Source organism: Lathamus discolor, chromosome Z, assembly GCF_037157495.1.
Source record: "Lathamus discolor isolate bLatDis1 chromosome Z, bLatDis1.hap1, whole genome shotgun sequence".
Classification (NCBI taxonomy): Eukaryota; Metazoa; Chordata; class Aves; order Psittaciformes; family Psittacidae; genus Lathamus; species Lathamus discolor.
Window position 1 is genome coordinate 57,841,696 of NC_088909.1, and position 72,089 is coordinate 57,913,784.

General features: G+C 40.3%; 1 protein-coding gene across 4 annotated transcripts; it reads right to left on the minus strand.

Annotated features, from left to right (window-relative positions):
• Window positions 1–7,538: 7,538 nt before the first annotated feature.
• PCGF3 (polycomb group ring finger 3) lies at window positions 7,539–60,191 on the minus strand. 4 transcript variants are annotated; one of them, XM_065662862.1, is made up of 13 exons: window positions 59,962–60,191; window positions 55,197–55,255; window positions 54,671–54,726; window positions 28,194–28,236; window positions 23,870–23,987; window positions 22,318–22,414; window positions 20,017–20,072; window positions 18,946–19,056; window positions 18,383–18,471; window positions 16,437–16,574; window positions 14,400–14,480; window positions 12,941–12,984; window positions 7,539–11,190 (listed from the first exon to the last, which is right to left on the minus strand). In XM_065662862.1, exons 5-13 carry the CDS (start codon window positions 23,976–23,978, stop codon window positions 11,064–11,066), a joined length of 852 nt encoding a protein of 283 aa, XP_065518934.1. In that variant the 5' UTR covers window positions 23,979–23,987; window positions 28,194–28,236; window positions 54,671–54,726; window positions 55,197–55,255; window positions 59,962–60,191; the 3' UTR covers window positions 7,539–11,063. The 4 variants fall into 4 exon arrangements, with proteins under 4 accessions (XP_065518934.1, XP_065518933.1, XP_065518935.1 ...); XM_065662861.1 differs by having other exon boundaries at window positions 28,145–28,236; XM_065662863.1 differs by lacking the exon at window positions 28,194–28,236.
• Between the last annotated feature and the right edge of the window lie 11,898 nt (window positions 60,192–72,089).

The following is a 72,089-nucleotide window of genomic DNA, read 5'->3' on the forward strand; positions in this document are numbered from 1 at the left end:
ACTAAGCAGGTTCCTGAAGAGACCGAAGTCTGCTCTCTTGAAGTCCAGCGCAGTGAGCTTGCTGCATGCTCTTCTCACTGTCCTGAGGATCTCGAACTCGACCATTTCATGATCGCTGCAACCAAGGCTTCCCTGAAGCAACACTTCCAACCAGCCCTTCACTGTTGGTGAGCACAAGGTCAAGCAGGGCTCCTCTCCTTGTCAGCTCCTCTATTACTTACAGAAGAAAGTTGTCTTCCACACAATCGAGGAACCTCCTGGATTGCTTGTGCCAGACCATATCACCCCTCCAAAAGATATCAGGGTGGTTGAAGTCACCATGAGAACAAGGGCCTGCAAGCATGAGGCGTTTCCTATCTGTCTATAGAGTGCTTCACCCGCACAGTCCTCTTGATCAGGCAGTCTGCAACAGACCCCCACAATAATGTTCCCCATAGCTGTTTTCCCTTTAACCCTGACCCACAAACTCTCTGTTAACTGATCACCTGTCCCAAGAAAGAGTTCTATATTTTCCAGCCTATCCCTAACATAAACAGCAATAACCCATCCCCACCTGCCGGGCCAGTCTTTTCTAAAGAGCCTGTAACCTTCCATTTCAACACTCCAAGTCATAGGAGCCATCCCATCATGCTTCTGTGATACCTATTACTTCATACCACCGTAGACGTGCACACAACTCTAATTCTTCTTGTTTGCTCCCCATGCTACAGGCATTTGTATAGAGGCATCTGAGTCAAGCTATAGATGAAGCCAGCTCATTGGCTGGAGCGGTTGAAATATCTCTACATTGCTCAGAGCATTTATTATAGGTGCTGGCAACTGCCTGGGTGTGTTGGGATGGAATGATGCCCCCCTCCCCCAACACATCTAGTTTAAAGCTTTCTTGACCAGCCTGGCAAGCCTCCTACCCAAATATCTCTTACCTTCCATTGTAAGATCAGCTCCACCAGCCCCCAGTAGTCCTGGCCTACTAACTTGAGTCCAGTGTTCAAGACACCCAAACCCCTGACTATGGCACCGCCCTTCTAACCATTTATTAACCTGCCAAATCTGCCTAGCCTTTTTGAGGTCCTCCCTTGTATCCTGGAGAATTGACAAAAAGACAATCTGAGCTCCAGAGCCCCTAACCACCTCTCCCAGGCCTCTGTAGTCCTTCCTAATGTTTTCCGGGCTACTGCTATCTATGCCAATAGCAATGACATGGACCACTACAAACGGGTAGTAGTCAGTGGGACTTACTAGAGCAGGCAGCCTCTCTGCAACATCCCAGATCCATGCCCCTGCTAGGCAACACACCTCCCTTGAGACTGGGTCAGGTCGACAGACAGGTGCCTCTGTGCCTTTCCAAGTAGAGTCCCCTACTGCTATGACCCTCCGCTATGACCCTCCGCTTTCTCCTGGCAACACCAGTAGAGATCTTTAGCAGTGTACCAGCTGGTTTTTCATGTTGTGAGGTGTGTGCTTCCTCGTTAGCCTCCTGCAGAGTTGTGAAGTGGTTCTGGGTGGTGACATCAGACTTAGGAGGAAGCCCTTCTTTTAATTGTCCTCTGCCCCTTTTTTTTTTTTTTTTTGGTCACTATTTCCCAGCTTCCTGCCTTAATGGCCTCCTCCTTCCTTCCTCCATGAACTACATGGGACGCTCGAGGCGCCAGCACAGTCTGGGCCTGGAGCAAGCAGTCCTGCTTCCTCTCAGCTTCCCTGACATCTTTCAGCCCATTGACAGTGCCCCGCAGCTCAGCCCCTGCTGCAGGAAGACCTCCACCAGGGAGCACCGAGTGCAGCCCTGCCCGTTGTGTACCCTCCCCTCAGGAGGCCAGTGCAGGCGCTCTCTGCGCCCGGAGCTCTGAGCTGCAGCCTCCCCTCTCATCGGCTCTGTCTGGGTGCCTACGCTGGCCAGCGCCAGCGCCAGCGCCAGCGCAGCCAGAGTTGAGCTCCCAAACCGGGCCCAGCTCACCCGGCAAGTGCTTGCCTGCCCGCGGCCCTCATTCCTTGCGCTCCCTGGGGCAGGTTTTTACCCAGTCAGGGCTGGTGCCGCCCCTCCTGGCTCCGCCCCCTGGGTGTCCCTGCTCGCGTCAGCGGAGCTGCCGGCTCCTGGGCAGGTCCTGTCGCGGGCTCGAGGCTCCCTCGGTGGCTCTCGCAGGTTTGAATTGAGGCTCCTGGAGGCTGAGCTTCCCCCCGCTCCGGTGTTGAAGGTGTCCTCTCTCGAGCTACTCACCTCAGCAACTGGAGGTTTAGCAGATCAAAATCTCCGCTGCATCTCTTTTTAAGCTTCCGCTGTATCGGCAGAAAGTAGAATGTTTTGTGTTCATGTTGAGGACAAAAATTAATACAACGGGTGCAGGTTATTGTAGAAATACATAGACCACTAACAAAAAAAAAAAAAAACAAACAAACAAACAAAAAAAAAAAAAAAAAACGCTGCAAGGATTTTTAGGCACAGTAGGATACTGCAGACCCTGGATAAAGGGACTAGGGGAGTTAACTAAGCCTTTAACAAAAGCTACCAAAGAGAAGGAAGTGGAGCCTATACGCTGAGGTCCAGAGAGAGAAAAGGCTTTCCAGTCTATAAAGGGAGATTTAATTTCTGCTCCGGCACTGGGATTGCCGGATTCCTCTTAGCCTTTGGAACTACCTGTGCGTAAGAACAAAGAACTAACCAGCAGAGTCCTCACTCAAAATCTAAGTCAACACCGCCACCCCGCGGTTTAGGACGTAACTCAACTAGGTCCTGCAGCTGCACGGAAAAATGCATGTGTTGGAGCAAGAGCCGCCAGAGAGGATGTCATAAAAAGAAGCAGACCATTAGCTCTGGGGCATCCAACTACTGTGTATGTGCCACACGAAGTAGAATTCATTCTTCAACAACATGCTACAGAAGCATTGTGCCTACAAAGGGCACATAGTTATGAATTAACGATTTTAAATGGAGACAGTATCAGTTGAAAGAGATCTAATGTTTTTAAGCCAGCAACTTTACTGCCTGTTTGCCCTCATATTGGGCCACATCATGATTGTGCTAAGGCAGCGTTTCACTGCAGCTGCCTATGAGAAGTTCTGCAAAGTCAGCTTCTGGAGAACTCGTGTTGTTTTGACTGGGATAGAGTGAATTTTCTTTGTAGTAGCTAATATGGGGTTAGGTTTTGGATTTGGCCTGGAAACAAAATACAGCACTGCACCAGCTACTAAGAAGGAGAAAAATTATTGCTACTGCTGCACTCAGGACAAAACTGTAGTGATAATACAAGGATGTTGATAATACGGCTGAGCAGTGCTTACAGACTCAAGGCCTTTTCTGCGCCTCACACCAGCTCACCAGGGAGTAGGCTGGGAGCGTACAAGAGGTTAGGAGGCAACAGCTGACCCCAACTGACCAAAGGGATATTCTATACCACATGATACCATGCTTAGCATATAAAGCCAGGGGAAGAAGGAGGAAGAGGGAAATGTTTGGAGTGGTGGCGTTTCTTCCCATTCTTCCATTACATGCAATGAAGCCCCACTTCCTCGAGATGGCTGAATGCCTTCCTGCCCATGGATTGTAGTGAATGTATTCCTATTTTTGCTTTGCTTGTGTGTGCAGCTTTTGCTTTACCTATTAAATTTTATCTCAACCCACAAGTTTTCTCACTTTTGCTCCTCTGATTCTCTGCCTCATCCTAGGATGGGGGTGTGAGCAAGCAGCTCTGTGGGACTTAATTGATAGCTGGGGTTAAACAACAACAACTCTGATCCAACCCTTTTCACCGATGGATTTCCATATCATATGAACAAAAAAATACACACGAGCTATGCAGTGGTGAAAAACTTAATGGTATTTGAAGCAGAAGCTCTACAACCCTCCCTGAGTGTCCAAGGAGCTGAAGTAACTGCATTAACAAAAGCAGCCTGGTTGGAATGTATTGCATAAAAGTATTACAGACCATTAATAACTGTTAGGGAACTCATACAAAGTGGTTTAGAGGCAACTTTAACAGCACTGATTTTTAATAGAAACATCTTATTTGGGTGATTCTATAATTGTGAACTCCCGGGAAAACACGGTGAGCTCCACTCATCTCCACTGCACCCAGGGGCGGTGATGCTGTAGCAATTTGCCACCTGCTGCAACTATTTTGCATCTGTGGCATTTGCTGAGTTTTGTCTTAAAGGTGGAAAGTTTCACTTTGTAATCTCATGCATACCTTACTGAGTTATTATACACCTGTTGGTTCATATTCTATCTGTTACTAGATTACAGCAGTGACACCTTTGTGAAATATTTGTCAAAAACTGGTCTCACAGGAACCAACACAGAATCTGCCTTTGTAGAGACACCTGATCATACACGACACCCCTTCTAGCAAGGTGATTTGTAACACACTTCTGTTAAAATAAGACAAGTAAATCACCATGTGAAATCACAGCGATCCACAGCTAAATTATTACTTTTGCACAACAAATTTATTTTACTCATTTTTTCTGTGAACAGCCTTATACATATCACCACCTAAAGAAATACAAAACACAGTTTAGGCAGTGTAAATAAACTAGTAGGAAAAGAAATAAACCCCAGGCCATAAGAATTTAACTCCTGTTCATTCTTGCTATGATATTCTTCACAGTATGAACAACAGCCTGGGGACATAGCACATGCAGAAGAACAGTCTACGTAAACCAGCTTGCGTTGTCAGTGATTTTATTGATGCTGAAGCATTTCTCTTTCTTGTTTCTAAGAGCTGATTAGTTGATTTTTCAGAGACAAATGAGATGCTAAGTGTTATAGATGAGAGTATTTATGGGCTTGTCTGTCTTTCCTAATGCTTTCTGGTTTGCAAAGAAAAAGTGAGGAGGGACATAAGTTTTATACCACTCTTTGTTGATCAGCAAAACTATAAAGTTATGCCTAACGAAAAATTTAGCAGCCAGCAACTGTGTGAGGGGAAATTTATTCCCCTCGGTGAAGAGCTGCGGCAGCCCTGCTAGTGCTGCTGGAGGCACGGCCTTTTGCAGGGCCGGGGAGAGTCCTGGGGGATGGAGGCCTTCCTCTCTCAGGTGCGCCTGGGCCTCCTGGGCTAGCGGTCTCTGCCCCGGCTCACAGCGGAGGAGCTGCAGCCCTGGGCAGAGGGACCTGCTGCCAGCGCAGCCCTGGTTCCTTCTGGAGCTGCTCCTGCTCCTCAGAGATGGGCACAGGAGGGGTGCAGCCGGGAGCCCTGTGGAGGGTGGTTTTGAATGTGCCCAGCTCTTGCTCCCAGTCTGCGTCCTCCACTGAGGTGATGTGGCTAGAGCTCCTGGAGGAGGCTGGGGTGGTGGCACGGCTGGAGCTGCTGGAGGAGCCCGGGGAGCTGGCACAGCTGGAGCAGGTGGAGCTGGCCGCAGACCGGTCGTCCTCTTCATGGGTAGTGCAGGAGAGCAGCAGCCTCCGGGCCTCCGCACTGCACTAGCCCTCAATGATTGCGATAACGCCATTGACCAGCGGTTCTGTATATTCCTAGAAGAAGGGCTGCAAAACTGGGACCATGAGCTGCCTATTCGGGCCATAGAGGCAGAAGACGTGCAACATTGTGGCCTCAGCATTCTCTGCCACCCACTAATGGGCCCCATATATTGCCCCCAGCTGCTGGAGCAGCCAGGGCAGCATGGGATCAAGCAGACACTGGTCCCATTAAGGAGGTTCTGCTCATTCTTCAGGCAAGAGGCTGGCCACAGCCTGTGGCCCTGCAGCCTCCTGTGGAGAAGATGAAGGGGCCGTTACCTGGCTACGGTGGCCATTTTCCTCTGGGCAGCCAGGGCCTCCTCCTGCCTCACTACTGCTGGCATCTGGCAGCTCTTCCTCAGGTGCTATGAAGCACTCTATAAAGTTAAAGGATCATGCCGAAGGGAGTAGAAAAAAAAACTGGGTCTTGTGAGTACAGTTACTGTGGTTCATTTGGTACCAGTCAACCAGTATCCAGTCAGCTAGTCCAGCATCCAGTCCAACCCTTCTGCCAAGGAAGGGCCACAAAGAGCAGGTTACACAGGAACATGTCCAGATGGGTTTTGAATGTCTCCAGCGAGGGAGACTCCACAACCCCCTGGGCAGCCTGTTCTGCTGCTCTGCCACCCTCAATGTAAAGTTCTTCCTCATGTTGAGGTGAAACTTCTTGTGTTTTATTTCATGGCCATTGATTCTCATCCTGTTGCTGGGCACCACTGAAGAAGTCTGGCATCATCCTCTTTGCAGCAGTATTATCTCAACTAGGCATTTCAATTAATTTTATCTAAAAATTCCCCCATACCTTTGCTCTGTTCAGGTATTAAAATAAGCGTAATGGTTTAAGCCAGCTGGTAACTCAGAAGCTGCTCAGAAGCCACTCATTCACTCGTCCTCGCACTTCCTTCCCCTCCTCCCCCAGCAAAAATCAAGGGTGGAAAATCTCCAGGGTGGAAAATCAAAAGAATGTAAACCCCATGGGTTGAGATAAGAACACTCCAGTAACTAAGCTATAATATGAAACTGCTACTAATGGTAAGAGAAGTAACAGGGAGAGAATATAAAACTAAAAATGGAAGGGGAAAAAAAAACCAATAAACAAAAGTGATGCACAATTCAATTGCTCACCACCCACCAACCAATGCGCAGACAGACCACAGCAGTGATCCAGGCCTTCTGGATGATGCCCCTCAGTTTATACGCTGGGCATGACGTGCTGTGGTATGGAATATCCCTTTGGCCAGTTTGGGTCAGGTGTCCCATCTCTGCTCCCTCCCCGCTTCCGGTGCCCCTTCTCACTAGCAGAACATGAGACTGAAAAGTCCTTGATTGGAGTAAATATTACTTAGCAACAACTAAAACACTGGTGTGTTATCAGCACTGTTTCCAGATTAGAGCCAAAACACAGACCTGCACCACCTACTGGGAAGGAGAAAAATAGCTATTACAGCTGAACCTAGGACAGTAAGTCTCAAGGATTTTGAAGGAGAAGAAGTCTTGAAGTTATGAAGAGGGCAAGCACCAATGTTTGCAATACCACAACAGACGGATTTTTAAAAAGGCAAAATATATGCAGTTCTTTAATCAAAGCCTTCTCTAAGTAAGAGACCTTTTTCCGCCAGCAGCACATCAAACTAAAATTAAGTAAAACTGGAATGTGTGCGGATATGCTTTTCTATTTGTCACATATCTAAGTGAATGTGTTCTCTTATGCTGCAGTCAGCCCCTGTGCATCAACACTGCCAGGTAAGCATAATATTGAAAGTACCACGTATAGGTTGGGTAAGCACCTTTCCATCTATACATGCATAAAGACATCAGGGCAGCTGTGTTCTCGTTTATGTAGCTGGTCATTTCATCTCCTCACCAGCAGCTACTTGCCACACACTTGTCACAGGCATATGGCCATTCCATGAAGTGGAGTAATGCTTGGGGCATGCTTCTGTCTTGCGTAAAAGGCCGATGATAACAATGCAATGGCTCACCACCATTGTTTCAGTCATGCTTTGTTCAACACTATGATATTATGATGGCTAGGTTCCTTATGTTCTTGGGGCAAAATGGGACAATAACTTCCAGCCTGACAGTATTTCAGTTAGTTTCTCTGCTTTTATTAACAAGCATATAATATTAATTGGCAAAACACTGGATACAAGCTTCACTATCATAAAATCAAAACATTAAGCAATAATCCCCAACGGCTATTCAGACAAAACTAGCCACCAATAGTACAAAAATTACACAGCAACACAAAGCATAAAAAATTGTAAACTTTCAAATGAAGCTAAGCCAAAAATATGGTTTTACACTGTGACAGTTCCAGAATCTTTATTATGCCACATAGGAGGATAAAGGCTTAGTGGTTGCACTGGCTTATTGTCCCTTAACCATAAAATCTTGTTGCAGGAGGAAAGAACAAACTCTCCTTTTGTCCAGGTAAATCACTTGAATGTAAGATTCCACTAAACCAATGCTTTAGTTTCAAATTAAAAAAAAAAAAAAAAAAAAAAAAAGTGGAACATCAGTACTCAAAAATCCTTCCTTCAGCCTAACCATTCACACGAATGACCCCACTGCTTTCTGTGGAACTGTTGAAGCTATTCATAAAGTTGCCAATATAAGTTTCCACAGAACTGGATGTTTAGTTCCTATCCTATCACTACGGTCTTCTCAGATCACTGTGGCTTCAAAAGATTTACAAGAAGCCCTAAGGATGATCAAGCATGAATCAAATAGCAGGACCAGAGCTTTAATCTGATGAAACTGTAACTCCATAGTAAAACATTGCTGCTGACTTGCAACAAGATACAAGTTCCTAGAAAGCATCTGTACCACTGGCAAGTTTTGATTAAAGCAGAGATTGAAGCTCTGTTCCATGTTTCTTCATGTTTTTTCCCACTGCAACTTGTTACTTCAACAACAGATCTCAAAAACCTAGTTACAGTTAATTATAGCTTATGTAGGGATTCTAGTGTATGGGACAATCTTTTGCCCTGCTACTAACTTTAGGTAGACTAACTGAAGTGTAGGTGGCATCACCATTTCCATTAAAACATCCAAACTGATTACCTGAGGAAATACAGAAACTTGATTTCTCTGTACAGTCAAGGCTTCTGTACAAAATATATTTTAAGTACTTAGTAAGACTTATCTTGCTGATGTACAGATTGGTTGGCTTTTTCCTATTATCTTTAGCTCAATGGTAAGATGCTGAATGCTGTAAAACAGTCTAGTTGTACAGCTTTATTAATCATCCAGTAGAAAAAAAAAAACTCTATCAATCTCCTACGACTATGTTATAAAGACAATAAGAGCCAGATAAGCTTTTAAAGGCTCATAGCCTATTGGGAAAAAATAGCACCATTATAGCTGCGGTCTGATATTTCTTACGGTCCAATATCCCCAGAGGTGAGTGTTGTGTATACTATTGCACAACCAATAAAAACAAATATTCCTAGGTTTGATGGTACACAAATATACCAGACATAACAATGGCACAAAGCATCTTCAGATAGGCTGCAAGTCTTGCTGATTGCTTCCACAATTCACATTAAGGTTTCTTGCAAGATCATTTATTTTAAAATATTGCTGACAGACAGTTCTTGTACTTACACAAATTTAAACCCCACACTTCACTCTGAAAATTAAAAAAAACAAACAACCAAACAAAAAAAAAAAGCAAACAACAAACCCAAAACTATAAATCAAGAAACAACCCCCCAAATCATAGCTCCAAATAAAAGACCCTATTTGAACAACTCAGAAAAGCCATCTACATTCCTTTTAAATTTAACGGTAAGTAGATGCTACATTTACAATTTAAACATATGTCTAATAAATGCATGTTTCAAACCTATTGCACAAAAGCATAAGTAATGCTTTTTATCCATACAGAACAAAAACAAACAAAAGCTACTCAAACTCAATGTAAAAGGAAGAAGCTTGTAAAACATCTTACAATTTTATTTTATATGCCCGTAAATAAAGCTGGACCACTGAAAGAAAAATACTTGGATGGTAAAATAAGACAGAAGGCTTAAAATAGAATAAATAATTTTATAAAGTTAAAATTTAAAACCCCCAATCTTATTTAAATTCAATATTATATATTCTGTCTGAATTATCTATTTTTAATGAAACTATATTTAATGAGACTCTGAGCCTGGGTGATTTATCAGTCTCATTGCTGCTGAGGATAATGCAACAAGATACTTCTTTACTGCAGTTATTTACCAGCAGAAGCAATTGTGATAACTACTTCACCGTAATGGCATCTTCACAAAAGCCAAAATAAACTAACTTGATCTCACGAGGACAAAGAGATATCTATGCTGAGTCTTAACTCTGAAAAGTATCAGACTTGTTTTACCCAGTATAATCTTGATATAAACTAATTGTCTCTTAGGCTTCACAGAAGTGAAAAAAAGGCTCTGACCCTAAGACACCTCCTTCTGACCTCCATTTAATTGCACTGTAGTCTTTTAGTAAGGCTAAAGGAAATAAACACATAGTCCAGACACAGTCACAGTTTCTGTAGCAAATACATTGTGACATGTGATTTAGAAAAATAACTGGGTGGCTTTTTATTTGTTTGTCATTTTTATTTTTCTTCTTTTTAGTGGTGAGGTTTTATCAGATTAAGCACATTGCAAAAGCAGTAACACACAATTATGAGTAAAAAAAACCCAAACAGGTGCAGGCAGGGGGGTTGGAACTGGATGATCTTTAAGGTCCCTTCCAACCCAAATCATTCTATGATTCTGTGTATACTGGCTTGAATGTATGTATCCATACAGGTATAAGGAGAGTTTTCAATATATTGATAGCACCATAAAAATTCAAGTGATTCTGAAGGTGGTTATAAACTTATATGTTTTATATATGTTCTATACTGTAGATTGTTACAGCAAGAGATAGATTTGAAAGACTTGTGAATTTATATGTTTGTAACTGATTTCTCAGCTGCAAAAGTGAAGTACAGAAAGTACTAAAATCCCAATGTGCTTCAAAAGCACCGCGTCAATATCACTGTAAAAAGTTTCTGCAATACACACACTCTGAGATAGGCAGATCTCACACAAATAAATATATTTGCTTTTATGTATATATGTATTCTGATTAAGTCAGTTAAACAGAATGCTCTAATTCTATGTCTACATCAGGTACATGTGTATACACTTGGGGTGCACAGAGGGAGGACACTCACAGCCCTGTTTATATTCTCAGTGCTTCAGTGGCTAAAGAAAGTCCTTATTTACAGTAGGACAGTTAACAACCAGGGAAACACCTCTAGAAGGCCTAGTATGTCAGTTTGTGTACACATCCATACCACCTGCACTCATTGTTTCATGAAAAGATTACAAAAAATGGTAGACTCATTATCTCTCATTTGTTCTTTTCTGCCAGTTCCAGTAATATTAAAGACAGGGAAAAAAGAAAAAAAAAATCCAAGACACATACATTTGAGTTCACAAACAGCAAGACAAAACCAGAGCGAAGTTGGATCCCTTTGCTCAGATGGATGGACACCACTCCCCACCTGCCTTCCCAACCCAGCCAAACCCAGCTGTAGAATTCTGCATAACCCAAATTCAAACACAGCTATCCCATGTCCTCATCTGCAAGGATAGCAGCACTTTTTGGCCTTTGCGTAGTTCTCTCTTCGATCTCCACAGTTCAGTAAGATCCCTTTCATTCTCTGCTCACACACTTTTTGATTTCCTTCCTGTTGACATCTGTGACTGTAACTAAAAATGAGGAACCCTGTTTTCAAACATAAACACAAGTTGGAACATCCCTTCTGCACGAGCAGAGGACTGAAGACTTCAAAGACAGACAGAGTCTTTGGGACACATGCTGAGGAATGTGGTGCTTTGAAAACTCACAAAGAGGATTTAAAATGCTTGGATAAACATTCTGCAGTATCAAATTCCTGTTATCAAGTAGCAAGTAACACTTTCTAGCAGAAGAGGGGAAGGAGCACAGCTAGAGAAAGCAGGACAGTTACAGACAAACTTGTTTTCTTATCCAAAGACAATTTATATTAAAAAAAAAAAAAAATACAGGCTTTAATAATAGGAATAGCAACAAGCATTTTCAGCTCACTGGAAAACTCTTCCAAAAATTAGAAAGTTAATGATTTCCAGCTGTCAATAACATGGCATAGCCTGTTTTCAGTGACTTGACACTTATGCCAGACAAACACTCTATCCTACTATATATGCTGTATCATAATGTATGCAGCTTGCAGAAATCACTTTCAGCCACTTTTTCTGAAAAGCCAACTATCTCAAAAAGCCTTGCAAAAAGTGCTGTGAACCCCGCTAAATGCTATTGAGGGTGCATTCTATAACATATATAGTTAAATGTGTGTACAGATGTATGCATACATGCATGCACGTGTATTACCTTGCATCCATTAGTGCTGATGCAAACAAAATTACCAGTTAAGGCCAGAAGGTGCTAACATAATCTTGTCTGACCACCCCCCAACAGTTAGGAATTGTGCTAAAGAAAATACTACAGTTTCATAAGAAAACAGGTAAAGGAAACATAAACCTGCTCATAATGATCTGAGGAATTCTTAATAAATGAAATGAAAACTGCGATATCACCCAAAGTAGCCCAAGAGCCAGTGCTTCAATAGCTAGTGAGAGCAAATTCTCTCTGAATTAAAAACTGATTTCTGCAAGCCACAACTCATAAGAAATGTTTTGGGTTGGTTTTTTAAAGTTCACAAATCTAGCACTTTTGAGTATTCGTCATTATGTGGTGCAATTTATGCCAAAGCAAAATATCAGGGCACATTAAAATCAACTGCAATAATTTCTATTAATCTTACCAAATCAACATGCATCAGGGAGTATCAAAACTTTACTAAAACACAAAGCAAGGGAGAGCAGTAACTGGGAAAAATGACAAACTTATTGGTTTCCCAGATTTTTAAAGTTTTCAATGCAGCATAATAAATTATCACCATATCATTAGGTATTTTCAATGGTCTACAGAATAACTTGAATAAAGCCAATGCAATCAGGCATACTATATAAGACAATAACACTTTGCAAAAATATAGTTTTTAAAGATTCAGAATGTGAAAAGTAACTAAATGCAACTTGGTGTCAAAAGCAACATTTTTAAATCACTCCACAACATTCTAACTTATTTCTGTGTAACTGTAAGAGATAAATCAGGCTGAGCTACATAGAACTGTGAAGTGCTTTCAGTATCTGTAAACTTAGTGCTGGTAGTGTCTTGTTGAGTTGCGACTTAATTCTTTTGTACAAAAAAAGTATAAATATTTTCTGTTCAGAATTCTTGGTAGTACATCCCTAGAAGAAATATTCAGAAGGACAGTCCGCTATGAAAGCCCTACAGTCTTCTAAATTTATTCAGCTGGTTTGTGTCATGTGATTAGTGATGCACTAAGAAGGTGCCAGATGATAGTCTCTGCAAAAAACTCTGTCCAGAAGGACAATAAAGTTCTCTTACAGCAAGTCCATTTTGGGTCTGTAGTGTAGCAGTAATGGTGCTTTCTGCAAGACAGAAATATCAGATAAGTTCAGAAACAAAATCGGAAATAACCTGTTCAGTAGGCAAAACTTATGTTTCATAAAGTAAAGCTTAAGTGAATGATCAGAGTAGCTATCTGCCCTGTCAAAATTCAAAGACAAGATGCAATCTCATCGGTGAAGCTCAAACAAGAGATGAAGAATCCTTTTGCTTTTTTGTCTCAGGAACTGATCTGTTTAACTCACAAAACCCATTCCCATTAAGAAAGAAATGCAGATGTCTAGAAAGCAGTATAAGACCACGTGGTACTTCACATCACACAGCTCTCACATGATTCCTCTTCTGTAAGCATATTCACTGCTTTTTTATGAATAGGTAAAGCTTCTACTATCCACAACATCCTGCCTGAAGAAGCTCTGTGTCTCATGTCAAGAACTGCTTCCTCTTGTCTGTTCTAGACCTCCCACCCTCCAGTTACATTTTACATCCCCCACCTCTTTCACTTCAGAAGGCAACTGACACACAGTTGTGTAGATTTCCATGATCAAGGCAAATAGCAGACTTTCAGAGATGCACAATTTGATTCTTCTATGCCAAGAGAAAAAAACAATTCCCTGCTCTCACCTGCACCTCTTCTAGATAGGCATCAAAAGCCATCAAGTGGTTCTACCTCAGTGTACACTGTAAACTTTGACTGCGTCACTTGTCCTTTATGAATACTACCTCTTAGTTCAAACATCCCCAAATACACATATACTGACTCTATAGGTGTGACTTGCCTCCTAAGTGTTCGATTTTGCAATTCATTCTTACACTCATTTTACTTGAGCTGTAATTATTAATGTGATAGCTTATACTCAGAATGAATGCTTCACTGTTTACTATTCAGCCTGAAGGAAGTTGTTTAAAGAAACCACATTAAGAAAGTCAAAGACGTACATTTTTAACCAGCCTTGTTTATGCCTACTAAATGCTACTAGAAGTTTCCTTAACTAAGGCAGACAAGCACTGCAGTTACTGGCTCTGCTTTAGAAGAAAAAGAGATTTCTTGAGGTACAGAAGAGACCTGTGCTGAAATTTGCTGCCTTTTCTGCATCACAACTGATTTCCCCACCTATGTGGATTAAAACCAGTTTTACCTAAAATAGATAAAAATAATACTTTCTTGTGGCTTCCACTTCCTTTGACAGTCTTGATAACAATTCTGACAGTTGAGGCACTGTTCCCTTTTCCCTTGCAATTAATACTTAATTCCTCTTTCCTTCATTTTCTTGGAAACAAAAATCAGTACTTGGTGTTCAGGGATGCTGTACTAGGTACTTATTGAAGAATCTTTTGATCGAGCCTGTAGTTACTCCAAAATAGTTCCAGGTGATACTTGTTTTAGAAACATTTTATTTGGCCACTTCATGATTTACTAGGAACCACTGTGTCATACCTTAAATCTCCATCTAGTAACAACTACAAACTTGAGCGTGTGGTCCTTGCCAAGAATCTCTTCATTGCATAATATGTCCAGCTGACAAAACAAAGGCAACAGTTAATTCACAGGGACATGTACATGGAACAATATATTTCAGATAATACTACAAATGTTTGTCAAGATTTATTTTTCTTCGAAGACACTGGAAGTGGTCATCTTGCAGCTGCTCTGTAGACAAAAAGAGTACCAGGAGAGAAAAAGCATGTCTTTTCTTATCATAGAGTGCCAAAAGACCATGTCTGTGCCTATGCAGGAAATACTGCATGGACTGGACTTGACTGACTTAACTGGTTTAGCTTCCCAAGCAATACTAATGCCCTTTCCTGAAAGCTTCACATGCTTTTAAAAAGGCCCCATAAATGATCAAAGAAACAGAATTCACAGATCTCAAAGACAGCTCTGTTATGTAACATACGATGAAAATTCTTTACCTGACATCAGCCAGGTGGCTTTCTGCTACAAGGATGCATTTAAAAACACCCAAACCTATCTGCCATCTCCCTCATACACTATATTTATAGGTCCTTTGCAGATACTCAATATCCATTTTTTCACTTTTCTATCTCAGTGCTGAAAGCTCTTGATATTAGGAGCAGTGAGGATATAAACACAAAAACATGAGGATCATATGAATCCTGATCAGTTGGACATGCACTAAAACAGGGAACATGCATGAAAACACTAAGCTCCACCAAGGTGACTTACATCAATACCGCTTTACCACAAAACACAAAAAGGCCTTACTGGGCATGCAGTTTCACATACATAGCTTGTCTAACTGGCAATAGCTCAAAACTGCAACAGTCCATACGCCCACAAGCTTACATCCCTCTACTATGTACCTGTTACTTGGTAACTGTACACAGATTACACCACAATTTATGTACTCTTTAAGAAGGTAGGGAGGGATAGCAAAGGAATAAACGGTAGTTCTGAAACTTTTTCCTTTAATAAAAGCCAGGCAAGTTGTAATATCACAGACTGACACCATGGAATGGAGAGCTTAAACACACACACAAATACTCCCTTTTGAACAGTGATGGCGGCTATGTTGATGCTGTGCTACAGCCAGCAGTCAACCACTTCCAAGCCAGCTGAGAACAACACAGGAAATATGGTTTTGTTCAAGAAGGCTAGCAGAGCTTGGGGACATACTCTGACCATAAGACAGTGTGTTGGTTTGAAGGGCACAGAAGCTAGAAGGAAGAGTGAAACAGATGCAAACTGACTGCTGAAGAAGCTCAAGCAGAAAGCTGATAACAATGGACTTGAAAGCAGACGATTTGACTGAAAAGTCTTACTGAAATTCAGTAGATCAGTGACATAATGTGGGGGTGGGAGATGTCAAGCTCAGAGTCACTTGAGATGTCTAAAGACTGTGACCAAGACCCAGCAAAGTGGTGAACAGAGGCTGCATTCATATGTTTCACCTTTGGCAATTTTGAATCTGAACTAAAAGTGCAAAGAATTGCCTTTCTTTCTGTACCTTTCACCATAAATTCTTCCAATGATTCCAAGTATTCCCTGCAGAGGAAGGTAAAAGTAGGTACCTGATAACACTCTAGTCATGATAAGCAGAAACTTCAGGCTGAGCTTCACTGAAAGCATGAAAAGCACCTGTGGTGCTTTCTCTTAATCTGAGCTCCAGCAGTGCACGTGCTTGCTACTGCCTGTCCTGCACTGTGTGTGGAATCTCTGAAGGGCTAGGGTACACCCAACCACATTCTGTGAAACAAAGCACCTTGCCAGAGTCCATTTCAACACACATGGAAACACAGAGCCAAGCCTTTTAGCTCAACTATTTATATATAGACATGCAAAGATGCACAGCAAGCTAAGAGGCAAGGATAAGAAAACAGATATGTAACATATAATTAAAGAAACAGTGTATACTTCTGTTTTCTAAAAACAGAATCAGACTAAAATAACAACCCCGCACTTTTCACGAAGCTTTTATATCTGGAAATAACTTTAAAAAAATTAAAATATTACCTCATTGAAAGAAGAAAGGTTTAGTTTTTTGGCAATGAACTTCTTTAGATGCAAGACAGTTGCTTGTGCTGAGCAACGAATCCATTTCCGTTTCAGTCCACGCAATTTGCTGCTATTGCATTCCAAGCAGATGCTTACCTTCAGGAAAAAGCAAACAGGGTTGGCTGGAACAATTATCTGCAGTCCCCTCTATGTATTCCATATGCAGTTTTCATTAAGACAACAAAGTGAAAAAGTACGGTACTAGTATTTCTTAAACTGAAATGCCCATTAAAAAAAACCCACAACATCTCCTAACATCTGGTCAGTTTAGTGATAAAACCAAACTGCAAACAAAACAGATCTAGACAAAAGAGTTCCAGAAAGAATTTTTGATGTTGGAACAAGACTGCTCCAGTACAAATTCACTGGCTGCCAATAGCTCAAGAGGACCCTATATCAAAAGCTAGAGTAAGATAAGCAGTAAGAATACCACTGCCTATTTTTAGTGATTGCTTCTAACATGACTTCTTGCTTTTAATGCAATTGCTAAATTCAGTTTAAAACAGAATTTTAACAGATGGTGTCCTGGGTTCAGCAGTAGCAGTCATTTTTCTCCTTCTTAGTAGCTAGTGCAGTGCTATATTTTAATTTTTTTTGGCCTGGGAAGAGAGCTGATAACGCCGATGTTTTTCGTTGCTGCTCAAATGTTTGGTCTGGCCAAGGACTTTCTGAGCCTCATGCTCTGCCAGGGAGGAGGGGAGGCCGGGAGGAAGCAGAGACAGGACACCTGACCTAAACTGACCAAAGAAGTATTCCATACCACAGCACATCATGCCCAGGAGGTAACGGAGAGTTACCCAGAAGGGCTAGTGGACTGCAGGGTTGGACAAGGTATTGGTCAGTGCTTGGCTGGGGGGAGTGGGGCGAGTTATTGGTCGGCTGGTATTGAGGTGTTGTATTCTTTCCTCGTTATTTCCTTTAGCACTATTATTATTGGTGGTAGCAGCAGTGATTTGTGTTATACCTTAGTTACTAAACTGTTCTTATCTCAACCCGTGGGAGTTGCATTCTTTTTGATTCTCCTCTCCATCCCTCCAGAAGCAGGGGGAGGGCAAGAAGGGGGGGAGTGAGTGAACAAGGTTTGTGGTTGGGTTTAAACCATGACAGATGGTTAAAAGAGAAAGTTTAAAAAGAATGGATACAAACGACGTGAGAAATTTTCAAAATTCTAAATATTATCCCTCCAAAAGGTGTCTCTGATTTCTATGCTTCAGTTCTCACATCTTTTCTCATTCAGCTATTCACTACTTAGTTTAAACTCTTTGTGATGATTTACTTTATCCACTGAGAGGATTTAGTACTAGGGACAATCTCTTTCAAAGTTCTCTTACATTACAATTTAAAAGAAAATATCCAAGTTTAATTTGCATTGGGCACACGTTAACAGGAAAAATTAAAACAGAATGCTTGTTTATTCAAAAAGGAGATTTAACTTTCAAACAAGCTTTGTATTTACAACACAGTGGTGAACTTACCAGCTTTCATACTACTTTTATGATACAGGTATAACACTGTCCTTGGATCAGAGGTTTAAAACAAAATAAACTAAGTCAGTGAAACTGCAAAAGGTTTTATTCATAACTATTAATACGCATTCAGCTGAATGCATCACAATGGGCCAAATAACCTGAATTTGTTTTGAAAGTAAATAAATACTTTGGAAACTCATGAATAAGCAGTCAGAACTATCAAATGCTAACGCAAATGTCTTTAATGTGTTCTCCATTCCTGACAAAACACAGAGATGGAACTCATGCTTGCACAAAAGCATTGGGCAACACTGTATCTTTGCATCAGCTGACAGAAAGAGTAGCCTGAAACAGTTATTTTTCTTCTCTGTTTGCCTACCAAAGCACTAAAGCTAAACTACAAGATAAAAATAAAACATGCCCTTATGAGCTCACCTGTTCGTCACTTCGGTGGTAGTCATTATCTTCTTCCTGTTTTTCCTCTGAAGTTTCTTTGTTTGAATTTTCATCTGGTTTTGTTTCACCTTATATAAGAAACCATATATATGCAATAACACTCAGCAGCAGCTTGTAATGCTGATATGATTAAAACAGCACAGTTCAGGACTGCAATATAGAGTAAGCTTTGCTCTTCCTAAATCGTGCTTGTCTGCTTAGGTAACACTAGCTGCCAACAGCGTGAAGGAAATACATGCATACAGTACACAGCCTTCAGTTCAACCATTAGTAGCCAGGAAGCTCGATAGTTTCACAGAGTCTCCATGTCAGCACTACTATGGAAATCTCCTAACTCCACTCATATGCTATGACTAGGTGAAAAGAAAGACTCTGTACACAAATAAGGGACAAAGCAACAATCCTACACTCACTGTACTCTTCTGTGTTACAGACCAACTGTAATTGTAATAAACCAACTAGGCGCATTACCTCCAACAGCTCTGCTCATCAACTTAGTAGCTGTCACCCGTGCAAGACAGAATAAATTAAGGACCATTTACCATTTCGATGGGCATCTAGGTGCTGTTTTGTAGAACATGTCTCTCCTTTGATGTCCCCTGGAACTTCCATGCCCAGTTTGTGATAAAACTCCCTTTGCTTTTTCATTTCCGCTGTTTAAAATTGTAAATATTAATTCCTGTAATAAAGTTCTAATGCAATATTTATGAAGTGATCCCAAATCCCTCCCTCTTAAGTGAAACAGGCTTCCCAACAAGTAGTGGTGTTGTCAGGATTTACTGTTCTTCTACCTCTGCTATTTCTTATGTCACACCTCATCTTACTTTCTGGAGTTAGAATACTACAAAATTATCTGTATAGCTACTATTATAGCATTCTTATTAGAATTTAGAATTATAGTTCCTATTAGAATTAGAATTATAGTATTTAAAATACTATACCTTATTTTGAAGGCCTCCCACAGTCAAACCTTTCTTTCTCAATTTTTATTTATAGTTAAAATTTTCAGTAAGTGAGAAAATTTTTTCAATGTTCTATTCAGTCTTAATGATCTTTGAGAACGTTTTGGGTTTGCAGCTCAAGTGACTTAAAATACTGCATTTAAATTAAGGTGGTAACATACACTAAGACAAAAAATACTGAGCAGATACTAAAAGGACTTATTTAGTTGCACAGATCCAGTCTCAAAAAGGATTTTGAAAACAAACTGAAAATTACCTGCTAAAAAAGGATTCACACGGTAGCAGAAACTGAAACTAAAAGCTGCTCTGCATTACATTCTATCTCTGAGAATCCTAGAAAATTGGCACAACAGGTTTAAGTACACAGTTTAACAAGAACAAATGACAGCTACTGTGTGCCAACATTCAAAAGATAAACTATTATTATTCTGCTTTATCTAATGCTACTTTTAGAAGAAATACCCTGTCTTTCATCCCACCACCCCCAACTGCTGCTAGCACAGGTATGAAAATAATCACCAGAAATTACGCAAATAAGGAACAGACTGTGCATCAGTGCTCCCCCCATCATTTTCATCACCTTAAACTTTTTTTAAGTGTTAAAGAAGTATGTGCAAAATGACCTCTAAAGAAGGTCAGACCACAACTCACCTTCTTGGAGGCCTGGCACAAGTTTGTAAACAATATCTTGCATTGTTCTGTCATGACTAGCAAGAAAAAAAACAAAACCAAAAGTTTAAGCAAACCATCTTGATTCAAAATATTTCTCTTAAAAAAAAGTTCCAGTACTAAATTGATGTAAAAATCTCTAAATTCACCTACAAGAATTAATATTCTCAAGTCAGTATTTATGTCAAACAAGAGAGAACAGTAACATGAAACAAATTATGAAAAAGTACAGGCTAAGACAGAAACACAACTGAAGTTTGAGGAAGAATAGTCTTGGACATGTGGAGGATGATGAAAATGACATACTTGCCTATATAAAGTAAGTATGACACTAACACCCTCAAAATTCTTTGACAAATTTGCAGTAAACTCATTTTTATCACAAAAGAATCCAGAACAGTCTGTTTCTTACCATACAGACTCATCTCTCACATTTCTAGATTACTTAGTTATATTTACAAAGCTTCTCCAAAACCACAAGAAAACAGTTCACAGAAAAAGACCACAACATTAAAAATCTTACTTTGCTCTAAAACCTAACATTTTAATTGTGAGCAACATTACATAGCTCAGAAGCCTGTCATGTGGCTCAAATAAAAGAAAGGTAATAATCCTACTGAAACTAGAGCAGCAGGCCTACTTTTAATTCCCAGCTCACCTAGACAAAATTCCGCTTTAGTCTAAAATAGGTCACTTTCCAGACTGAAGCCAAAACACAGTGCTGCATCAACTACTAGGAAGAAAATTACCTATATACCAGCCAAAACCAGGACACTCAGCTATCACTATTAGGTCAGAGGTGAGAATTTAACAGCATTCAAAACCGTGAAATAGAAGACACATTTTGTTTACCTATTTTCCAGAGAGAGGGAGATGAACAGGAGTGTAAATCTACATTCTAAGACACAAATCACCTGTCAATTCTTTATTAATATGTGCGTGTGTATACAGAATAGGCTTGGCAGCATTTTATAACTAGTTCAGACAAAATATTTCCTTTGGAGTGTATTCAAGGACCAAAACCAAGTAGCAAATTCCTTTCTAGTTCTCTATTTGGTGCTGTTTCCTGGCCCCTTTTGGCACAGAAAATGGCTTCTGAATCAAGGCACTGGTGTATTCCTGTAGCTTGACATAGAATCATAGAATAGTTAGGACAAACATGCTATCTTAAGTGTAATTTATTAGTTCTACCCTATTAGCATCTACTTGTCCCTTCAAAACATACAGTCATATAGGCATTATCAGTGTATCATACAACATATTATCAGTGTACACTGTTATTGTTCAAATGCAAAAATGGCATAACTAGTATCAGGCTCCCGATTCAAGATGAGCTTGAGCAGTGTAAGCGTGTACAGAACATCGACAGTTTTCTGTAAAAGTGAACAGAAATCAAACTCATTTTCTATAAGCATTGCTTCAGAAGTTATTATGGAACTAAGAAGGGCACACTGAAACAGCCACAAATGAAAACAAACTCTATACAAAAAGTTAAGACAAAACACTACTTAATAGCAGCAACAACTATTGCAATCACACTGTCACAATGGATTTTCATCAGAAGTTACTATAGTTCAGTAAATTCAAAGGAAAACACTAGAGGAAAAGGAAGGTCTTTTCTGAAAGCAAAAGGGAAAAAAAAAACAAACAACAAAAAAAATTACTTGCTTACAAAGAAATTAAAAAGGAAACAGACTAACAATATCACATTTATATTAGGTCAGAAAGTGAGAGCAGTCTGTCTAGGAATCAAAATAGAACAAAGGACAAGATTGTTCCATTCTGTCTAAGCCACTGGTCCAATATTTTGTTGCTGCCATGTTCTTACCTTTTCCTACGTACTAAATAGACCTTTGAAAGATCAGCTGAACAATAGAGCTGACAATTTTTTCTCTCATTACTGTCAGACACTGAAAAGCAGTGCTCAACAGAGACTATTTTGAGGATTTTGTAAAGGTATGATTTCTACAAATGTTTTGTTTATGTACCTTTTATGACACAGACAAATACAAAATGAGAGATTACTAAATCCAATTATAACTCACACAGAAATTAAACAGTAAAGTGCATACTCTGCTTGCTTTTAAGTCTGACAAGGGCTAACAGATCTCAAGGACTTGCAAATTCATAGCAAAGCTTGATTCCGTATTTCCTCAATCACCTTCAAACTTCCTTTTAAACATTTAACATGCTGATAAGAAAATTTAGGAAAAAGCCGTGCTGTATTAAAGAGGTTGAAACAGTCTAGAGTGAAGATAGTTGCACTTCTGCTTTCATACTTACCCAATATACTGTAACGGGTGGCTCTGATGTATAACAATTCTACAGGTCGGACAGGTGTTGTTTTCCTCCAAATATTTCACTAGGCAGCTTCTACAGACTAATAACAAGGTCATTCATAATTAAAAAAAAATATAACAGAAAAAAAATATAAACAGAAAAAAAGTAAGCTTTTATACAGTCAGAGAAACACACCTTACCGTAACGTACATGAAGTTCATTTTTTGCATCATGCAAGCATGATGTCAAATCATACAGAATAGTTTCCAGTATCTTTAATTAATGTTCTTGATGCAGGGAAACGATGCACTAGAAATAAGGCGCCTGTACCTAGCCAGAGTCTTCCTAATAATGCATACGACACACAATCCCACTCTGGAACTGACTAAAAGAAAAGGTTCTAGCAGGTTACCAGACTCTTAGCAGGTTACCATTATACTGATTGCACTATTCAGCTTCCACAGATGCTATCATAAGGGCCTGCACGCCATTAAGATACTAAGCCTATTTGCTTTAGGCATGGCCACATAGAGAAGTGTACAGTGGCAATGAACCCAACACAGAGATATTCCAAAACTGGATACTTTTTAAAAGAAAAGAAAACTTTTAAGAAGTGGATATCCAGCTGCCATTTTAATTCTCACTTTCACAGGGCACACGACAGTTAAATTTCCACCAGAAAAAAAATTACATTGGCACAGACCTTTAGTATTTTTAAAATTTCTTCACAGAAGTTGCTAAAGCAATCACTCATTATAGGAAGATTATAGAACAGAGCCTCCCAGAAACTATGCTAAAGTACATGGAGGACAGGGAGGTGATTCAAGACAGCCAATGGTTTCACCAAGGGCAAGTGTTGCCTGATCAGCTTAGTAGCCTTCTAAGGTGGAGTGATTACATCAGTGGACAAGGGAAGAGTCAAAGATGTCATCCCTCTGGACTTCTGTAAGGCCTTTGACATGGTCTCCAATAACATCCTCTCTAAATTGGAGAGAAATGGACTGATAGACTATTCAGTTGATAAGCCATCAGCTGGATAGTCACATCCAAACAGTAGTGCTCAATGGCTCAATGTCCAGATGGAGATCAGTGACCCTCTCAGGGGCCCATACTGTTAGCAGTACTGTTTAGTATCTTCATCAACAACATAAGCAGTGGGACTGTCGTCAGCAAGTGGTGAGACACTGGAATCAGTTGCCCAGGGAGGTTGTGAGTGCTCCATCCCTGGCGGTGTTCAAGGCCAGGTTGGATGAAGCCTTGTGTGGGATGGTTTAGTGTGAGGTGTCCCTGCCCATGGCAGGGGGGTTGGAACTAGATGATCTTGAGGTCTTTTCCAACCCTAACTATTCTATGATTCTATTCTAAGCTTGTATATGGCTTCAAGTTTGTGCAGTACAGCTTTAATGTTCTCTTCATTTGCTTTGTTAAAAAGCAGCGTCTAGTAAAGCACACATTATTTTGGCTGATGCACAGTAGACTTCTTTTATTTGAACTAAAAACCATTAAAACAAGTTGCACATCAAGTTAAAAAAAAAATAATTATAATTCTACTTACAGGTATGTAAGCATTCTGTTACTGTAGTAGCATCAATCAGGTACCCATTGCACAGACGACAGGTTATATGGGCATTAATGTCCCAAAGCTTAATCTTTCTTGTTAGCATCTTTGGTGTCTGCAGAAAAGACATACAATGAAGTAACACCTCTGTAGTGACCAGGTCAAAGTCATTTGGGAATAAACGATCTATCAGAATTAACCCGGCTGATGTTTATACAGCTTTATGCTTCCACATATTGTATATGTGTGTGCATGCACAATGATAGCACTAACTTTAAAAGACCTTCACAGAAGTGAAACAATGTAAAAACCACACTATTTTGCATGTTAAACATTTAAACAGCATAGAAAACAGTCTTTATAGAATGGTGTTAATGAGTTCCTTTTACCAACCAAGGGACTTGGATTTAAGGTGAAACACTACTATTTTAGCAATCTAAGTGTCATCACATTCAGCCTAGCATTGGGGAAACATTCAGAAAAAATCTGGAGACAGAAAAACCCCAAAGCTATGAGAACTGAAAGCATTTTGATAATTGAAAGGTAAAAATTACTAGGTCTGATTTGGCATAGTAGGTTTAACCATGCTTTTACATAAGTGTTTGCCCTGTGCCAGTGTATTTAAAGCATAATTTTGAAGCTGTGTCTTAGTAAGAGAGCTGAGAAGTAAACCTTCTGAAATACCATTTTGTTTAAGCTCAAGTTAATTAAAGAACACATTATAAGCTACAATAGTCTCACTGGCAGAACTGCAGTTTGTTGTACTAAGAAATCTGAATTAGATCAAAGGATGACATAACCACCGTTAAAAGGCAGTTAAATCCAAAATTAAACATTAAACACCTCATTTAACGTTTTTTTTAGCAACCAATTGCTTTTAGAGAAAACACCACACAATACCCATGCCTTAACAAACAGTTGCCTTTTAAACATACCTATATTTTATTTTTCAAAATATACTGAAAAGAAAATTGTGCCCTTACCACAATTGGACAGCATCTGAGTTAATGAACAGAGCAGGCCAAACTAGCTTACAACATACTACATTTGGTTCCCACGCTGCAAAAGTCAACAAATTACACTATTTTCCATTAAACTGACTTCACTATTCCTGGCTCACAAATACGAGTTTTCATGTAGCTTAATTTGGACTACAATTCAAAATATGAATGGCAACCAAGACATGTTCCCCAAATTTCACACAGTTATATCGTAACAGGGTTGTCTGCTCTTTAAATGTTTCTTCCCCCCTATACTCCCATGTTTAAAGAAGTAGTATTAAGCAAAAATAATTACTAAAAAGCAAAATTCCACACTAATCTGAACTACACCAGCACTGGCAAAGTATTTTATATTCCATGCAAACTGCATCCAACACCCACCCACTAAAATTTGTATTGTCCTATGCAAAAGTGACTAGAAAGACTTACAGTTCTCTCTCTTAAGAAGTAAATGACACAAACCCAAATTTATTTTATGGTATTTGAGGTTTCTTAATTAAGCAAGTAACTAGCCATTACAGAAGAATAAAAGCACTACTTGGTTTTGAAGTACACAAGATAAGTCAGAATCTATGCTAGGAAACTGAATTACTTTTCTAAACCGTATTTTATAGGTCTATTTCTAACCAACTGAAAGCCAGTCACACATTAAACCCTTGGATACATGAGGTCTCCACCTAAGGAAGCTACTGCATGAAATAAGTACATGTCAATAGAACAGGGGAAGAGCTACTGAATATCACTCTAAGAAAAGTTCCAGAGATTTCTTAAAACCACCAGTTAAATGGAAATCACAACGGAAAATGTAATTCATGAGAGGAAAGAGAGAAATTAATCTACAAGAATGCTTTAAAAGGCAGTATCGATACAACTCTAGCTACTTGCCTAGGCAAGAATTCAGAGAAAGGTATTCAGGATCACCACAGACTGAATCCAAGCACTAATAAGGCAGAAGAACCAAAGATACTATAGTAAAAACTGAAACACAGAAATTATTTGTTTTCCACAAAATGCATGACACATGACACTTCAGCAAATAGACAGACACTACAGAAACAATCGGTGCCATCTGGGGGGGGGGGGGGGAATTAAAACAAAAAAACAAACCACAAAAGCAACAAAAAAAACAAACCACAAAAAAAACATCCCATACACAAGAAAACCCCCTGCAACAAATAAAAAAAAAACAGTTCAGATGGGCATACATAATATTATAAGAACAATGAATGAACCATGCAATGAAGTTATCCTATATAAAAGAAGGTGACTTCAGAGGACAGACCATAACCTAAACATTTACAACATCATTTTATGACTCTAACAGCCCCTTTTTCCAAGTTGCACACTGCAAACCTTAGGCTCCCACTAAGCCTCTACAGCAGTTAACAGATCACAAAAATGCCATACCTTAATTTAGTTTCTAGAATGCCAAAGCCAATCAAGGCAAATATGTAGGACACAGAAGATCATTAGTTCTTCTTCACATTTACCTGCTTGAATAGTACCTACTACAGAAAACAATCTAAAATAAACTGTAAGAACTGTAGCCAGTTCTGTTCCTGAGACTCTCAATCCACTGACTGAACCATGACATTTGACAAACAATTGAAGTTTCTCACTCTTAACCTAGCCAATAAGTGAACACCAGCACCAAAGCACAATCCTTCTCCCCAGAACCACATTGGTGGAATAGGAGGAAGTTACTTTAATTTCTTAGTTCTGTAATCACAAAACACTTCTCAACTACAGATGCTTCTTCAAAAACAACACCCAATCCAAACCAACAACAAAAAAACAACCAAACAAACCCCCCCCCACACACAACACCAGCCTGAGTCTCACCTGTTTTTACAGGAAATGTAAAATGCAAAAAAGTGCCCCCTCAGCAGGTATAGCAGGTTACATAGATTCTTAGCATAATGTAAATTAGAAGTAATCTCCAAACAGCTCTAATCCAACCTTGCACGCAAAGTAGGCCCACATAATTTGAGTTGCTGTAAGCCTATTCCTGCTGCATTCTGAAAACCTTGAAGAATGCATATTCCACAACCCAAGTAACCTGTCCCAGGGTCTGACCACCCTTATTGGCAAGAAGTGTTCCTGCTGTCTCGTAGGAATGTCCTGTGTTGCAATTTGTGTGCAATCCCTCTCATCCTACAATTGTGCGCATACAAGAACAGTGCAGCACTATCTTCTTGATTTCTGTCCACAGGTGTCTTGCAAATAGGAATAGTATCTTCCCTTCTTCTTAACCTTGTTTTCTTTAGGACTTTGGTAAGCACAGCTTAAGAACCAGCAGCACCAGAATCTCAGACAATAACTGCAGAGCCATTTTTAACCCAAGTTGTTACTACTTCACACTGGGTATTATTTTGGGGTCGGAACACAAATCAACACTGAACTGTGTTAGATAAATAGGAAAGCTTCTTAAAGTGCTTAAAAGAGAATGAAGAGGTCCTGTTCAAAAAAAAAAAAAAAAAACAAAAAACAAGAGCCCTGAAAGACTGAGTTAGAGCAGTCTTTCTCTTTGAAATACAAAGCCTACTTTCCTAAAATCTGCCACTTATGATTTCTGAATTGGATGGGAGACATAATAGAAGAGCTATCCAATTCAATTTTGAAGAGACTGCTTTCCTAACAGCTGCAAAACAATGAAATATTCAGAAACAAGATACCAACAATAGAAAAAGAAGAGGCAGTCTTCTCAAGTGCTGGAACATGAAATCTCAAACACACAAAACGTTCCAACCATCCAGCTAATATGCAAAAATTATAACTTGCACAAAGATTAGTGCTTCTTCACCTTGGTTCAAACTGACATTATTTTATTCGACACTGTTGGCATGGTGTCGGCCTCTCACTGTATGGCAAGTCTTATAATCACACCAGGAGGAAGTGAGTGAAGACAATTACAAAGGCATCTGGACTAAATTCCCAAGTAAAAAACAGGTAAACAAACAAAACCAACACACACAGTCAGAAGAGGTTCACAGGAGATATGGACACATCAGATAGCCAAGTGGTTTTGTTCATGCTGTGATGAAGTGGTTGCCACTACATCCACTAAGGAAGTGTTCTGGTTAGGTGAACAAGCAAAAAGGTAAGCAGTATATTACAGATCTCGCTACTAAAACTGTGTTACCAATAAGACAAGCTCAAGTACCTCTGTACAAGCTTTCACCTTTCAGAGAGATTTTAGCACTGAAAACTATTATTCACAGAAGTTAAGAGAAAGCATCAGCAGAGGGACTCTTCAGAAGTATGGCCTTACCATTTATATATAAATTAGTCCAGAATATTTTGGCTTACATGTGGCATACCTCTTAAAACAGCATTTCTTTTCAGAGTCTGCCATCCAGAGACCTGAAATAAACAGGAAAACAGTCTGAAAGTTAACATCCAAAATTCCTCAAAATCCAGCTGTCTCAAAGAAAACCTCAGTGCAGTAAATTTACCTAAAAGTATCTAAGTATATATAATAATTAAAGGTAATAGTGGGATGGGGGCACTTCTGAGTAAGAATAAGAAAGGGTGGAAAGACTGCCAGAATTAGATCCATGGGGATGATTAAAAAAACAAAAAACAAACAAAAAAAAAAAAAAAAAAACAAAAAACCCCACCAAGACCAAAACCAAAAAAATCCCCACAGAATAGTACAGTCTACTATGAAAGGACACACACAAACAGTGAAAATTACTCAAAAATCCAAGAGGTCCTATCACCATATGATGCCAAATGAAAAGAAAATCATTATCTTCACAAATGACAGGGGAAATGACCAAATAAGCAGAAACCTTGAAACACAACTTAAGGACAGACTGATCGCTAGTAAAAAGAGATTTCGGATTGAAGATACATAGCCAGATGAGAAGTATTCTCAGTTTTCAACCTATGCTTGCAAGTGATCTGCTCGTTGTGATGCAAGTTTCTAAAAACACTTTCAAGGAAATAATACATATTTCCAGAGTCTCTACATACTTTCCAAAGTAAAATTATATTTAAAAAAAAAAAACCATCAGCAACAAAACACGACAACAAGAACAACAGAATAAAATTAACAACAACAACACAACAAACACCACAATAAACTACCCTTTTCATCACCTTTAGCCCGGGGATAATCTCGTATTAATATATTAGATTGACAGAAGGCAGCAGTTTCTCTTATTTATGTTTTTCACACTGCGAATCACATTACAGAGACAAGTAAGATGTACTACTGCTTCTGTCTTCCTGCTCCAGAAAATCAAAGGCATAGCTTGCAATTGATTTTACTGTGATATTGCTAAAGGAATTACAAATACAGTGAATGAATCAAGATCTTAATGATAGCACTTGGCAAGAATTTCAGTTCAATGTAAATGAAAGCATCTTAGCAATTAAATTACACTGTGAACTTCTTTGCATTCAGAGAAGAAATTACTATTAACTGAAAGCAATGCAAAGTTGCATGAGATATCCTTTTACTGGAATCCACAAAAAAAAGTCCCTATCGAGGATGAAAAGCCCCTCATATGGACAGGAGACCAAACTCCAGAATGTATTTGCCACAGAAAAAAAAGATCTTTTTCTGCAGCACAATGTGGAGAATGGAGCAATCAATGACACTGCTTCTAAAGAAACTGAGTCAGAGGCTTATCATCATTCCAAGAGCAGATTACAACATGAACTTCTGAATAACAGTCTTTCAAAAGGAATTGTCTTGCATCTTCCCTCACTGCTGTTGTAAGAGGACAAGATAACAGTTTGGTTCAGCTGTAAAAAGAAAGTGCACTCAGCTTGAGAGAAAAAAGCCAATGACCAGGCCAGTCCTAAATCCCCACCATATTGTTATTATTATGGTTACAGGAAGATAGTGATGTGCTATAAAAGCTAAAAAAAAAAAGAAGGAAATTCAGTTCATTTTTACATCTAGACATTTGTTGGAGACCTGACAAGGGAATGACTCTATTGTTCCTGCACACTAACAAGTCAGAACTGAGAACTAATATTCCCAAATGGATTTTCTTTAAAGGACTCTATAACTGCTACGACAGCTATTGATTATTTGACTGATAATCAAACTGTATTTCTTGTTTGAACCACCTAGCTTTGTAAAGCAGAACAGGATTCTTACCAGGAACAAATCCAGAACTGAAGTGAATGCCTGAAGGAAGTTACAAACCGTTACAACCTTGCTCGATTTTAAAAGGATACACACATATATTTTTCTTTTGCTGAAATATAGCATAATAATGTCCCCTGGTTTTGACTAGGTTAAGTTTGTTCTTAGTAGCTGGTACAATGCTCTGTTTTGGATTTAGTATAAGCATTATGTTGATAACATACCGATGTTGTTAGGTGCTGCTAAGCAGTGCTTACACAGAGTCAAGACCCTCTCTGCTCTCAAACTGCTTCACCACCAAGAAGGCTGGGGATGTAGAAAGAGTTGGGAGGTGACACAGCAAGGACAACTGACATGAACTCACCAAAGGGATATTCCATACCACATGGCCTCATGATCAGCATATAAAGCTGTGAAAAAGTGTAAGAGGGGAACCTTCAGAGTGATGGTGTTTGTCTTCCCACATAATAACCCTTATGTGTAATGGAGCCCTGATTTCCTGGACATGGCTGAGCAGCTGCCTGTTGATGGGAACTAGCGAATTCCCTGTTCACTTCACTTGTGCACATGGCTTTTGCTTTACTTATTAAGCTACCTTATCTCAACCCATAAGTTTTCTCACTCTTACCTTTCCAGTTTTCTCCCCTGTCCCACACGGGTGGGGAGTAAGCGAGCAGCTGCGTGCCGCTTCATTGCTTGCTGGGGCTGAACCATGACAGTCCTGTTTAGTGCCCAAAATGGGGCACAAGATGAGATAATAACAGATCTGACCAGATGTTAAGCCAAATTCATTATAAGCATTCATTGTATTAGTTTAAGGTTAAGGTCACAATGCAATTTTTTTTACTTTCAGAGTTCCTGCACATTTCTCACAGGTACTTTATGTAATACCATACTTGCTGTATGTATTCTCTGTGGAGATGTTCATTATCTCTGGGGCATGGGCTAAGATTATAATTTTGTTGCTCTTTGTAGAACTGGCTTATATGCCATCACCACTGGTCGTTAATAATCTAGTATGTGAACTCAGCATTGCTGTGACCTCTGTACTTTGGGAGTCATCTAGTGGGAACTATTAATAACTACACTTTTCCCTTTTCTCCTTGAAAAGCCAACCTATGCATGAGACTTTTTTCTACGTCTTCCCTTCTCTCTTCCCTCCTTCCTTCCAACATCCACCCTCCTTCTCCTCCACGCTAATTACCATAGCACTTGTGAATTTAAAAAATTTTGAATATACTTTGAATAACCTTAAAACCAGCCTGGTCCTATTGCTAGGAACCAGTATATTGCCTTAACATCATTCAGATCTCGTTTAGGGTTAAGCAACTAGCTGCAGCTACTCCAGCCTGAGACAAGCACTGCGGCCACTCAAACTGTCTGGACAAGCACTGCTGCTACTTCAGTCCCTGCAACAAGTGCTGTGATTACTGAAACTTGGATGACAAGCACAATGGCTACTCAAACTGTCATCACTTCACTCTCTATGACAAGCTACTCCCCAGGCAACAGGCACTGCAGTTACTCTGACCCTGGTCATGGGCAATGCAGCTGACCTAGAGAGAGGGAGGGGGATTGAGAATCTCCTAGCTGCCAGCTAGGATTAAACTGTAACAATGTGCCATCAAGCCATGAATGGGCAGAACCCATTTGTATTTCTGGAGTGACAAGGGAATCCCACCAGCTGACTGTACTAGAGGCTGAAACCAGCCTGACTGGGAAGCAGTGGCAAAAGGACCCCATTGTGACTGGCAAACTCAACATAAGGGTGAATTATTTTTAGCCTGGTGTGCCCATGGCACTTCAGGCCATGCAGACAGAGATGCAACATACCGACGGGCTTGTTGTCAAGGGGTGGACTTGACCATGGACATTATTGCCCAGGTTATTCATGAATGTGAAACATGTACTGCAATTAAGCAAGCCAAGCTGTTAAAGCCTCTCTGGTATGGAGGGCGATGGCTGAAGTACAAATATGGGGAGGCCTGGCAGATTGACTATATCACACTCCCACCAACCCACCAAGGCAAGCACCATGTGGTACGTAACCACCAGATGGCTGGAAACATACGCTGTGCCCCACACCACTGCCAGAACACTATCTTGGGCCTTGATAAATAAGTCTTACGGTGATACGGCACCCCAGAAAGAACTGAATCAGACAACGGGACTCATTTCCAGAACAACCTTATAGACACTTGGGCCAAAGAGCATGGCATTGAGTGGGTATACCACATCCCCTACCATGCACCAGCCTCCGGGAAAATCGAATGGGCTGTTAAAAACTACACTGAGAGCAACGGGTGGTGTGACTTTCAAACATTCGGATACACATTTAGTAAAAGGCTCTAAAAACATCCAACACCAGAGGATATGCCAACAGGGCTGTCCCAGCCCAGCTGAAACTTTTACATACTGTGGAAGGGGTTAGGTTCCCATAGAACACATGAAAAATATCCTAGGGAGAACAGTTTGGGTTATTCCTGTCTCCGGCAAAGGCAAACCCAATTGGGGTTAGTTTTGCTTAATGACCTGGGTACAGTTGGTGGGCAACGCAGGAGAATGAAGAAGTCCAGTGTGTACCTCTAAGGTGATTGGATTTGGGGTGAGAATAACCCATAAATTAATTTGCATTACGTTAATTGCTATATAAACTATGTATTATCACTTCTAGGGCAGCTATATGCCCATCACTGCACTGGGCATCTCATGGCACAAGTCCTCACCAGTCAGGATTTGGGGATCTAAACTCAACTTCCTTTCGACTGCCGTATTAATGAATTTTGATAAAACTGGAGTGGACAAGTGCAGCAGTGCTGAAATCAGAAATGCCTTCACCATGCAACTTCATTAAAGAGCAAATATATGGTGCTCACACTGGAGAGCACCTGAAGAAAAAAAGCTCTATGTGGCCAATGCTAGTAATCTTGCTGAATAATCACTGAAAAGTACAAAGGTCATACAGCATTGAAAGCTGAATTACAACAGTAATAGAAACAGCAGGTATAGCTCAGTTTGCAAAGACTTGTGTCATTAAAGTGAAAGTCACAGCTGTAAGAACAAAACACTACAACAATGGAACTTGGCTCAGACCCAAAACTTAGTGTGGGAAGCAAAATTTTCAAATCTGATGCTTATGATGGCAGGCACAAACCCTACACACTTTTGTTAGTAGCTGCAGGTAGATAAAATCCAGTAGACAAACCGACAGGTCTACAGAGCTGAATAAAACTAGGAAAAAAGAGCCCTTGCTATGGCAGCCAGTTTAATTATACTCAGAGATATCCAGTAACCATTGATAAATTATCTATTTAAATATTAAATATTAACCTTAAAGTCTTAAAAACTGTGAAGTATTTTCAATTTTAACAGCTGTTTCCATCTAATTCCACAATCTACATTAGCTGAACAGGCCTGCAAACACCTCGTGCCATCAAGATAGGATCAAAAAAAGTTTCCTGACATTGTGAATAGAACTACGTAACTAGAAAGCCAGTGCCTGGTTAAAAGGAAAGTCTAACTCAGGCTTTCAGCGCAATGCAACTGAAGGCAGTATTGCATGGTCCCGAGGTAAGAGATTACAGAGGAATACAAGCACAGAATGTAATCACAGAATAACCAGGTTGGAATGTCTGCCTCTTCAACTGGCTGGATTAAAACATAAAAATAGCCTGTTATTGTAATCAAGTGCAATATAACAATATAAGTTGTTAATGGCTGAAGAGATAGACTTCTATTCCATAAGGAAATTTATTTAGCAGTAATTTATTAGAATAATGTCACATTGACCTGCAACAGATCAAGAATTATGAATAAATGAAACAAACTGAAAACCCCCACCAGCTTTATAAAAAGTACCTTGCACTTCTCAAATCTTTCCATCAGGGCAAGATATTTACAAGTCAGAAATTTGTTTCAAAAGAACTGGAGAACTAGTAGTCATAGTCCTACTTTCACTGCTACCAAGGCAAACCTCCTGTATGAAGATAGGCTGAGAAAGTTGGGGCTGCTCAGCCTGAAGAAGAGAAGGCTGCATGGAGACCTCATAGCTGCCTTCCAGTATCTGAAGGGTGCCTACAAGGATGCCGCAGAGGGACTCTTCACTAGGGACGGTAGTGACAGGACAAGGGGTAACGGGTTAAAACTTACGAACAGGAGAAGTTTAGATTGGATATAAGGACAAAGTTCTTTACTGTAAGGGTGGTGAGGCACTGGAATGGGTTGCCCAGGGAAGCTGTGAATGCTCCATCCCTGGTGGTGTTCCAGGCCAGGTTGGACAGAACCTTGAATGGCATGGTTTAGTGTGAGATGTCCCTGCCCATGGCACGGGGGTTGGAACTAGATGATCATAAGGTCCTTTCCAACCCTAACTATTCTATGGTTCTGTGAAATACAGCCTATACAGTAGTCTACAGAATGATGAGGATATTACCTCAGGTAAACAACTTAAGATGCACGACACCTTTTTAAGGGATATAAGCATAAAGACAAGGGTACTTGGTTGCTTTAGCTTCAGGCATTAAAGTTATTTATTTCAACTGCTGTCAGGTTTATACTGTGAACTTTTACTTTCAAACTTAATATAGGAGTCACTTAAAGGAGAACAGTAACTTCAAACATACTAGCAGTGAGAAGGTTTTACTGCATTTTTCTATACCCAGCAACAGAAGAAAACCTTTCTTCCGAATTGAGTTTTAAAATATTAACTTCTATTAATATTAAAATATAAACTTCAACAAAACTCTTTGTGTTGTGTTTGCAAAGCACTATTTAACAAAAGAAACTACAAGAAACAAAGCAGAAATACAGTTGAAGATTTAAATTTACTGTAGCAAGCAAAGTTATGATTGATAGCCGATGTACAGCCTTTTATGACCTACTTCAACTACATAATTGTATGTTAAGGCAGCAAATGTATCTGTGTACTCTAATATCATACCAGCAATTTCTCACATTTCAGTGAACTCTTCAAGTCCCCATATGCTTACCCATTTCTGGAAGCGTATTAACACCACCAGATGGCACCAGTGCCCTAACTTCAATAAAGGAGTTAATAGAGAGAAAGGAGGACACACCCCCAAACATAAAAAGAAATTAAAAACAACCTTTACACTTTCGTTGTCCCCGTTTTCTTAAAGCAAAGATCTACTGAGTACAAACATAAAGTTAATTTGGATCAATATACAGTATTTTGACACTACTATGAAAGCAGCACTACCCTCAGAAGAAAGAGCAGCATGCTTCCTGATACATTTATTCAGTGGGGTTTGTTGTTATTTTAAGTTTACTGTCTATGGACTGGAATACTGCATTTCAGTTCTCTGCCCATTTCATTGGTGCACTCAGCAATCTGCAGAGATCACATCACATACAAAGTAACTGACAGGTCAGGCTTCTCCAGTTCCAGTTGAAATTAAGGAATTATTTTTTTTATCATCTCAGGAAAAATAGAGGTGCCCTGCAATAATAGCACACTACTTTTTTTATTTCACTTTTCCTGAGAATTTGCCTCACTGTTACATGGCTAAAAGATTAAACTGATATGTAACTGGTCCCAAAGAAGGATTTTAAATCATTTAGTATTACTTACAGAACTGAGTGCCATATTCTATTACAATACACTTGCAGGCAAAGCCACTTGTCTTCCAGCCTACTTGTGGTACTTTTCTTTTCCTCTGCAAAGTTTCAGCAGTGATGATCAGTCTCTCCACCAGTGAACACTGTGGTGAATGGCAAGCACTGAAGGAAAAATCTGGCTGCACTTGGCAGCCGAGAAGAAGCAATACTGCAGCAGCTGCAAGCCCACAGATACAACTAGTAGTGAGGCTGAGCACACATGCCCAGTAGGTCAAGACAACATGCATACACACCATAGCTAGTGACAACAGATCAACCAAGACAGAGACACAGTACACACATGAATACAAACAGCACCAACAGCCTCACCCTGCTCCCATCTCTGCCCTACAAAAGGAAAATACTTAAAAACAGAGGGCACAGAACACAGGATGGATCCACACCAAGAACAATTCTTCCAAGAAGGTATTCCTCAGCGGGCCAACAAGCAAGCATTATTATTATTATATATTATTTTCTCTGTAGCAGACCTATCAAAGTAGGACACATTCCACTGCGTGCTCAGAAATAGTTCTCTTTTAGTCTCTCACAGCAATGACTGCAAGCCATATTAATGCCAAACCAGAGTAAACTGCTTACAGATACATACTTCAGTTGCAGTTCAGAAAATAAGAGAAACACCTATGCATGACAAAGTAGTGCAACTTTACTTTCATGAGCTCAGGTCTAAGATAGTGCAGATAATCCCTTAAGGAAATCCACCAGAAAATCTGCTAAATGAACATTCTTGTGAAAATCCCTTAAGATTTACAGTTTATCCCAACTGGGGAAAAAAAAATAAAATTAACACCAAAAACCCAACACAACAACAAAAACAAAAACAAACAAAAAAACCCCACCAAAAACACCACAGTCATCAGGCCTGTATATCATCTGTGTTTTTTTTTTTTTTTTTTAAATCCAGTAGACCAAAGACTATTTCCTTTCTCATCCAAATCCAAAATAGTCGACCAAATCTACCTGAGCATAGTGTGAATATCCAAGGACTTCAGCTCAGCCATGGTATCTTTTACTCTGGGTATTGGATACTGGAAACACGTAGAAAGAATACAGCCTCTCAAAGTTTGTGTTATCTTAACAATTATACCTAGAATAAACAGCCTTAATTTACAATCAAATCTAAAATAATAGCTGCCTTTACTGCTAGGAAGATTAGTTTAATCCCCTAACGATTCCAAATACAAAGCACAGAGTGCACATAACTGTTCAGGTTGGCTACCACTACCACAGTGTTTCCTTTAGGGAAATGCTTGCCTTCCACAACTAAGTGTGGGTTAACAGCTCAATTCATATAATCAACATTCTCCGCTGTTTTAGTTTCTACCCAATTACAATCCGACCTAAGTTCCCTCATGATCACTATTTCAAAACAGAAGTTTAAATTAATTTCACTTAAGATCACAGAATCATTTAGGTTGGACAGGACATACCAGATCACAGAGTCCAACTGCAAACCTAACACTGCCAAGTCCACCACTAAACCATGTCACTAAGCACCTCCAGGAATGATGACTCAACCACTTCCCTGGGCAGCCTGTTCCAGTGTTTGACAACCCTTCTGGTGAAGAACTGTTCTTCTAATATCCAGTTTAAACCTCCCCTGGCACATCTTGAGGCTATTTCTTCTTGTCTTATTGCTTGACAAGAGAAGGGACCAACACTCACCTCTCTACAACTGCTTTCAAGTTGTAGAGAGTAATAAGGTCCCCCTCAGCCTTGTTCTCCAAACTAAACCCTAAAGGCATTCCTGTAACCATGCCTCAGAAGGCTTATTCTTCAGACCCTTCATAAGCTTCGTTGCTCTTCTCTGGAATGACTCCGGCAGCTCAATGTCTTTCCTGTAGTGAGGGGCCCAGAACTGAACACAGGATTCAAGGTGCAGTCTCACCAGTGCAGAGTACAGAGGTATTATCACTGCCTTGGTCCTGCTGGTCACAGTATTGCTGATTCAGGCCAGGATGCTGTTGGCCTTCCTGGCTGCAGGCACAAGCTGGCTCATCTTTAGCAGCCGTCAATCAGCACCCTCAGGTTCTATTTGCCAGTGCAGCTTTCCAGCAAGTGCACTCTTCCGCAAGCCTGTAGCGCCGCATGGGGTGGTTGTGACCGAACTGCAGGACTCAGCGCTGAGCCTTGTTTAACCTCATCCAATTGGTCTCAGCCTACTGATCCAGCCTGTCGAGATGTCTCTGTAGAATCTTTCCACTCTCAAGCAGATCAACATTCCTGCCTAACTTGGTGTTATCTGCAAGCTGACTGAAGGTGCATTCAATTCCCTCATCCAGATCATTGATAAAGATACTAAGCAGAACTGGACCCAGTACTGAGCCCTGGGGAAACACAACGTATGACTGGTTATCACCAGCGGGATTTAACTCCATTCATCACCACTCTCTGGGCTCAGCCATCCAGCCTTTTTTTTTTTTTCCCCAGTGTAGAGTCCACCTGGCCAAGTCATGAGCAGCCAGAAGAATGCTGTGGCAACAGGTGTCAAAAGCTTTATTAAAGTCCAGGTCCCTCATCCACTAAGTGGGTCATCTTGTCATAGGAAGACATCAAGGGAGTCAAGATAAAAACTAGGGATATTACAAGGCCCTCCCAGAGCAAGTAAGCATCAACAGCTAGTTTTTTTTTACATGTTCTGATGCTTTGGCAGTTTTAGGATGAGCGGTTGAAGTACTGAGGCATGAAAAATAGGCTTGAACTAAACTGATCTCTAGATAAACCCCACAACCCAACAATGTATATATCTAATATGCATAGCATTAATCACATATGCAATGTATTACCTATTTTAGTACAAATTTGCCAATCTATGAAAGCTGTGCTGTAATGCTTACTGTGTAATAGTAACCAGCAGAATGATCCTTCTTTATTTAGACATATTGCAAGGCCAAGAAATCAGGCATCTGGTCTTGTTCAGAAAATAGACTCAGATACTCCCTTGTTGGGAAATATGTGATCAAATCTAAAATAAGAGATACTCCCTTGATGAGAAATATGTGATCAAAGCTAAAATAGATGGAGATACTCCCTTGGGCTCCTCCTTTAAACCCTGGCCAGGGTTTGGGCGGAATACAACAGGGAGGGTGACACCAGATGTTTCCGCACCTGAAGTTTTGCCAATGTTCATTTAACTATATAAAATCTGGACCCTCTTGCAGCGACTTCAGAGGCCTCACCTATGGGTGGACACACTGCATAGGACCTCCCAGTTGCTGGGACATGTTCTCCAAATCCTTGCAGCAACCAGGGCTCCCCAGCGACTGCAGATCGGGATGATGGTAAAGCATAAAGGCAATTGGTGATGCATCTTTCTTAATCACTGTAGTTAAACTTGTGTAGTAATGATTAGCAGCTATCACATTTTTCTCTCTGAAATATTCCCCAAGTCTTAGTCTATTTGCTTTAAGCATGGTTTTGAAGAACTAGGAAAAAAGAACAATAAAAAAAAAACCCACCTTATTTCATGGACAGCAAGTAAAACCCTTCAAGAAAGGCATCTAAAAATTTTTAATTAATACAAGAGTATTGCTATCCCTACAAAAATATTAGAAAACATGGTAATAATAAAAACCCACACAAAACCATTGACCCCAGTTTTAAACTATGTGATGGTAACTAGAAGGTAGAAGGGTTGTTTTCGGTTTTTTGTGGAGGTTTTTCTTTGGTTGGTTTTAAATCTCTCATCTGGGTTCCATAACTAGACGAGTGAGATTTTTCTCTCCCTCCCTGCAACCACCTGGCAACTAAAACAAGGACTCCTTGAATCCTTCTGTAGTGAAAATGCCTGTACATAGTAAGTAAAACTCTATCTTCAATATTACTCCCCAAGTGACTGCTCCAGGGATGGGTTTTACACTAGTCAGATTTTCAAGTCATCAGTTCCTACTATTCTCTAGTCATTGCACATTACTCAAGTTTTCATTATTCATGTTCAAAAGTCAAAAAGTAATACCTGACTAGACAAGTCAAACAACGTGTGAATAATGTGATATTTAGTGAACTTACTTGAAATAAAAGTCTGTCATGTTATTTTGGAGAATTCAGATCATGATTAATGGTAACATCAGCCATCACGTAATAAAAAACAAGAAGAAATTCTAGTATCACATAACTTCCATGAAAACATCCTCTAAAAATGGCCATGTACTACTCATTTCTTTGATCTATTATGTTCAGGAGTACTTTGGTCTTTTTTGAGGATACTTGACTAACAGGTTAAATAGAAACTACTTGGGGTGTAGTCACACCATAACTAACAGTTGCACTACGGTGGCTTAAGAAATGTCCACCCCAAAGCAAAACATATTCACTTTTACATGGGTCTAATTCATTTCAATGAAAACTAAAAGACACCATTGTTAATAAATTACAAGTAAAAATGACACAAATGTTTGAGGTAAAGTAGAAGTAATAATCAGGATATAGTCGTATTAAATCTACCCATTTACTCCTTATTCACCCCCACATACTTACCTTTTATGGTACAATGAGAGACTGATCAGTATCATAGTTTTACATAAACACCTGTTTCTGTCTATATAAAACCAACTACACCCTGCCGTAAGCTGTCAAAACGGCAAAGATGACAGTTCAAAATTTGACCTGCATATTATTAATAAAAGACATACGAGGAAGGAGAAATAGCAACGCAGTTGAAGACAACTGAGTGACTCAAAACTGGGACCTATGCCCCTTTACACAGATTTGGGTATCATTTTCCATCATTTCACTGTGAAAAGAGGAATGAGGAACATCAAACACCACCTCTTCCCAGCTTTTACAGGAATTAACTTTCTTAGAAATTTCACAAAATGTAAGTATTATCAAAACGTTAAATATATTTAAAAAACAAACAAACCAGAGGCATTCTATCTCAGTTTGGCATTTAATCTTAAATTGCTCAGTTACTAGACACATGCTTAATACCAGGTACCAGGCCTGGATATTAAGACATTTTAATGTAAGGTTTTATTTAATTTTTTTTCTCTTATATATTGTTTAGATTTGGAGTCTGTATTAAAATAAACTCTATTAGACTCCTGAACAGTCAAACAACTACTATCTACTTGCTAAATTTTAGCTAAAAATGGTCACACAACTCATCTCCCAGAGTATCTGCAGCCAAAGAGATATACAAACACCCAAATTATGGTAGTTCTTTTCACCAGGAACAGGTGCTTATGACACTTTGGAAATCTAGTAAATAATTAATTGTTATTCCTGTGACAAAAACAACTAAATACAATAAATACCAGCTTGTCACTAAAAAGGAGAAAAACTAAAGTTGTAATATCCAGTATTTTACTTTAGTTTAAAAACTCATCTACATCTTTGTCTAACTGTTAGCGTAACAGAACGCTGCAAAGAAGGTGGACGTCATCCCTGCATTGAGTCTATTTCATTTTCAGTAAACGTTGAGTTTTATTAGATTGATAATAAAACTGAATTCACAGTCACCATGACTTAGTAATATAAAATCCCCCATTTGCAATGCCTTCCATCCAAACATGTGAAAGCACATGTTACAAACATCAGCAGCATTTACTGCAGCCATTACCAGATATATATTAACCCAGAATCTGTCATGGGTCAATTTCAATAGCCACAGTCTGCTGTGAGTACAATTTTGTAAGCTGCTGGTAAAATACCTTCTGAAATAATGTCCAATTCCAGTTGAATACATTAAGGAAAAATGTATTCACTAAGGCATGAAACTGGACGAAGTACCAGGAAAGGTTCCCACAATTAAGAGAACATGGAGCATGAATGAAAAAACCTTCTGAGTTTCCTATATTCACCTATCACATCCTGGTCCAATAAGGCAGCATGAGTGTTACTTGTAAAACAAGGAGAAAGCTGAAAGTTAAAAATGTACAATGGAAAGAAAACATATGCTTAAACTATCTAAGAGTTAAGTTTAGGGGTACTTCAGAAAAATGTTCCCAAATATCTGCAATAGCCTTACACTTCAGTTAACAGAGGTAATCAGGAACCTTGTTTACTTACCTAGAAGTAATTAGAAGAATATAGTGGAGATATAAGCAAACTAAATGATCCAAACTACTTTTCAGGCTTTTATTGCTTCTCCAAGATGAAGCCCCTGATACATCAAGGTGTTCTGCTAGGGTACGCCACAAAATGACCAGACGCTAGCTGTATAATATGCACAGCTTATTAAACAAGGACACTAAAGTGAAGAAGCACGCTAAAGCAAACAAGCATACTAGCGTGAATAAGGAATACATATCTCTATATATAGTAAATAAGTACAATAAAGCAAATCATATATATATGCATGTAAAATACAGAGGAAAACTAGAAATGCATCAAATCATTACTGCATAGAGAGAACTGAGATTAAGAAGAAATACATCACCAGTCACCAGTGGATCATTACCCAGGCCCGCACTTCAAGCTGGGAAGCCCCGCTGCAGCCAATGCCCGGAGTCTCACACAACTGGGAGAGCCCCTATGCTGTGTGTCCACCCATAGGTGAGGCTTCAGATTAAACTACAAGAGGGTCCTGCTTTTATACTCTCAAAAAAAAAAGAAAAAAAACCAAAAAAAACCACAATCGGCTTTATGCCAGATCTTCTTCAATTGTTAACTCATGGGGCCATGCAGTTTCTCATGATCTCTCTGTTGTTCATGTGGAGAGCATTGGCCAGGTGCCCTTCTGCAGGCAAGTATTAAGGTCATAGAACAGCTGCACACCTATGTTTTCCTGCCTCCTTCTGATAAACAGTAATGATGAACATAAACATATATACTCTACTGAATTACTCTGACAAAAACCATACTTTGTTATGTCTCTCAGTCATGAGAGGGAATCTAGTCTCAGCTGGGTTCCCATCCATTTACATTAGGTCACAGCAAACTCAGGTAGGAGAGAATAAATACATGGTTTTCCTTCTTAGTATGTTAACTGCAGATCAATAAACACATACCATGTCATACCTTCAACTCTATGATTTGCTGTGTATCCGTTATTAATCCCCTCTTGTAAAGACTACATGTAACCTATTCAAATCTTTCTTACAGAAGCCCACTATGGAGTTCTGTTGCAGAAATATATATAAGGAATGAAAATGAAAGGGCATTTAAAATGTATAAATGGGAATTCAAAAGAGCACAGAAATTAAACTCCTTGCTTTTATCAAACTGAAGACAGACTTTGGCATCAGCTGCCTTCAGCTCTGAAGGTGAAAGCAAACACAGCACAAAGAAATACAAGACCAAAATTCTCCTGACTTCAAGCAATGATCATTGAAAATTGCCTTATATGAACAAGCATAAAGCACCAATACTGAATCAGAGCTGACATTTCAGAAGGATCTGTTAAGGAAAAGGATGAATAAGAGTAAAAAGAGAATGGCAGATCTTTAAAGTAAGGAAAATGTATAGACACACTAAATGCAACCTGGCCTACTTACTTCACTGCTTTCCACCTACCATCCTAACTGTCAGCCCCAGTGTGTTATTCCCCATATCCTTCCTCCTCCACTCTTTCCACTGCCTCAACTCTTCTTGCAGAGTCAGTCAAGGAATAAATATGTATTACATCCACCCAAGACACACTAGCAAGTGTAATTATGGAAGAGATCACATTCTCATAGTTCAGCAAAGGAAGCTTTTCAAGTGGCAACAGATGGCAGGCATCTCTTATCAGAAATAAAACATGAGCAGGAACATAAAAGAATACATGATATGAGAATTTTTTAATAGAGACTTTGTTTTCTTTCAATCAGAGTGTTACCTTAAAAAGCTACCCTAAATGCGGTTATAGTGATCTACTTTAAACTTATAGATTTCCATACAGATTTCATTGTATTACGATGTGTTACTTTCAAATCGATATTCAGAAGTCATTCGAACTAAACCAAAAGACTGCTACTATCTTACAAAAGAGTGGGGGAAAGTAAAATACAAAAAGAGCTAAGGAGTTGACCACTGGCAAAGCCTTAAACCTACACAAAGAAACATTAATTTAAAAAATCATGCATTCATGTAATTAGCCAAAAGTGTAAAAAACACAGTATTAATCTTCCATTTTCCATCTTCTTTCTGACGAAGAATCACTAATTTAACAACATTCAAATTTCTCTTTACATCCTGCTATTTCCTTTTGTCAGTGCTGAGGGTGCAAGATAATTTCTGATCAACACATATGAAACACACACAAAACTGGGAAGAGATATTAAAGTGTCAGCTTTCTGAAAGTCTTTAAAAAGATTATAAAAACATACCATTATCTCAAGAGTAACCTTCATTTCATTAACAAACACCAACCTTCTCTAACCGAATACAACCTTCTCTAAATAAAATCTGGCTTATTATCAGAAACCAAAATCACTGCCAGCAGCAGAAGGCTTTTGAAAACAAGGCTATTCTTAACCTGAGTACCATCCCAGATTAAGACTTTACAAAATGTTATAGACACATTTGTCATACACTGGACAAACATGTTCCAACATCCTCCATGTTAAGAATTTAGGGACAAAACTTCAAGCTATTAAAAAAGCACTTCATTCCAATTCAGTACACACAGATAAAACAGAAATTAAGAGATCCTTGACTTCGCGTAATTAAAATAGTCAAAATCAGCCTTGAATCTCATGAAGAACAATTTCCTTTAAAACCAAACCTTTAGTGAGATTCTGCCACCTGCACCCCCATCACTCTTTTAATGTTTACTATGATACACTTCAGAAGAAGTGATTTAGGACTTAAACACAGCTGAAAGAGATTGTAATCCTCATAACTATGTCCTCTGCAGAGCATCACTTTTTTGAATGTTTATCCATACACTTCAGAAAAAGTGATTTAGGACTTAAACACAGATGAAACAGATTGTAATCTCATTACTATGTCCTCTGCAGAACAGATGAGCAACTCAAAATACCAACTGACTTTCAGTTGTCACTTGAACTGATGGTGTACATCTGCACTGACTGCTCTATTTCCAACCAAGATAACAAAGGCTTTAAATGTTTACCATGGAGAAATAAGAAGCCTTATGGACCCATGCCATTCACTCCCAAAAAACCTCCACTGTTGAATAACTGCAATCTTACAATGAAAATATCTGGTTACATAAAATGTTCTATGTGATTCCACAATGCCAGAAACCAACCACTTACAAAAAAGACAATGAAAAGGTGTTTCCCTAGTGAGTAACTGTATGATAACCTGAGTGCTAGGATTATTATATCTTTCATCCATTTATATCTTTTATCTGAAGCAGTTATATATCTCTATATATAGAATTTCCCCATACTCATGCAAATATTGCCTATTTTTGAAAAAGGGAGGAAAAAGAATCCTCTTATGGGAACCAGAGACAATTCCTTTTGATATTTAGTAAAGGGCCTCTAAAAATTCAGGGTTTCACTCCACTTCTTGGTCCAGATACACTGGCAGCCCGGTAAAGCAGCACCTGTCAAAATGGAAATCTGTATTGAGAAGCCAGAAGCTACCAGCAGGTAAGAAGGAGGAAGGTGCTACAATTCAGCTGAATGCAGATTTTACCAGCAATCACTCTTCTTTTCAACATCCCCATGTAGTTTAAACCCAAATACCAGCACTTGATGGTTAATTAATCCAAACAAAACCTAGAACTTTAAAAGGATCTGAAAAAAACTACACATCCTTGTCTTTGGTTAAAAAAAAAAAAAAAAAAAATCACAGTGATCAAAGCTTTCAACTTCACTGAACTGCGCAATAATTGCCTCTACTGCTAAGACAGAAGATGAGCAAATGCTCCCAGTATTGCTCTATATCTTGCAAATGGTTAGTATGTACTCTGTGCTCTTTCTGGATTCAAGTGTACACACAGTAACTTTGATCAAGTTATCTGCCCATTAACCATACAATTCATAAACCTTGGAAAAATCTTTCTTCTTTTGTTCTGGAAATCCCAGGAGGGCTTTAAGGTGCATTCTGCTCACGCTTTATTGTTTTAACATTCAGTTATTTCAGACACAAATTGAAGCAAGATAAAGACAGTTGCTTAGTCTCCTTGGAACTCTTGCTGCTACAGCTTTCTTCAGACACAGTCCCAGCCTTTCATTTGACTGCAAATGTGAAAACAAACCTGATAGTTAGCGTTATTTATTTATTATTGAAGTATATAGCAAGACTTTAATTAATAGTGCAAGAAAGATTTTTTTTCCTGCTTTCTACCAAAAACTGTTCACTCCTCTGTATCTTCCAGTATCAGACTGCCTCAATTCTTATCCTGAAGTTTTGATACTTCAGTTTTTAAAATATTTTCCCTCTTTTTTTCTTTTTTCCCCCTCTCTCAAAACTAGTATGATTGTTAAGGTGAAACACTTAGGAAGGAACCCAAGAATGCAATAAAAAAAGCAGGACCATCTGAGCTGGGACTTGCAGGTATTAAAACAGAGCAAAGAGCCAGAGGCTTGTATGTGTAACCTCCAAAGACTGCAAAATTTCTCCTTGTTAATAATATGGTAGAATGTGCTATTAAAAGCTTCCTTTTTATTAAAAAGGAGACATATGAAACATTTCAATACTGTATCAACCCATTAACAGTTGGAATAAAGCTGCACTTGTCAATACCTGCCAGCAGGAAAAATACTCACAACCTCTGAAGTTTACTCCAATAGCTTGTAATTCTTTGTCAATATATGTGCAAAAGGCTGGATTCATCACCCCAAAATTTTCTACTTTATTTCACTAGTGTGGCGTATTTTTCATGTACCCAAGCAGTCTCCTCTCATTATGAACATTCCACTTTGTTCAATATAAAGGCCTCTGCACTGCTAGCCATTGTGAACTTAAGAGAGATAGTTAGCTTTAAGTTTTCACTATTATAAATCCAACCGATTTTAAAAATGAAAATTGTACATTTTTTAAGCACTGCATCAATTTTAGACATCGCTGCTATTTTTACAGCAGACAGTATTCTGCAAGTACTTATTTAGAGGATACTAAATACAATGAGCATGAACAGTAGAGAATTTTGTCTTTCCTATGCAAGGCATAAAGCAACTTTTTTTAACTAGATGTCACTGCCAATGAAATAGAATTTGTTTTCACAGTGACCATTTTCATAGTTTTTGTCATGGTTTAAACTCAGCTGGTAACTCAGAACCATGCAGCCGTTCACTCACCCTCTCCCTTTCCTCCCTCTCTGGGCAATGTAGGGAGGAGAATCAAAACTTGAGATAAGAACAGTCCAATAACTAAAGTGTAATACAAAACTATCACTAAAAATTATAATAACAATGATAAGAAAATAACAATGCGAGAGAATATAAAAGAGCAGAGAAAAGAAAAAAAAAACAACAGAAAAAAAAACAATAAACACAACTGATGTACAATACAGCTGCTCATCATGCACTGACCAAGCCAGACCCTAGCAGCAATCAGTCCCTTCCAGGTAACTACCACCAGTTTATATACCTGGCACCATGTGCTATGGTATGGAATACCCTTTTGGCTACTTTGGCTCAGGTGTTCTGTCTCTGCTTCCTCCTGGCTTCTTGTTCCCCTCCTCACAGCCAGAGTATGAGAGACTGGAAAGTCCTTGATTAGAGGAAGCATTACTTCTGAACAATTAAAACATCAGCGTGTTATCAGCATTGTTTTCACACTAAAGCCAAAACACAAAACTACACCAGATACTAGGAAGGAGGAAAAAATAACTGTTACAGCTGAAACCAGGGTAGTTTTATGGGGAACACCTGTTGCAACAACTCATCATTGCTTTAAGACCTCAATTACAACAGAGGAAGAGAGAGTGAGATACTCAGATTACCTGCACTGGCACCACTTATGATGAAGTGTGAGCAATACCAAATAGCACTGCAAAGCAGGGCTAGTTTTCCTGACATGTCCCCATTTTTTTATTTCCACCACTGCTCAGCATAATGTGAAGAAGCTGAGGGTGCCAAAACAAGTTGCTAAGTCTAGTATACCTGCATCTTGAGCTCCACTACCTTAATCAAGGACTCAGACAACAACTTATGCCAGTCTAGTTCTGGCCTGCTGTGTTTCTAATTTGCAATTCTCATTCTGCTATGCACATCTGCTCCTTTCCTTGAACAAACACACCAGTCTAAGCATATACTCAACCCATTCAAAGAGACAGTTCAGTCCAAAACTAAGCTGAGATACAACTATACACTTGCCCAAAAGCTCCAAAGTATAGAAAACCTCATCAGGTGATAAAACACCACATCAGTATACTTTTACTTCTTTCTGATAAAACTGACTGTACAAGTCAAGACAACCTAGATAAATTCAACAACATTTTATGTGCAAAAGGCTTGATTATTTTTCATAAACAGGAACACAACAGTCCTAATATGTGGAGACAACACAGTAACATCTGACTTTTCTGTTATGAGGACTTGTAATTTTGTTCATTAAAGGCATCTTGGACTGTGTAAAGTAAATAGTAAAACATGTTAATCATAGACTGACCAGACCAAAACAAAGTTTCAACTTTTCAGTGAGACATGAATTGTCATTTCCATTTCTTTGCCGAGTAGAATTGTTAGCATAAATGAAATATTAGGAACTTAAGTATTTTTAAAACAAAATTAATCATTAGTTCAGTATGCTTATGACAGTAGAGACTAGTATCCGAAATACCAAATTCTACCTTTTCAGGTGTCTTTTAGGGAGAAATCTACAGTACTTCACATATCAATTTCAACTTTAGTGCCTCAATTTTAGTTTTAGTGCCTTACACAATAAAGATGCTATGAAAAACTATTTTGACCACAACAGTAGCATAGAACTTTCCAAATCCTACCATGGAGCTCTTAGCCCAAATTATATGTCACCTAACTTTAAGCCAAACTACACTTATTTGTTTGCTGTCTTCCTCTCTCCCTCCCCTTCCACCAGTAATAGCCACACTAACATACCAGGAGAAAATCACCACTTATTAGAGAGGGTGCAGTTGTCATGAAGCAGCATCAGCTCTTATTCTAGAAGGCCCTTCTTTAGTGTTAGCCCTACATGCCTCATGCAGCATACATATTTCTCATGTTAAGTCTTTCATTCAAGTATCACCCATTATATGCAAAACTTCCCTTCAGAGACAGTGGACAGCCAGACAGAATGCTGAAGGCCCAAAAGGCATTTCATCAACCTGCAACAGAGCAGCTGAACTGTGAAGAGACTGTGAAACCCTCTCTATTCCACAACTGTGCAAAAAATCCTCAGGACCCTTTCCCTCTGCAGAATCACAGGCAATGAATAAGCACTTGCCAATCCTTTACAGGCGCCCTGGAAAATCAGCAACCTGGACAAACAAGTGCGCACAACTCTGATTTTCTCCTGTTGTTTTCTCCCGCACTCAAACTGACAGACTGAGAAATTGGCTTCATTATAAACAGCACTTAAAATGAGTGACCAAAGCATGTATGCCTGTAGTAGAACAATGAACAGCTGAGAATAATTAGGGAAGAAATGGCAATGTTCAACAGGTAACAATAGATAATAAAAAACAGTAGTCTGAACAAAGGAAGAAGAAAGTTATTCTCCTAGAAAAGAGAAAAATAAACACCAAAATGTAATCTAATTTACTGTGTGAGTTTTTTTTATTATTTCCTATTTCTAATGAAATAGACTATAAAGACAGGGGGAGAGGTAAGAAGGGAGAGAGGAAAGTCTGCATTCATGCAGTAAGATCAAAAAACATTTCTCCAACTCAGTAATTCTAGGTTTTTGAGCTCTTGGCTTATTTTGACATGCTGACCATACCAACTTCACCATACTAAAACAGAAAAAGAGCAGGCCAAAGCTACTGATAGTCTAACCCAGTCATTTTAACAGTTTTATATCTTGGAGGGGAGGAAAAGGGGAGGGAAAGGGAGTGCTGAAGAACTGAAACAACTGTTTCCCACCCAGCCCCATTGCAAAAAATATACTACATAATCTAATAATGCATCACAGTTCAAGAAAACCTCATATAACCACATAACACATGGAATATTATTCAATGTAAACTGTCCAAAGTCATTATTAACAGGTACTTCTACAAACTCTAACCAAAAATACCATTACAATATCACTATCTTGTCCATCAATCCTAACACTGCAACATGACACTGGTTTAAAGAACAAGGAGGACTCCTGACAGAAAAATCCATTGGAAAGCAATAGCATGAGAGGATTCAGCCCTTATAAAACTGAATTCTTCACTGTGACCCGATCACTGCTGTGACCTGTAGCTTGACTACTGCCGTTCTATTTAAAATGCAGAAAATCTCCTCAGCCGTAGGGAGGAGGCCAAGAGGTCTCTATTATTAAGGCAGCAAAATAATCTCACTTGTTTCTTACAAGTTTCACTTGTGTTAAGGTCTTTGACAGCCTTATTTCTGCTGTTTTAGGAATTACAGGCTGCAACTGACCACCCCCCTTGTTGGAGAAGGCCATGTTGAAGCAAAATATCCTTTACACATCAGGTGCTTATTTTAACAGCATTGAATATTTGCACAAACCACTGATGACAGCAGCTTTATGCCAGTACAGTCTCAGTATAGAAGACCAGGAGGAAGCTCTTCAGGAAAAAGGCAGGTGGAATGAAAGCTAGGTCAACAAACTTGCCTGTCAGCCATAATCCTCAAGTGCTATTATTAGAGCATGTATTAGTAAGATCTCACCAAATGATAGTCTATATTTCCCTTCGTTTGCTCAGCAAGATTTATCATTCAATAAGGAGTAACCATGAAAATATCTTATAAATTCCCAAATACCAAAATCTCAACCAAATCTCAGAATAAGTGATTGCCAGTTTCCCCTCTCACAACTTTGTTAGTACTTGCTACAGCACTAACAAGCCACATATTCCAGCTGGTTTTCCTTTCCCGCCCTGCATATAGTCATTTTGTCACATGCTCAAGTCTGTCTGTAGTGTCAGAAGTATTGTCAGAAGTACAGAACACACACCTCTGCACAGTACAGAAGCTAAAATCGCTTTTACTTTTCAGTCACAATAAAAGTACTCTACAGCCTCTGGGATAGTTTAGCTCTAGCCCATAAAGGAGCTCGAGACACACTATGATTAGATCTTTGCACAAACTCTTCAGAATCCCTTAAAACAAGACACAGGTATCAGCTTTTATAAGTAAGGGAAGATTGTTGGTAAAAACAAGTTGAAACAGAAAACTAGTAGTTGAACAGCTAACTCCAACTTCAAGTAAACAAAGACAGCACTAACAGCTAGATGAAACAAAGTAACAGACAATAAAAATGTATTTTTTAAGAGACACCTTTGTGGAAAACTAGTATGAAAGCAGACAAGTAACCACCTCATGGCTTTTATGCTGTGAGGAGTCTGGCATTCACAACAGCGTTTCACAAGCACATAGTGATTCTGTGATCTACTGCAGAACTTTCTAATCCACATCAGACCAGAAATTAGCAAATTACAAAGAAAGCTTTGAGAACTATGAGCTAAAGCTTTTCATATCAATCTTTAATTACTTCTGTATGAAAAGGTATCCATCACTAAAAACATCACTGAACTTACAGAATTATCACAGAATTGATAATCAGCATTCAAAGAGGTGGCGGCTACAAACAGAACTCTTCAGTTGCACATTGATACACAACATTCAGTAACTGTAGGAAGAAAATACTCTCTGAAAAGGGTCAGTCTATACAGGGTCTGACAGTCCATGCAAGAAATAAGTAAGTAAATATGTAAACACTACCTTTACTATGTATCATAATAATTGAATTCCAGGTATACCTTAAGTCTCCTCCCAAGAATTTTTAAAAGCAAAATTACTTTCATAGACCCTTATTGCTTCCTACAACAAATTTCAGAGACTAGATGGACGCGTGACATGCACGGTAAAAAGGGAAGAAACAGTCTGTCAGTGCAAGATGTTAACGACTGCAGCCTGCAAACAGTATCTATGTAGGCTTCAATTTGGTTCCTCTTTGCAGTTCGCCAATAATTGCTTTTGGAGACTGAACTGTGCCATAAGGGACAATCAAAATAATTTAAAAACATTAATAAAAATATACCAGTTGTTTAAATAGATGACATCTTCATGGACACTCTCTCCCTCTATTCTTTAGAACACAAATTAGTAAAATACAAGGAACACACATCATTAGAAGTTTGTGTGACAAGAACAAAGAAATCCTTTTGTCTCAGTATGTACCATGTGTAGATCTTTTCATACATTATGAGCATTTGAAAAAGTATTTTCCAGGAGAAAACGTTTATTCCTTTGGTTTTGGATTAGAGCTTCGAAGAGAGCTGAAATTCTCCCCCCCCCCCCCCCACCCCCATTTGCATGCTAAAATTGTCAATGTCTGCAGAATGTGAAAATGGATGACTAACTCATAGAAAAGGTTACTTATCATGGGAAGCAGTAAGTGGCTACAGAATCTCAAGGAGAAGAAAAAACAGCTCATTTTTCTCTTGTCTTCACTCTTCTAGTGAATATATCTTACAGTAACATCAGGCCTAAAAGGCTACAGAAGAGAAGTCTTGAGTCTTTTTACTTATCCTTATACTCTGTATTTTCATATCTAAAGATAAAACAAATCTCCATGAAACCTTCCCATCGCCTCCAGAAACTCAGTACAATGTCAACTCATGCTTGTGATTAGAAAATAAATGACATTACAGAGAGGTGGCTTTAGAAGTCTACCAAAAGTTCCGCTAGCTAAGTCATCTGACCCATTTAGACTGGATATAAGGAAGAAGTTCTTTACTGTAAGGGTGGTGAGGCACTAGAATGGGTTGCTCAGGGAAGTTATGAATGCTTCATCCCTGGCGGTATTCAAGGCCAGGTTGGACAGAGCCTTGGGTGACATGGTTTAGTGGGAGGTGTCCCTGCCCATGGCAGGGGTGTTGGAACTAGATGATTCTATTTGGTGAAGCAATGGAAGAGAAATTGAAATATGAGCACAGAATGTATTTTCCATTCCCAAAAAGGAATGGCAAAAATCATAGAATCGTAGAATGGTTTCAACTGGAAAGACCTTAAGATCACCTAGTTCCAACCCCCCTGCCCTGGGCAGGGACACCTCACACTAGACCATGTCATCCAAGGCCCTGTCCAGCCTGGCCTTGGACACTGCCAGAGGTAGAGCATTTACTACTTCTTTGGGCAACCTGTTCCAGTGCCTCACTACTCTCACAGTAAAGAGCTTCTTCCTTTTATCTAACATGAATTTCCCCTGATTCAGTTTAAACACATTTCCCTAATGAAGAGTCGCTCTCTATCATCCTGGAAGGCCCCCTTCAGATACTGGAAGGCTGCTATGAGGTCTCCACGCAGCCTTCTCTTCTCCAGGCTGAACAGCCCCAACTTTCTCAGCCTTGTCGTCATAACTTATCGCAGCATGGATTATATATCAGAGTTAGTTCTACACTTATTTGTGTCCCATTGCACTGTTAATTTCGATTAAAAAATAAAATAGAACAGTGTAAAATACCTTTAGTCAAAAAAAAAAAAACCACCACAACAAAAAACAACCAAAACAATTTAAACAAGCCAAGGCATTCTCCTGTCTGCATCTAACTCTTCATTCAAATTCAAGCCTCTTTTAGTCATAACATCATAACCAGACAACCCATGAGCTACATCGTATCCAGATGATAGTAATCTGAGCAACTATTGTCTTGGTTTAAGCCCAGTGCACACTATTACAGTGCACAGCAAACATATTCTTGATAAAGAAATTCTGGTGTTAACATCTAAGATTATACCTAGAAAGTTGCATTAAAAATGAATGCAACTAATACAGAGATTTTTACACCTACATATTAATAAAATGAAACCTTCAAATGCCAACTTTCACTTAACACCATATGGATCAATATGCACAGACTGCTCTTGGTAACTTCTGTCAAATCTTGAAAGAATCTGACATGCAAGAAGGTGAACTGAAGAAAATTAGCTCCACTAGCGACCCAGAAGTTTTTTGTCTGGTCCAGAATGAAGTATTTTATGAATATAAATATCTTTTCTGAAAATGTTACAGAATGGCCTAATCTTGTGAGAGTTACTTCTATCTCATCCTAACCAGTCAAGAAATAGAGGTGCAAAATTATTAGTATGCAAATAAAGTACTTGCTCTGGTGTCACCAAGCATAATGTTATTATTAACAAGGACAAATGTTATTAAAAAACACCTTTCAATTGAATTGCTCCTGCTCAGTAACACTTGGACTGAAACTTTTGGTAAAGTAAGTTATTGACACAGTATTTCATATAGACTAAATTTTATATGTCACTGCAGAAATAGACACCCTCTGTAGCAACACACTTCAGAGTTTACAAGTACAGATTCAAGGCAAGATAATGCTAATTTAGCAAGTCCAAACACATTACGAAAAGAAGATTGGGAAGAAAGATGCATACATGGTTTTTTCCTGGAAAAAAAATACAAATATTAGGCATCTCTTTGCAATTTGCATGAGAGAAGTATAAGCATAAATCAAACAACTTTCTTTTATCAAGATTTTAACAAAACACCTGTGAATTAATCATAGTCTTCTGGCAACCCAGTATAAAACGCGTGATCCTAAAGCTTGAATTGATTTAAGCTGTGAGGCAATTTTGCAATCAGTCTTAGGAAACTGCTACAGGAAAAGGCAGTTTAGTTACTTATTTCATTCAACAAATAAATCCAAGCAACTGTTCCTAAAAATGATTCAGTAAAGCTTGAAAAACAGTAAACAACCAATTACTATAATGCTAAAGCAAGACTGAGGAAATCACTGCGGCAGTTCAACTGGGAGACTTTTATAAGTGCAGACAGAATTGACTAGGCAAACACTATACACTGGTTCAGGGTCCACGCCTTGACAGAAAGGAATAATTCAATGATGGAAAGAAAAGCATTTCAAGCATTAAGCAGACTGATTTGATTACAGTGTGTTAGCACACTCTTAAAGTGAGGAAATAATATTCAAAGTATCTCTAACATATACCAGTTTAACAAAAGTTAAAGTTTTAAATATAAATAATTTGATTTAGAAACAGGGGCATTTTCAGCAGTGAGCATAATTACGTACTTAAGCAAGCACATTAAAAATTCCCTTACCTCTTGCCTAATTTGAATCCTCAAATCAACATCGAAGTCCCTGTGTCTAGAACATACTTTATATTTTAGGAAAAAAAATATAAACAAAAAAAATCCACAGTTATTATCACAATGGAACAGTACTTAACACAATTATCTGAAACACAGGAGTTAACATAAGATCCCAGACATCAGTCCCAAGACAAAACTTTAAATTCCAAATGTCTCTAGGTCCAAATAATTTTTGAAAAAGTCACTATGAATGAATGATGCATGCCACTATGCTATAAAAAAAAAAAAAAAATAAAATAAATCTATTCCTCAAGTAAATTCTACTGATTGTCACTGCTCAGTACAGTAAGTTTTGTTGTAATAAATGTCTTGTTTAGTTAAAACAAATTTGGGCATGTCCTTCAACTAAGTAATTAACTGACCAATGGCTTCATTATGCCAAGCTGTGCACCCAAACTAATAGTTCAGATACAAGAAATGTCAGAGACAATTATTCATAAACAAAGAATATATAACTTAGCCATCTGTATTGTACCTTTCAGCTTGTTCTCTCAGACGACAAACTAGAAAAAGCTGTGCAGCACACCACATTACCTGGGGAAAAAAAAGAAATAAAAAAAATCAGCACACACTGCAATGGCAATGCTTATGGTTGCAAACGTTAATAAAATATTCACATGCACACTGCCAGAGAAGACAGCAGAGATGACTTGTTCCAGCATAACATCACACATAATTCACACAGTTATATCCAGCAACATCACAATGATTATATAATAATCAACTAAAGATAGCATCATACACTGACTGACTGGTTATGTAGAGAGCAACAATTAAGTTCTTAACTAATACTAAAAAACTTGACAGGATGGCCATTTGCAAGTCACCAAATAACATGATACTCATTCTGGCAACCTGAAAAAATAGCTTTCCTATCTTAATTAAGCAAATACAGCACAGCGCATTTTTGCCCACACACAAGACACACAGTGTTTCCTTCCCTAAATCAAAATGTGTTTGTACTGTTCACAAAGCAAAGATATCACATTTTTCTGCAATAAGGAGGGACTCAATTTCAACCAAGAAGGATCCTTATCGCAGTCAAAACATGAGCCCTTTTAATGCAGAGATCTAAGTTTTTGTCAGTCACAAGGACTGTTAATATCAACCTAACTACATGTATGTAAGGATAACAGTAAGTCTCCTTCTTGCCACTTTGCAGAGAGGTGGAAAATAATGGTAGAGCTAGCTTAAAGAAGTTCTTCCACTAGCAGCAAAACCACAAAAAAGCCTTGTTTTCTTCATACTTGCATATTTCTTTCTTGCAATCTCGACCAGCATTGTAGTAATGCCAACACACGCACACCTTGATTACCTCCCATTCTCCCCACCATCTCTTCAGCAATTTCCCCCACTGACTCTGTCAGCTTATAACTGTGACTTGAAAAAGAGGCAGTCATAACTGAGAGCAGCCACTTGAACTCACCATACTTCGTCATTCCCTCTACTTCTGAATGATTTGTACTACCCACTACTTTTGAATAATACATGCTGTGTTTGACAAAGGAATAAAAAGACCCTGAAGTTCCTACGCATAGTATGAAGTTTGCAGTGTAAAGTACTTTTCCATATTAAGGTAAAAAAAAAAAAAAAAAAAAAAAAAGTAAGAAAAAAGGGAAAACAGTATCATTGATCAACTCACTGCTGTTTTATTCTTTTCTACAGTGCTGGCTCTGCAATAACACTGCAAGACTCCAGGTCTCTGCAGTAGCAGACTCCAGTCAAACTTTCAATAGCAAATAAGGCTTTCAAACTCCCTAGTTCTCACCACACTGAGTATTTAATTTTCATAGTTTATTGATTTAAATATAGATGCACGTATTCAATAAAATTAACCTGAGAAAATCTAATTCAGGTAAGAGCACCAAGTTCTATCTTCGCTCTTTAGAGCAATTACAGAGTAAACCACTGTGTACAGTGTGTCTTCAGTTAGCAATGAAAATGTTACGTATCACAATAACAAAGATTACTTTAAATGCAGAAAAACCCCTTTCTTTCTTCCCTTTACTGCATCTATGACTTCCCCATATCAGGTAAATTTACAGTCTAATACAGCAAGCTTGCGTTCTAAGGGGGGGGGGGGGGGGGGGCGGTGCAAGGAATACAAAACTAAGTTTACTTCAAGTCAGAGCTCTGGATAAGCTAAAAAGATATGGGCAGCTTCTGCCTGGCTTTTAACTTACTCTAATCAAACTGCCCTCAGCAGATTTTCTCTACATTTCCTTTAAACATGACAGCACACCTAGCATAGCAAACCAGTAGTTTCAACTACGATTAAATATCTTTATTAGCAATGACAAAAAAAGAACAGACTTTAAACCACTAATCTCTCAGGACTGCCAACAGTCTTAAATCCATTGCACCTCCAAACACCTTTATCAATACAGACTTTCATTTAGTAATTTTACTTCCACATGTACACTAATTGGACAACAGTTCCAAAACAAAAAAGAAAAATTGGAGAAATGTTAATTTTGTAGCATACAAGACACTTTTTTTGTAATATATCATCTAAGACAGTAGCTGAGAAGTGAACAGTTTCCAAATACCATGTCCTCACACATTTCATACGTGGTATCTAGCTTACAGCTTCAATGGAAATGCTGCTTCTGCTTCTCACAGAGTTTCCCAGAGTTTAGGAATTCAAGATGGAATTATTTTAGTCCTGGGAGATCATTACCTGACAAAAGCTAAAAAGGCCATCTAGATTAATCAGTCACTGGAAAAGGAAAACTGAAGCTATTAAAGCAAATACATAACTTTTGCTTTAGAAATGCTAAGAACTTTCTTGGCAAGAAAGCTTACCTATATGTCAAATATAAAGCTTAGAGATCACCTTCTCTAAATCATGAAGGCAATCAAGAGAATTAAGAGGAGGTTGGGCAGCTGCAGCAACTAGAAGCTGTATTTTACAGTCTCTTAGTAGCAGAACTCTTTCACAGCATCATAATTAATTTCTGCCATTCTAGGCATTAGTATTAGGCTACCGTAGTTACAAACACTAAGTCAACTTTAATGCAACACTCACAACCTTTGTCTTGATTTTCTATGGTGACAGCAGAGTTAACAAGATCAAGCTGGCTAGAAATCAGATTTTCCTCAAAAAGTGGTTTATGAAATGCCTTTTTTTTTTCTTATTTCCAAGCTTCCTGTTGCAGTACCCCTGTGCATCTCTCCAGAAACTGCCTGACCCTTTTCTAACGCATTGTACATGATCTCACCAAGTAACTTCAGTTCTGCATAGGTTCATACTGTCTGAAAGAGACTGCAAAGTATCTACAAGTACAACTTACACTGAAGTAGTAAAGCTACTGGAAGAGTACAAGGCTTCTATTGGTACTCACGTGGTCACCAATCAAAGAATTTTATGAACTGCAGAGCACCTTTATGAGACACATGATTAAGTACCACAGTTCAGATTCTCACTGGCCCTGCCACTAAAAGAATGAACATAAAATTCAGAAGTATCCCACCCAACAACAACCAGTAATAATTTTTATAAAGCACACTACCTAGTTCTAAAAAGACTTCTAAACTTATTTAGCATATGCCTAATTGTTCACGCTGTATAAGAGAAGCTAATTTACAACAGAAAATACATACAAGGGATGCTCCTTAAACATAATGTTCACCTCAGGCTTTTTTTGCTTTGTTTTGGGGTTTTGTTTTGTTTTTGTTTGTTTGCTAATTTGCTTGGGCAACTCAAACCTTTTCTCCACAAACTCAATTCTGCTTTGAAACTCTGGAAGACAATTATGTAGGATTATTTTGAAAGATACCGAACAAACTATTTCCAGAAGAAAATTCCAGTACAGACTAAGATAATAAACCAGATTTCCTTGAACTGGTTTCCCAGAGACAGGAAATTACTAAATTGATTTGACACAAAGCATACAGAGACTGACAGCTTTTTAACAACTAAAGCCAAATTAAAAAAACCCAACAAAACAACAATAACTAAACAAACCCAAGACATGTGAAATGTGAAGCAACAGAAGAACATCCAAGTACTTCATAAACCGTAAGAATGAAATCTCCTGTGAGCCTTACCAGCTTCAGAACATGATAAGCTTTCCACACAGGGCACTGTGAAGTAATACCCTACACTCAGACTAAAAGTGACCAACTTCAGAGACCAGATCTGACAGCACCACAACTCACCAAAACTCAGTGGTTGAGGAAACATCAGAATTTTGTAATATCATACATATATGTGTGTGTGTGTGCGCGTGCATGTGTGTATATCCTTAAATAGTAGAAACAACTCAGACCACAGGCATTCCATATTTTACCTATGTATACCACTTAATTTCTTATTTCCCACAAGACCTTAATATTCCATATGCCACTCAGATACACAGCACTGAAGCCACATACCGGCACAGCTGAGGTCATACACACCTGGTACATGTCCCCTCCACTAATTAGTTTGGTGGAAGTGGTATCTCAACCACTATCAATCACCACCCCACCTCCCAAAACGACCCTATCTCCCAAAGCCGTGGAGGTCTGGAGCCTTGCAAACGCAACCCTAAATGGGAAGAAGTACTGAGGGGCAATGCGGGACAGCTCCATACACCCCGGGTCCCCACAGGCAGCACCACTTCGCCCGCAACTGATCAGCCCCAGTGTGTGCCACTCTACACAACAGGCACCTCATCTCGGGTTAGAAACGGGCGGAGTGGGGGTGTCGGGGCTTCCTTTGCCCCGGAAGACAAGAGACGCCTCCCGCTGGAGCAGGGGAGGGAGGTTAGAAGCGGAGCTGTCCATAAAGACAGAAAGATAGTGACAGACGCTAACCTGGCGCACGTTAAGACTCCCTCAGCCGGGAGGGGTGTTTGAGGCGGAGAGCCCCACACAAAACTCAACCTCTCTTACTAACACCTCCCCCCTCCCCGAGAATACAGCGTGCTTGCTGCAGCACGGAAAGTTCAACCACCGTATGCCCGCCCTCCCCCCGCCAAACCCCAGACACGGGGGACAGAAGGCCCGCTCCTCCGCAGCCCCCCGCCCCGCACCCTTCCGCACCCCCGTGCCGGGAGCCCCCCTCGCAATCCCGCGTCGCAAACACCTCAAAGGAAATCGGGATAAGCCCGCCCCGCCCCCAAGACCCTCGCCTGGCCTCGCAGGGCCCGCAGCCCCACAGCGGGGCGGGGAAGGCCGGTACCCCGGCCCAGCCACCGGAGAACCCCCACGCACACCCCCTTCCCGGCCACGCCACGCCGCGGCCCAGCACTGACCTGACAGGGGAGGGGCGCGGTCGCCTCTCGGGGCTGGCGGGGGGTTTTCCTCCCCGCCGCCGCCACCGATCCTCCGCTCCCCGACCCGTCCTTCCCCAGGCGCCGCCACAGAGAGAAGGCAGAGGACGCGAGCGCGGTGGCGGGGAGCAGAGGGGAACACGAGCCCCTGCGGCCCTGCCCCGCTGGGAAATTACAGAGGGGAAAAAGGGGTGGGGGGGGCGGTGAGGGGGGATGAAATTAAAGGGCTCGGCCCGGAGTTTAAAACAAAGAGGCGGAAATAGCCGAGCGTGGCCCGAGCTGAGCCGAGCGGGGGCGCCGCGCTCAAGGGCGCATGCGCGCCGGGCGCTCACCCTGGCACGGCGTTGGCCGCCCCCTTCCTCCCCCGCGCCGCAGCGTTGGGCCGCCCCCGCGCGTGTCGCGTCCCTCGCAGGTCGGCTGTGGGGCGGCCGCCGCGGGCAGGCTCGGGGGCAGAGCGGGCAGCCCGGTCGTGCAAGCCCATTGGACGTGTGCGCAGAGCCAGGCTGGGGGAGGCGACCGAGTTTTCCGCGGGTTTTCTTCAAAAGCACGCAGGTGACTTTCTGACAGCTGACCGTAGGAACTTCGACAGCTGGCTGACAAACTGCGGGTGGGTCGGACACTCCAGCTGATGAAATGCAGATTTTGGCTTCCTGAACGTGGAAAGGTGTGAGGTCTTAGATCAAGGAGCATGCGTCAAGCTTGGGAAGCCCCCACCAAGTTCTGCTTCACAAGTGGCTGAATAAGAAGGACAGGTACTTAAAAATTCAGTCGAACCTGGGGCTGAACAACCCCAACTCTCTCATATGAGCCTTTCCTCATGAGAGGTGCTCCATCCCTCTGATAATTTTCTGTGGTTTTCTTCTTGACACTCCCCAACCGGCCCGTGGCTTTCCTGTACTGAGGACTCCAGAGCTGAACACAGTACTCCCAAGTGCAGTCTCACAGGAGCAGAGGGGCAGGATCACCTGCCTTGACTTGCTGGCCACACTTCTTTGGATGCAGCCCAAGATACGATTGTCTATCTGGGCTGCAGGACTGTGGTGACCCTTAGCCAGCCAAGGCAATGGTTTCCTCTTTTTAAAACCTTGGTACCCTAATATCAGTTCTAATGCTTTTGGCAAAGTCGTTGAAGAATGTGGTAGCCCATAAGTGGTATTTCTGAAATACAAGCTTAGCCAGTGACTACACTATCAAAATCATAACCGAGTAGATAACGAGTGCCTTGTCTAAACTGCAGCACTTTTTATTAGGAAATAAGTGAAACTTTTTGTTAACATTGCAGTCAGTGAGCTGTGATCAAAATACAGAAGTTCAGCGAATGACTCAGGGAACTAGAAATAGCATTTAAAGGATTTTTTTTTTTCTGCAAGCTTTACATGCGTTAGTCCTCATAGTTTTCGTACAAGTAAAGGTATAACATGAACACAGGTAAATTGAAGCTCTGTCTCCTGGAAACATGTATTTGCTAGTTGGAAAAAAAAAAAAATCATGGATGAGAATCTGAGACCTCTTGACAGGAAAAAAAAAAAAGCCCAAACATCTCAAGTGAAAGAAATTGATTGCCTTCTTTAGGACTGATAACAGTGAAAAGGTATTGGTCAGGATGAACACATTAATAGTAATGGTACAAACAGGGAAATGGCTAGAAACACAGCAAAATGGCTGTTTTCATGAACAGTTGTAAAGCACAAAGTAGGAAAATGTATGACAAAATTATTCTAGTTTAATGCTGACCATAATACAGTGTTTACAAACAGCGAAGCTGAGGACTAGTATTTCCAGTAGTTGCTCAGAACAAGAGAGCTGCATTGATCCCATAGGATATGGACTAGATTGGTTGCATCCAAGGGTGCTGAGCGCCTGTTGGTACCACTGCAAGACAAATCCCTGTTACATTTGCAAGATCATGGTGACTGGGGGAGTGCCCCAGCACTGGAGAATTGCCTTTCACCCATCTTTAAAAACAGAAAAGAAGATAATTTTGGAAACCACAGCCTTACTTTGGTCAATGAGAGAGTCATGGAGCAAGTCTGCCCATGCTATTTCTAATGTCTTACTGAAGACAGAAGACAACCTTATTTTCTTGAATGATGGATAAAATTACTGGGTTTGTGGATGCCAGGAATGTGGTGGATGTTGTATACTTAGACTGTAGCAAAGCTTTTGATACAATGTCCCACAGTATTCTTGCCCCATGTTAGGACATTATGGCCTGAGTGACTACTGGATGACTACTGGATAGGTGAAATACTGGCTGGATTGTTGGTCTGAAAGAGTACTGGTTAATGGGTCACATTCTAGCTGAAGGCTGGTGACTTAAGTTCTTCAACAGTTTTCCCTTGGATCTGTTTAATAACTTGGTCAGTGACTTGGGCATACAGAAATAAGTTTGTGGACAGCACCAAAGAAAGTGCTGTCTATATGCCTGAGGACAGATCTGTCATTAGAAGGGACCTAAACAGGTTGTGGGAATAATATTCAACAAACGAAGTCCTGCACCTGGAACAAACTTAACTTCCTGCAGCAGTACAGGCTGGTGTGTGACCAAGTAGCTGTAAAACAAGTCTGTTGAAAACACTTTGTGAGTTCTTGGGGATAATAGACTAAACATACACCACCAGTTTGTCCTGTCATCGATGAGAATTAGCAGCATCTTGTTGTGTATTAACAGTCAGTACATTGGGGAACATGGCTGTTCCTCTTTACTTGGCACTTGTTAGAACAAATCCGACAGAGTGTGTCCAGTTTTGGGTGCACCAATACGAGAAAGATACCGATAAAAAAGTCCAGCAGAGGCCACCAGGATGGTCGTAGCTCTGGAGAACATCTCCTGCAACGAGAATCTGGGGGAACTGGAACAGTTCAGCCTGAAGAAGAGATGGCTTCAGGGGGACCTCATAGCAGCCTTCAATACTTACAAGGGTGTCCGTCTACAAAATGCAAGAGCAAAACCCTTTAGTGAGGCAATTGGCAGGAGAATGAGCGCCAACAGTCATAAAGTGAATCGGGGAAGATTTTGATGGGACAGAAAGAAAAAAAAAAAATTGCTCTTGAGGATAGTTAAACATTGGAAGAAGTTTCCCAAAGAGGCTGTGCTTTGTGCATCTGTGGAGGTTTTCAAGATAAGGCTGGGCAAACCCTGCTTTAACAACGAGGTCGTACTAGAGACCTCTGGATGTCCCTTGCCATCTAAATGTTTTTGTAATTCTGAGATAAACTGTAAAGCAGGGAAATCAAAATTGTCCAGGAAAATTAACAGAAGAAAGAGTACCTAAAATGGCTGAATCATTCTGGTTGGACAGCAGGTTTCTAAAAGTGTTCTTTTAGATGATGTTTGAATAGGCTATTCTAGGAGACTAAACTTTATTAGTTAACTGTTGGTTGCTTTTTCCATGCTTCATCTTTCAGCTTGGCTGTTATTAGATCCTAACAGGTCCTCACCAATTACTGCCACTCTGACTACAGATACTTACCTGTTAGTTGGATCTGAAAACAGATGATTTCTCATCATCCCTTTCCCAGTCATAAATCTTCAGTTAGCACTGGATTCACTTATATTTCTTAACTTAGATTCAAATAACAGGCAGCAAGCAAAACACTGTACCAGTAACCATAGATCTCAGAGGTGGGCTCCAAACATTCACCAGCTTTTGTCTTCTAGATGAATGTACTGTGCACTAATTATTTGAGTAAGCTGTTCTTACGGAAGTATCTACAAGATTTGGGTGTTAACATCACAAAAATATTACATCAGAACCACACACTATACATGCACATATACATATAGATTTAGAAATTAAATCCTCTGTTTTGAAATGTAACTTTTTACACCTTTTACACTGTCGGGTTTCTTTTGTAGATATTTGCTCAGAGGTGTGCAAGTTTTCCCCTCAAATGCAATATATATTATATATCTTGTGTATTATATATGTTATATTATTAATAATATATATTATGTATATTTTATATATTTATATTATATATAATATATATATGAATTGCTGAGGTGAGTAGGTCGAGAGAGGGCACCTTCAACACCTGAGCGGGTGGAAGCTCAGCGTCCAGGAGCATCAGCTCACAGTGGCGAGAGCCACGAGGGAGCCTCAAGTCTTCGACAGGACTTGCCCAAGAGCCGGCAATTCAGCTGACGTCAGCGAGCAGGGACCCCCATGGGGCGGAGCCGGGAGGGACGGCACCAGCCCTGACTGGGTGAAAATCTGTTCCCAGGGAGCACGAGTGACCAGGGCGGGTCGAGGAAGTTTGCGTGGGCAGGCGAGCGGGACGGTGAGCACTCGCCGTATGAGCAGGGCCCGATGAGAAGGGAGGCTGCCGGGCAGAGCTCGGAGTGTAGAGGGTGCCTGCACTGGTCTTCTGAGGGGAGGGTGCACAATGGGCAGGGCTGCACCCGGTGCTCCCTGGTGGAGGTCCTCCTGCATTAGGTGGCTGAGCTGCGGGACACTGTCAATAGGCTGCAAGGTGTCAGGGTAGCTGAGAGGAAGCAGGACTGCTTGCTCCAGACCCAAACTGTGCAGGGGCCTCAAGCGTCCCCTGTAGTTCATGGAGGAAAGAAGGAGGCCATTAAGGCAGGAAGCTGGGAAATAATAATAAAAAAAAACAAAAAAAAAAAAAAAAAAGGAGGTACAGGACAATTAAAAGCAAGGGGCTTCCTCCTAAGTCTGTTGTCTCCACCTAGAACCGTTTTGCTGTCCTCCAGGGGGCTGATGAGGAAACAACCTCGCACCAGAAAAAAACAGCTGGTGCACTGCCAAAGATCTCTACTGGTGCTGTCAGGAAAAAGCTGCGGGTCATAGTAGTAGGGGACTCTACTTGGAAAGGCACAGAGGCACCTGTCTGTCGACCTGACCCAGTCTCAGGGGAGGTGTGTTGCCTAGCAGGGGCATGGATCAGGGATGTTGCAGAGAGGCTGCCTGCTCTCAAAAGGCCCACTGACTACTACCCACTTCTAGTGATCCATGTGGGTGCTAGTGATATAGGTAGTAGTAGCCCGGAAAACATTAGGAAGGACTACAGAGGCCTGGGAGAGGTGGTTAGGGGCTCTGGAGCTCAGATTGTCTTTTTGTCAATTCTCCAGGATACAGGGGAGGACCTCAAAAAGGCTAGGCAGATTTGGCAGGTTAGTAAATGGCTAGAACAGTGGTGCCATAGTCAGGGGTTTGGGTGTCTTGAACACTGGACCCAAGTTAGTAGGCCAGGACTACTGGGGGCTGGTGGAGCTGATCTGACGAAGGGTAAGAGGTGTTTTGCTAGGAGGCTTGACAGGCTGGTCAAGGATGCTTTAAACTAGATGTGTTAGGGGAGGGGGGCATTATTCCATCCCAACACACCCAGTCAGCTGCCAGCACCTATAATAAATGCTTGGAGCAATGTAGAGGTATTCCAGCCACTCCAGCCAATGAGCCGGCTTCATTTGGAGCTCAGCTCAGATGCCTCTATACAAATGCCTGTAGCATGGGGAGCAAACAAGAGGAATTAGAGTTGTATGCGCGTCTACGGTGGTATGATATAGCAGGCATTACAGAAACATGGTGGGATGGCTCCTATGACTGGAGTGTTGGAATGGAAGGTTACAGGCTCCTTAGAAAAGACTGGCCCGGCAGGCAGGGAGGGGGAGTTGATGTTTACATCAGGGATAGGCTGGAGAGTAGGGACCTATGTCTGGAGACAGGTGAGCAGTCAATAGAGAGTTTGTGGGTCAGGGTTAAAGGGAGAACAGCTATGGAGGACATTACTGTGAGGGTCTGTTACAGACCGCCTGATCAAGAGGACTCTGCGTATGAAGGGCTGAAGACAAATAGGAACAGGCCCTTGTTCTCACGGGGCACTTCAACCACCCTGATATCTGTTGGAGGGACGGTACGGCCCAGCACAAGCAATCCAGGAGGTTCCTCGATTGTGTGGAAGACAACTTCCTTCTGCAAGTAATAGAGGAGCCGACAAGGAGAGGTGCCATGCTTGACCTTGTGCTCACCAACACGGAAGCTGGTTGGAAATGAGACGTTCCAGGGCAGCCTTGGTTGCAGCGATCATGAGATGGTTGAGTTTGAGATCCTCAGGACAGTGAGAAGAGCGTCAGCAAGCTCACTGCCATGGACTTCAGAAGAGCAGACTTTGGCCTCTTCAGGAACCTGCTTAGTAAGGTTGCATGGGATATAGCCCTAGAGGGCAGGGGTCCCAAGGCTGTTCTATGATATTCAAGGATCACCTACTGCAAGCTCAGGAGTGTTGAATCCCAACAAGAAGGAAGTGCAGCAGGAGGGCCAGGAGACCTCCTTGGATGGATAAGGAGCTGCTGAGTAAACTTAGAGGGAAATAAGAGGCTTATAAAAGGTGGAAGCAAGGACAGGCAACCTGGGAAGAATACAGGGATGTTGTTTGGGAAGCTAGGGACCAGGTTAGGAAAGCTAAGGCCTAGTTAGAATTAAACTTGGCTAGGGATGTTAAGGATAACAGGAAGGGATTCTATAGGTATGTCGCGAATAAAAGACAGACTAGGGACAATGTAGGCCCTCTCCGGAAGCCATCAGGAGAACTGGCTAGCCTGGATTTGGAGAAGGCTGAGGTTCTGAATGACTTCTTTGCCTCAGTCTTCACTGGCAAAGGCTCTGACCACACCACCCAAGTTTTGGAAGGCAGACACAGGGACTGTGAGAATGAAGACCCAAGGCCCACTGTAGGAGAGAATCTGGTTCGAACCTGAATGTACACAAGTCCATGGGACCTGGTGAAATCCATCCGCGGGTCCTGAAGGAGCTGGCAAATAAAGTTGCTAAGCCAGTGTCATCATATTTGAAAAATCATGGCAGTCAGGTGAAGTTCCCAATGACTGGAAAAAGGGAAATATAACCCCATTTTCAAGAAGGAGAAAATGGATGACCCAGGGAACTACAGACCAGTCAGTCTCACCTCTGTGCCTGGCAAAATCCTGGGGCAGATTCTCCTGGAAGGCATGCTAAGGCACATGAAAAACAACAAGGTGCTTGGTGACATCCAGTATGGCTTCATCTAAGGGGAAATCCTGCCTGACCAATTTGGTGGCCTTCTATGATGGGACTACGGAACTGATGGACAGGGGTAGAGCAGCTGATGTCATCTACCTGGTCTTGTGCAGAGCGTTTGACACTGTCCCACATGACATCCTTGTCTCTAAATTGGAGGGACATCAATTTGATAGGTGGACCACTCAGTGGATAAAGAACTGGATGGATAGCCGCACACACAGAGTTGTGCTCAATGTCTCAATGTCCGGCTGGAGACCGGTAACGAGTGGTGTCTCTCAGGGATCGGTGTTGGGACCGGTTCAGTATCTTTGTCGCTGACATGGACAGTGGGATTGAGTGCGCCCTTAGCAAGTTTGCTGATGACACCAAGCTGTGTGGTTCAATTGATACACTGGAAGGAAGGAATGCCAGCCAGAGGGACCTTGACATGCTTATGAGGTGGGCTGATGCCAACCTTATGAAGTTTAACCATGCCAAGTGCCAGGTCCTACACCTGGATTGGAGCAATCCCAAGCACAGCTCTAGGTTGGGCAGAGAAGAGATTCAGAGCAGCCCTGTGGGGAAGGACTTGGGGTGTTGGTCAATGAGAAAATGAACATGAGCCAGCAGTGTGCGCTCGCAGTCCAGAAATCCAACTGCATCCTTGGCTGTGTCAAAAGGAGCGTGACCAGCAGGTTGAAGGAGGTGATCCTGCCCCTCTACTCTGCTCTCATGAGACCTCACCTGGAGTATTGTGTGCAGTTCTGGTGTCCTCAACATAAAAAGGACATGGAACTGTTGGAACAAGTCCAGAGGAGGGCCACGAGGATGATCAGGGGACTGGAGCACCTCCCGTATGAAGACAGGCTGAGAAAGTTAGGGGCTGTTCAGCCTAGAGAAGAGAAGGCTGTGTGGAGACCTCATAGCAGCCTACCAGTATCTGAAGGGGGCCTATAGGGATGCTGGGGACAGACTCTTCATCAGGGACTGTAATGACAGGACAAGGGGTAAAGGGTTAACTTAAAAGTTTTAACTTTAAGGGGAAGTTCAGGTTAGATATAAGGAAGAAGTTCTTTACTGTAAGGGTGGCGAGGTACTGGAATCGGTTGCCCAAGGAAGCTGTGAATGCTCCATCCCTGGTGGTGTTCAAGGCTAGGTTGGACAGAGCCTTGGGTGACCTGGTTTAGTATGAGGTGTCCCTGCCCATGGCAGGGGGGTTGGAATTAGATGATCTTGAGGTCCTTTCCAACCCTACCTATTCTATGATTCTATATAATATATATAATATAATATATAATATAATATATATAATATAATACATAATAATATGCAGGCCTCAAAGGCCTGCATTATATTGCGTTAGCTGCACTGAATCTTTGCATCAAGAGTATAAAATATTCTTCATTACCAACTTTTGTAAAGTTCGCATGCATTTTTATATTAAGATTCCAGATCCTGGAGTATGCAAAACAGAAGTTCCTGTTCATGCAAAAATACCCAGATTTATTTTACAAACTTGAAAATCATGTAGTTTTAGAGAAATGCTTAGACAATGTGACTGTGCTTCAAGTGTTTTAATAACAGAATTTTATAGAAGTGCTGTTCTGGCATTAAGTCAGTCATAGTATTTTGGGAATGGAATAATGTTTTTTAAAATCTTGGGAAGACACCACTGACATTTCTGAGTTGGTGGTGTTTCCAGCCCTGTAAGCCTCCATCCTCCTGATAATGCCCACAGAACTCTTTAAACAAAAAAGAGGTGGTGCACAACATTCTATGATAGTGTTGCAGAATAGATGGGGCTCAAAGGGACCTTTGGAAATTGTCTAGGAGAGCCTCCCTGCTCAAAGGACAGTCAGGTAGAGCAGGCTTTTTTGCTTCCTCTGTTTATAACAGTATCAAACTGCCATGCTTACATTGTAGGTTCTGTATGAATAACCTAATGACTGAATTGTAACTTCATTCTTGTTCAGGATCCACTGAGGAGTAATCTTCTGAATGTCACTTTTACCACAAGTAAATTTTGGCTTCAGAGATGTAGTCTATCATCCCTCTGATTTAAAACCCAAGACCTAGAGGTCCTTTACAGGAGGAAATATGATTTAGTGTTCCCTATACACACAGCTGCGTAAGTGACAGGCCAATCAACCAGAGAAACTGACTAAAGAACATCTGTTGCTTCAGCAGTGAAAAATACTGAAGTAGATGAGAGGTATGTTTCATGCAGCCAGTGCGCAACCAGTATTCAGTGTGAAGAATTGTTTGCTAAGTGGTCTTTCTGGTCCTATCATGAAATCCACTTCATGTGCTTTGCCAGCAATACTAGCCTTAGAAGCTCACTTCCTCTTCGTTTCCCCAACCATTTGCTAGGAGGATGAGGTAAGACTATGAAGGGTCATTTGATCTACCGATATGATCAGTGATACCTACTGTGTAAGCTTCTGACAAGTGAGTCGTGAAGACATAGTGTGTCCATCCACTGAAGCTTTCAGATAGGTTTGACAACCTAACCTTGCTTAGTTGGTCTTACCATTAGAAAGTATTTCCCAGTTTCCAACCTTGCTCTTCCTGCTAGGATTTTAGTAGACAAAGCAGTTCATACCCTTTGTCTTCTCAAATACTTGTGAAATATCTAATATTACCTCCAGTGAGTCCTCTCTTGACTAAGTAACCACTATTCCCCTCATTTTGCATCATGTTCTTTGCCACAACTATCCCAATTACCTGTTCCAATAGACTTTTATTTGTCTTCAGGTGACCAGCACCAGTCATTTCTTTCCAGACAGGCACCTTGCCTTCCCTCAGGAAAGCACCTTTAACATGATCTGCTTTTACAGATGCTTTGCTCTTATGTGTACAAACCCAGAGATGCAGTTTGTTGACAGAAATCTGACTTGGGACCCACGCTCTCCCAGAAACATTATGACAAACAGGAAAATATAGTATGTCATGCAAACCTTGTGCTGGGGATCTGTAAATCAGAGGCAACTTGGAGGTTCGCTGCCCCACAAAATTCAAACACATTCTGAAGTATTAATTGGTGTTTTGTTATAAATTTACTTTAAGTGTAATCCATAACAGTTTTTAACTGTTAGAGAACCTCCTTCATCTGTAAAGCAGTAAGGTACTTCAATGTCTTTCAATATTCTTGAATATGGGGGAAAAAAATGATGCATATGAGGTTTTAGGAAGTTGATACCAGCTCCCTGTTCTCTCTGCTATAGAATTGAGAAGGCATGTTGTCTTGCCCTGTCAGTTTTATTAATATTTTGAGCTGCAGCATTTTTTTATGATTGAAGAATTTAATAAAACTAAGAGAGATCTAAACCAAAGAGTCAGGTATTTAACTATACCTTCAGTCATTCCAACCCACCTGAGCTCTTCAATCCTCACTGTTACTTGGCTTTCAAATTCCTCCCATTTCCTGTGGGGGGAAAAAAACCAAAAGCAAACAACAAAAAAAAACCAAACAAAAACCTCCCTGATTTTCTCCCTAGTTTCAAACTTAAATAAATCAGGATCATTAAGCCCTCTAGCCAGATCCACTCAAGTCTGCAAGACAAACAGATTCATCAATCATTTGGAAAAGATGAAGCACACTACTTTAGCAGATATCAGCCACTTAATGTAACCCTAGGCTTACAAATATTCCCACTGGTAAGTGAAAGATTAAGTCTGTTGGCAGAACATGTCAGCAACTGTTAACTAGCAATTAGAAACTTCTGGATATGTATTCTTTCTCACCAGAAGACCTCTTAGTGCTTCACAGAGGAACATTAGGTAGGGAAGTGGAAATAGAGAATGACTCAGGAAATAAGTAGCTGTTTGTTACCACTAACTACTTACATAAGCATAGCTTATATCCCTTTAGGGATTTTTTTTTAAACACAAAAAAAGCTCAGCCATGTCCTTACTGTTAAATGAAATGATTTACACTGAGGGGAGGGGGCAGCAGGGAGAAACAAAACCCCACACTCAGTTTCCAGAAGTTCTGCATTTGGGATGTTCCATTCTCAGAACTTGGAACTTGCTCCAGAAGGACAAAAGCTATGAGCAACCTACTGCATTGTGCTAGTCAGTGTGTTGTTCCTTTGACTGTCAGCTGTAGTTACTTCATTAACATGGAGGAGGAAGAACTGACTGGTGAAGTTCTTTATGACCATCAGTTATCATTTGGCTTCTAACATACCAGACTACACAAATACAGAACACTGGTGAGATTTTTCATTGCCTACACATGTAGAAACTACTAAGAATACCATTTAAATTCCAGCAATTCAGTTTCAGATACACTCCCAGACAACCTTCACAAAATCAAAAGCGGAGATGGAAAATCAGAAATAGTTAGAAGAGGAGCAGGCTACTGGAGGAAATGACATTTAGAAAAAGGGCTCAAAAAAGTTATCCTGAAATTATCAGTATGTGCCGCTCCTAAATTGCGGTGGTAAGGGGTTGTTAAGCAAAGAGGCTCCCGGGTATCTGAATGCAGTAATCCTTTCCTTGAGAATTCCTTTCTTTTAATCTGAGTTGCAGCCTTGATACAAAACTGAGGTGCAAAAGGCAATGATACCACAATGAAATTTGGCAAAATAGAATGCTACCTGTTCATGATGAACCACTAGTGGTCAAGTATAGTCCTGGAAAAAGAAATGAGAGAAAGCGTACGAAGATAAACACGTGTAAAAAACCAAGATGTAAAAGGAAAGACTAGTGCAGCATGGGGTTAGTCTAAATGCATTTAAGAAAGACACATCAAAAATAGCTGAAATTTTTGAGGTGTCGGGGGAGGGATATTTTTCCAGTATCCAACAGTGAAGGTTCAGGGAAGGTGTGTAGTCTCTATCCTAGGAGGCTGAACAAGCATCTGACAGGCTGACAACAGATACATCTGTAAATCTAGTTGATTTTACCTTGGGGTGAGTGGCCTATTTTTTATTTCTGGGAATCTGGCTTCCAGTGCATCCTCCAGGAAACAGTCCTGTTTCAAAAGGGCCTTCATCAGAACATTACCTTAAGTGAACTTAGTATAATCACCAGTTGCTTCTATGTATATTTCCAAGACAGGAACAGTTTAGCAATCATACAGAACTATATTTTGTAGGGTGACAATAG

What these genes read in the sequence shown, in the direction of transcription:
- PCGF3 (XM_065662861.1), bottom strand. An exon ending in AACAGAATGCTTACATACCT is followed by an intron (nt 22,415 to 23,869) that starts GTAAGTAGAATT and finishes CCTTGTTATTAG; the next exon opens with TCTGTAGAAGCTGCCTAGTG. An exon ending in TTACTAGATGGAGATTTAAG is followed by an intron (nt 12,985 to 14,399) that starts GTATGACACAGT and finishes TCTGTCTTGCAG; the next exon opens with AAAGCACCATTACTGCTACA.